This window comes from Condylura cristata, unplaced genomic scaffold (genome assembly GCF_000260355.1).
Source record: "Condylura cristata isolate star-nosed mole 26May11 unplaced genomic scaffold, ConCri1.0 scaffold00013, whole genome shotgun sequence".
NCBI classification, from domain to species: domain Eukaryota; kingdom Metazoa; phylum Chordata; class Mammalia; order Eulipotyphla; family Talpidae; genus Condylura; species Condylura cristata.
Genome location: NW_004567114.1, coordinates 35,421,064 through 35,493,152, shown reverse-complemented (window position 1 = coordinate 35,493,152; position 72,089 = coordinate 35,421,064). Strand labels below are relative to the sequence as shown.

At 39.8% G+C, this 72,089-nt stretch overlaps 4 protein-coding genes across 6 annotated transcripts in view; 2 read left to right on the top strand and 2 right to left on the bottom strand.

The window, feature by feature from the left end:
* The window catches only part of CNIH1 (cornichon family AMPA receptor auxiliary protein 1), a 14,926-nt gene extending 14,328 nt beyond the window's left edge, over positions 1-598 (bottom strand). The window contains 1 exon segment of the mRNA XM_012724404.1: positions 538-598. Within this exon segment, the coding sequence (XP_012579858.1) occupies positions 538-598 (61 nt within the window).
* An 11,383-nt stretch (positions 599-11,981) lies between these two features.
* GMFB (glia maturation factor, beta) lies at positions 11,982-26,074 on the bottom strand. Of its 2 annotated transcripts, none has more exons than XM_012724669.1 (7): positions 25,930-26,074; positions 21,548-21,644; positions 20,113-20,162; positions 19,397-19,446; positions 18,930-19,015; positions 17,382-17,455; positions 11,982-15,631 (listed from the first exon to the last, which is right to left on the bottom strand). In XM_012724669.1, exons 1-7 carry the CDS (start codon positions 25,930-25,932, stop codon positions 15,560-15,562), a joined length of 432 nt encoding a protein of 143 aa, XP_012580123.1. In that variant the 5' UTR covers positions 25,933-26,074; the 3' UTR covers positions 11,982-15,559. The 2 variants fall into 2 exon arrangements, with proteins under 2 accessions (XP_012580123.1, XP_004681916.1); XM_004681859.2 differs by having other exon boundaries at positions 18,930-19,012; positions 25,930-26,030.
* A 6,487-nt stretch (positions 26,075-32,561) lies between these two features.
* On the top strand, positions 32,562-54,673 carry CGRRF1 (cell growth regulator with ring finger domain 1). Its single transcript, XM_004681858.2, has 6 exons — positions 32,562-32,797; positions 42,004-42,143; positions 45,498-45,675; positions 45,837-45,984; positions 50,903-51,010; positions 51,350-54,673. Exons 1-6 carry the CDS (start codon positions 32,694-32,696, stop codon positions 51,668-51,670), a joined length of 999 nt encoding a protein of 332 aa, XP_004681915.1. The 5' UTR covers positions 32,562-32,693; the 3' UTR covers positions 51,671-54,673.
* Positions 54,674-71,328: 16,655 nt separating this feature from the next.
* Positions 71,329-72,089, top strand: part of SAMD4A (sterile alpha motif domain containing 4A) — a 197,852-nt gene continuing 197,091 nt past the window's right edge. For both annotated transcript variants that reach the window (XM_004681857.2, XM_004681856.2), the window contains exon 1: positions 71,329-71,479. The gene's annotated coding sequence lies outside the window, so the exon portion shown is untranslated. The remainder of the gene's footprint in view (positions 71,480-72,089) is intronic.

Genomic DNA, 72,089 nt, shown 5'->3' with positions numbered 1-72,089 from the left:
AGAGAAGGGCACCCCTTTCCCACTGGAGCGTTCCTTCAGTATTCCTGGAGTAAACGTTTCCTAAACTGAGGCTTACAAGATGAGTAGCAGTTGTCCAGGCAAAAAGAAAGTAGAATCAACAGTCTAAGAAGAGGATTCAGCATGAATCTTCTCAAAAAAGCTTAAAGTCTTAAGGTGAAACTACCAGTAGCTCTAAATTAGTAGAACATCGCAAGAGAGAGCCTCGAAGGTCAGAAAGGGCTTACAAGGGCTCAGGTCAGAAAGAATCTTATTTGTATACCTGGCTAAGAAGCTCAGATACCACATAAGCTGTTTTTGCTCACTACATACAGTTAGAAAGATTTTTTTTTTCATTTCAATTCAGTGTAACATATAGACATTGAATTATAGAGAAGTACATCTAAATATAGAGACAAAGTTGTAGCTGGAAGGAAAAATTTCACAAAGCAATACTAAAGATGTGTGAGTACTTTCCTTTCTCTTATTTTTTGCTATTTTGTTTGTAATGTTGGTTGCAACACAAAATTGATTCACTACCTGCTAACTCATCATTATTGATGAAAGTGGAAATCATTGAAGGCTTTGAGCAAGAGGACATGTTTAGATTTGCGGTAAAGATTGCTCACACAAACAACTGCAGAGAGAATGGTTAAGAAGTAGTCTCTCCAGTATTTTATGCCCAGAATTTTATGCAATGGTGGAAATTGTCTTCATCTGCACTATTCAGTACAGTAGCCATGGACACTAGCCATGTGACTATTATGAGGAAGGAATGAAACTTTAAGTTTACTTAATTTTAATTGATTAAAATTTAAATAGCCTCAGGTGGCTAGTGACTATAGTATTAGACAGTGCAGTACTATACCACCAGAATTGTGTGACACTTTTATGCAAATTACAAAGGTTCATTGTCCAGAGTTCACATCAGAGCACAGAATACAAGCTATATTTTAGCCCCACTGACCTCCTTGACCAGCAAGGAAAGCTGGGAAAGAACAGGGTAAATATATTTGATAAGTTTGAAGAGAAGTTCAGCAGGATTTGATTGACTGAATGTAGGAGGAAGAGAAAGAAAGGCATCAAAGATTTATTCTATACTAAAGGCCACAGAAGCGTAGCAAAATATGATCATCTTCCCTTAGCCACAGTTTTGCTTTCTCCATTACCAGAGGTCAACCATGTCTCAATACATACAATATTTAGAGATGAGAGTAGAATCACGTATATAACAATTTCCACAGTACATTGTTATAATTGTCCTGTTTGATTATTTATTATTAATCTCTTCCTTGCCTAACTCATGAATTAACTATATCATAGATATGTATATATGGGTAAAAACACAGTATATACATAGTAAATATAGGGTTCAGACCTGTCCCCTGGTGATCTTAGAATGTATCACCCATGGATAAGGAGAGACAAATTGAACAATACATTTTGTCTTTATTTTGGGGCAAATTTGTCAAGAAAGACTCACCAGCCAATGACAGACAGATACAATTTTCAGGGCTAAGGAGAAATAGAGTTTGCAGGGAATGGGCAAGTCAAACCGCGAGAGCCAGGCTCCTCCTATAAATGAGCTCAATCTACATCTCAGGAACTGATAGTTCATCACCATAAACCTCCAGGTCCTACCTTTCGGTCACAAAGCTATTTTGTGGCTTTACTTGAAATACATGTTTCCCTTAGCTAGTCATTATATCGAGAACCCATTCTCACAAAATGGAACTTCCTCCCAAGACCCATCCTTTGTCTAAGAAGGGGCAACATACATCTCATCTGTGAAGAGATGGAAGGAACCCATAAAAGAATTTGTGTGCTCTAAATCCTGTTTGTTCTGTTACATAAAAGCCACATAATGGCCCTCCCTGGTGGCGCAGCGGGTTAAAGCACAGCACTAAGATGCTTAAGTCACTTCCGCCTGAGTTCGAGCCCCGCCTGCCTGGGAGGTGACCACATGGTGAGGCAGACCTCTCCTGACCCACCTGCTGCTCCCCTCAGCAGTGTACTTTGTCGATCTGCCTGTTCTGCTCCCCACTCTGTCTCTGGTGAATCCTCTCACCCTCTGCATCTCTGGCCTGTACCCAATTCTGGATGAATAAATAAATCTTAAAAAAAAAAGCCACGTTCCCCCCACCCCCCATTTAATCCTAGGGTAGCACAAAGTTATTTCAACAAAGGCTTACTGAACACCCTTTCTGTGTCAGACAGAACATGGACTTGTTTAGAAGCTGTGACAGTATAGAGACCTCTCCATGTGTTAACAGAGCGCAGGTGACCTGAGACCTGTGTTGTCTAGTCTAAGAATCATTAGTCATGTGCAGCAATTTAAATATAATTTAAATATACTTAAATAAAACTAAAAATTCAGTTCATCCAGTACATTCATCATATTTCAAGTGCTTAGTAGACTCACATGGCTAGTGGCTACTATGTTTGGACAGCACAGATACTGAACATTCCCATCATCATAGAAAGTTCTCTTGGACAGTACTGTTTTAGACAATATTATGCAACTGTAAGCAGTTAGAGAATACACCCACTTTAATGAGGGCAAAGGGCTTATTAAATCAACCAGCAATCACATGACAGTTCGTGAGGAAACCCAGAATTTTCTTGACAAGTTTGAGGTCCATTTTATAAGCAGTAAATAATCTATAACCTCCACATTCAAGCAGCTTTCAGAATTCTTTGGAAGTAGCATTAACCCTTCTGGACCATGGGATTACTTCTGTAGCACTGAATGACCTTCCTGCTTCTATTTGTATGTACAGATGTACTGATTGATAGTGCCAAAAATTATCTTATGTTCTCTCACGCTCTCTCTCTAAATTCTCTGTGTTCAAATTGTCTCTCCTTCAGTTTGCCTCCACTTCATACATTGCCCAAGCCCCCACCCAGACAGCTAGGCAGTCAGTCTCCAGAGAAAGACCACAAATACAAAGCATGTCACCAACAATAGGTCCCAAAAGTTCAAATAGACATCTGGATGAATTTTCTAACCTCCCCAAGTCAGATAAAGAAACCCAGTACTGAGGAAGGAAAAAGTGGGGGTAGTGAATTAGGGGACTGTGAGCTCAAAGAAGCTGCAAGCCTCCCCAGGAACCGGCACCACTCTGCAAACTCCAGAAGCCTCTCACAGACAGCTTCATTCTCTTTTTTCATCTGTGTGTGTTTAGGCTGTAATGACAAAAGGTGTCAGCCAGGTGGATATGACACTTCTCACATGGCTTGTAACCCTTCCAGCCCACACTAAAGAGACAATCTTTTTTTAGCCCTGCTAAATTTCATGCCCCCTTTTATGGGGAGGGAGGGAGCAAGAAGGATACTTGAAGTCTTGATGGTAATAGAAAAAGGAAATCTCTTGAACTATTATAAATTTGCCCTCAACCAATACAGTGTCTCCCACAAATGGGGAACAATGGGGAACTGTCATTCCAATTATATATACATTGAGGAACCTATAGCGCTTTGGGAGGGCCTGGACACTTGCCTTGGAAAATGAGGCACTTTCAGGAGGAAAGAAGCTTGAGGACAGAACATTCTAGACTAGCTGCTTCCAACTGCTCAGGTTTGCATACTTAGGGGGAAAGTATGCAAACATGGTCTTTGTGGGTGGCACATGGATCTGGACCTGTGACTGAGACCTGCACTTGGAAAGGAAAGACATGGAGTGGGAAGAATTGGAAGTGTAGCAGAAAGTAGTGGTTGTCCCCAGTCACCCCCATGTCTTCCTTGTTGGTAGAACTCAGAATTTATGCATGGGTGCATGGCCCTCAGGCTATATATTTGAAAGAGAAACCTTTCCCTGCCTAAGGTTTTGGCAAAGCTCCTGCTTCTCTAGAATCATGTCTGACTCCCAGTTGGTCTCTGCATGGAGCAGAGCTGGTGACAAGTTGTGTCATTTTTCAGTTCACAGGGCACATTACTGAAACACCAGTTAAGGCTGCACACAAGTAGACAGCACTGGGCTGCCAAGCATGAGGCTGAACCGCAAGTTCAGCTGGGGTTTCTCAATCAGGGCTGTGCCATCCACTTTGCCCTTTGCCCTAACCACAACTTGTGCCAGTTCCACAACCATTATGATACAAGTTAATGTAATAACTCACTCATTCTCTCTTCATGTATGTGTGTATTTTCATCAAATCACATAAAAGTGGTATTTACAGATAGTGGAAAGCACAGGTTTTAAGTACTTAAGGAGTTTTGAGAACATGTATACCCATGTAACAACCATCACCACATAAGACAGAGGGCGTGGCCTCCACCCCACAAAGTTTCCTCATGGCCCATCCCACAGGCAACAACATACTGTTTTCTAGCACCATAAACTCATTATACCGATTTTGAATTTTATTAAATGGAATCATATGCTATGTATCCTGTATGTCTGACTTTTTTGGCTCAGTAAATGTTGTGGGGTTTTCTCTTTAAGACTGTCCACATAACTGCATGAATTCGTAGTTCATTCATTTACAAAAATCATTCTAACAGGTGTGAGGTGATCTCTCACTGTGGTTTTGGTTTGCATTTCCCTGATGATTAGTGATGTTGAGCATCTTTTCATGTGCCTGTTGGCCATGTCTAGGTTATCTCTGGAGGAGTGTCCATTCAATAAGTTCTTTGTCCATTCTTTTAATCCATTTTGTTTTGGTTTTGCTACTGAAGTGTATGAGTTCCCTCTATATTTTGGATTTATTAACTTCTTCTTAGATAGCTTGCAAGTATTTTCTCCTATTCTCCAGGTTACCTTTTCATTTTACTGGTTGTTATTTACATCTTGATGGCTTGTACTGTGGTGTCATACCCAAAAACTCATTGCCAAGATGAAGTTCAAGGAGCTTTTTCTCTATTCCCTCTGCCCTCTGCCCACCTCCAGCATTCTGTTGTTTCAAGTCTTACATTTAAGTCTTTAATTCATCTCCACTTAATTTTGTAAGTGGTATAAAATAGTGATCTAACTTCATTCTTTTGTATGGGAGTATCCATGTTACAATGAAACAACTGATTCAAGGACTTACTGTAGTGTGGTTCACATATAAACCCCAGGCTACCAAGCAGATCTTGCTGTTTCATTGCTTACACATCATATTTTTTTTTTAAGATTTATTTATTTATGCTTACAGAACTAGGGTACAGGCCAGAGCTGTGGTGGGTGAGAGGATTCACCAGAGACAGAGTGGGGAGCAGAACAGGCAGATGTACAAAATACACTGCTGAGGGGAGCAGCGGTGGGTTAGGAGAGGTCTGCCACACCTTGTGGATCACCTCCCTGGAGAGGGGACTGAACTCGTGCTGCAGTGGCTTCGGAGAATTTCGTAATGCAGTGCTATAACCCACTGCATCACCAGGGAGAGCCCACTTACACATCTTTAGCTGCAAAAATACAAAAGCTCTCTGGAAAGTGGTTATATGTACCTATGGAGAAACAGCTCTGTCTTGCTCTCCACCACCCCTTCTCATGTGCTGCAAGAACTGCATGAGCTAACCTCCATCCCTGGCACCTCCTGCCCCATCCACAGAATAAACACCCAAAAAATTTCTTTTGAAGTATCAAAATGTGAATAGAAATTCAGCTCTATGGAATAAGATTATACAGAGCTACAAAAGAACTATATCTATTATAATGTACAGAAGGAATGTGTATTTTTATGAGGGAAAGGAGAATATTATTTCTACATTATATATTCTTAAATTAGATTTATTTATGTAGAATGTTTTGAAGAAATTCTTCCCTTCCCTCTTCCTACCCATAGCTGGCTGCTCTTTTGATAACTGTATCAAAATGACCAAGCAATCTGAAGAAAAGTATGTTTTATTTTGACTTTTTTTTCCCATGAAAGAAGAATGCAAATCATCAGAGCCTACCCCAGATCTACCTTACAAACTCTTGGACTAGAATCAACATCTGTATGTGGTATACACATAAAACCCTCCAGATGCTTCTGATATAAGCTGAAGGATATGAACCATTGCTGTAATAGTTACTAGAAAAAAGGAAAACTGGTTCCAACTAGACATAAGTCAGATCTTTCAGGCTTTATTTAATTCACAGCCTCCAAGAAGTTTCATTCCTGATAAAACAGTTTAGCAATTTTCTGATGAACTATAATGGTATTAAGACTCATATCTACCAACCACATTGGCCTTCATTTGACTAAGAACCAAAATGGTGTTTTCACTAGACTTTCTTTTTTGTTGTTTCTAGACTAACATTGTCTACCTGCCCATATTTATTGAGCTCCTACTTATGACTCTGTGAGGCACTGGGCACATAAGAAGCCCTTGATAAATGGTAGCTATTTAAAAACAGAAGCATCCTCATATTTCCTCTCTACTTCAGTGGAAACATTCCAAGTGTTGGATTGTTTGCCTCAGACATTTGGCAATGACAATATTACAAGGTAAATCAAGATAGCTTTAACATCCTGAATAAAAGGTTTGAGAAGCAGTCTCCAGAAGCAGAGATCCAGAAATACATTAAATGAGCCAAGTTCAAGGACCTGACATACACCAGAGATCAATACTAACATTTTAAAAAGCAATGTGGTTTCCAGAACAAGAGTCACACTGAGTACTAAGGCCAGTTAGGGATAATTACACAGCTTCAGGGCCAGTACAGGGAGGGACCTCTGAAGAGTTAAGGGAGGCCCCAGAGATAAGGGCAACAAATTCCAAAAGGGTCTAATCAAACACCTCCAGGACTAGGGGCAACAAGACATACTGGAACAAGGACAATAAAGAAAAAGGAACTTTAATACAATTAGTGTGCAATACATAAGGACAAAGAAGATAGTTTCTAAATTAAACACCCGAAGTTACCCATCCCCTCCAGAATAAAAGTCTACCCAAAAGGGACTGACCCAAAGCAAGGCATGAAAGCCCACCAGGTCTAAAGCACCTTCTGGCCATGACTCATAGAAAAGGAGCAGAAATGGCCAGAAAAGTCTGGGAGGAAAAGAGCAAAATCAGAATCAATATATATGCTGCCATAGTTAACCTCCCCACGGGTCTCTCACCCACGTCTGTTTTAACCAGTCCAGGACCAAGAAGCAAGTGCAGTTTCTTCACGTCTCTCTGCCCCCATGTGCCTCCCTCAAGCCTCCTTCTGGCTCTTCACCCTGCTTCCTTCCTCCTCAGTCTCCTCTCCAGATTCTTCTCTTCTGTTTAGCTCCACCTTCCTTCTGGGTGGGGCTGGGAACCTGGGACCACCCTTTTCCTGGGGACCACCCTGTTACAAACTTGGTTGCCTTGTGTTGCCTGACTGTGGGTCCTCACCTGTGTGCTTAAAGGCACTTATAAGATTCAACTGCAGGCACACACAAAAAAGCTAATAATAATGGGTTTATTTACATGAAAGAGGTAAATGAGTAACTCAGGGAAAGAGAGAGAGAAAAATTGGTTAATGCATCCTACCAGTTCTGCTGACCTGGAATCCCAATAGTGTGCTGAAAAACCAAGAAACAAGCTACGAGCCACAAGGCCAAAGCACCCCAAGGCCCAGGTCTGGTTTTATATCCAAACCTGGCTGATTAATGCCACCGTCAGGTCACAGCAATCCTCCTTTTGGTGACTCTGGGATGTGTAGTTCCAGTGTTTGCGGTGGGGATCACAAAACCTGTATCTGCAGAGTTCGTTCAAGACATCCTTTCTCTCTAACAGGAGGAGATTGAATGGCCACATCCAAAAGTCAGCATCGCCGGTTGGGTCTACACTGGGCCTAGACATGTGGGGAATATGCTGATTTTTCCCTTTTTCCCCACACCCACTCCAGGTAGTTAAAGCCAGCTGATACAAATCCCAGGAACCATCTCCTCCCTGTTCCTACCAGATATATATGTATGCTGTGTGGAACTTAAACTAGAAGAGGAATTTCAAAATATGTAGTCATAGCTTTTTAAATTTATTTATAAAATATTTTATTACAATGATGCTGTGAGCTGCCTATTCCAAGATAAAAGTTCTTTGTTGAAATATAAATGCATTTTGAGGTATTTTATGAACTATGAAGAAAATTTGTTATCCTTGATAACTTAACCTTGTTAATTCTTACTTAATAAGACGTGCATGGCTTTTGTGTGTTTTGTATTTCTTTATTGAGTTGAATTTTTTTATTAATAGTTTGTTACATCATTTAGTGCCTTTTTCCATCTCAATTGTAATCCCCGTGGGCTTTCCATCACCAAATCACCTGTGTTGCATGGCTTTTATACATATAACTGAAAACTTAAAATTAATAAGTGTGTTGGAAAAAAAGTTGAAGCAGGTCTCCAGAATGTGAAAAAAAAAAAAAAAAGATGTGAGCAATAGAAAAGATAAATTTAGAGACTCAAAGTAAGTGGTACAACATCCAAAACACTACGAATTCTAGGAAAAGCAAGGTAAATTTAGGGAATCAAAGTAAGTGATACAATACCCAAAACACTAAGAGTTCTAGGAAGAGCACAAAAAACACAGAGGTAATACAATAAACACTGATAAATAAATACTGAAAAAAAGTTTCCTTGACCTAAGGATTGTGAATCTCCAGATTCAAATGATCCATCAAATATATAGCATAATGCATGAAACAAGATCCTCACCATGTTTCATCACTGAGACATTTCACAATATCAAAACCAAGGCCAAAATTCCCAAGAGCTTCCAGAAAGAAAAAAAATGTACTTTTCAAAAGAGTTGCAGTGAGACTGGTATCAGACTCCTTAACAGCATGATGTGCAATGCATATAAAATTCTCATGACTTAATACCCATGAGAGAGGTGATGCACTCAGATTTAATTATTTAAGGAGACATGACATAGGGCTAATACTAAAAACAAGAAGGGAACAGAAGTCCTCAAAACTTAGCTGTTTGCATCCCTAAGCTCAAGGAGGCAATGGTTATCAGATTCAGAAAAAGAACTTCATGTGAAGAGGACTGTCTTAGTGGGGGAAAGCCGTTCAATGGAGGACGATGCCTGGCAAGGAAGCCCCAGAGATGGCCCTAACTAAAGCTGAAATTAGACCACAAAGAAGCCTGTTGGGGTAATTTCTAAGCCTCAGCCCCCTGGGGACAGAGACCAGATACTGTGGTTCTGGAGAGGCAAAGCAAGGAAATCCACACATCTACTGTGAAGATAGAGTAAACATTCTCAAAAATACAAAACTCTCCTGCCACTAGTTATTCAGCAAAGTAACTAGTTTAGATGGAGAATCCATGGGATATTAAGGACTCCAATGGCGAAGCCAATAAACAAAGGAAGTTCCAAGAAGGCAGCTGAGCTTCATGCCGACAGAGCACTCAGGACAGATTTTTGAAGGAGGAATACAGACAGGCAGGGAGGGCGCCAAAAAGAAGGAACTGACAGATTTTCTTAGTTATTGAAGCATTTGGAAAAATAGCTAGGCATCTGAGTAATCTGATGGGGTACTTGGGGAAAAAATAGCAATAAACACACTGAAAGCTAAGGAAAACAGTGATCATTATTAACCCAATACTTCCCTCATTCCTGAAACTCATGACCAAGTAGGTCATGCGTTACCAGCAACACAGGGAGGCACAAAAGAAAGAAGCTGACCCAGTCAACATGTCCTGGGGCCCACAGTAGCCAACAGCTTTTCTGCCTTCCTCCCCTCCCAACAACAGAAGGAAAAGCCAAAGTGGTAGAGCAAGGAAGCTGGGCAAGAAGACTCCATTAAGCCTGTGCTTTTGAATCTACTATGAGATAGAATCTTTCCAATGAACAGAACTGAATCTTTGTAACAACCAAGTAACTGAAATCTTATGGTCCTCAAAAATACTTTTCTCACCAGAGAGGTGGGGGGGAAAAAAGGTCCAACAGGGCTGAGGTAGCATTTTTTGAAAAATCATTAAAAAATCAACTGTACATATTCTGTTTGGGAGTCCTGAGGCAAATCAGTTACATAAATTGGAAAAATATCAGGTGGGGGTACTTAGTATGCAAAGAATTAAACCAGATGCAGTATGATAGTAAATGTGTTGCTACCTTTGGATGGATGATCAGGGGAAAAGCCTGTGAGTGAAAAGATCAAATCAGAAGAAAACCAAGTATAGGAATATGGGGGTAAAGGTGATGAACACAGTCTTCCCTGGAAGAAGCTACTGATGGTAAAAAGGCTTCAGTTTAGTGAGCTTGAAGAATAAAAATAAGCCCAGCATAGCTCAGGTATAGTCAGGTATAGTGGGCTAGGAAAGGATGAAGTAGATCTGAGTGCCTTGATGGTAGAGACCAAGCTGCACCCTCCCTGAGGGCAACAAGGCAGAGTTGCATTTTCTTGTTACCCAGATATGGCTTAAATGCATCTAGCCACAGGAGGCATAACCCAAACCAAGGGACCTGCAGGCAAAGGTCCAGAGCGAGAATGTGCAAGGAAGCTACATCACTTCCTGGGGGAAAGAATTGCTATTTGACAGTGACCTCAGAAGACAGCAACTCCCAAGATTCCATCTACACCAGATCAGTGATTTTTCTCCCATGTGATGTCCCTCTCTTTCCAGTCTCAGCTTTGAGATAACATGGTTGGGGGAGCAAGAAGGTAGGACACACACTGTACCCACTTCCCAGCCTGAAGTATGCCTGGAGATGGAGGAAATGGAGGGATGAGGGAGGGGACTTCCACGCATAGATGTTGAAGTTTTGACATTATACTAGACTGGGATGTTTACTACCTGGAAAAAATGAGCAGTTCCATAATTAGATGAGCAAATAATGATGAGGTCAGCAGTTTTCTCCAAAAGTAGGGAGATAACAAAAATGTCACAAAAGATTTCTCTGGGTACTAGAAGTTTTTCTTCCTTTTGCTTATTTGTATTTTTGGGGAAAGATTTATTTATGCGTACAAGAACTGGGGTATAGGCCAGATGTGCCGGGGGTGGGGGGATTCACCAGAGACAGAGTGGGGATCAGAACAGGCAGATCAACTGAAATACACTGCTGAGGGGAGCAGTGGGTGAGACAGGAGAGTCTATTGTGCCATTTGGGTTACCTCCCTGGCCAGGGATCAAACTCATGCTACAGATAACATCATAATGCTGTACTTTAACCCGCTGTGCCACCAGGAAGGCCCTTATTTGTATTTTCTAATGATGTTAGTTGTTTAGTGATTTTTTAAAGAGAGTGCTGTATTTAGTTGAACGAACAATGGACTTCATGATTTAGATATTTGAGATGATTCTTTGCTGATTTGGCATAAACAGCAGCATAAGGAGAAGGTCTTTCTATCAACATCAGGGTCATGACTGTATTAAGAGGACTGAAATGTAGGGAATAGAACAGAAGAAAACCAGAGGTTGCAGATTAGGGCTTTCTGTGCACAAGTAAGCAGCCATACCCATATTAACATAAATAAGGGGCTTCTGATGAAAGACAAATATACAGAGGAACCCAGAAAAAGCTGACCAACAGGCCTCAGGAAGGAACCTGAAGGGTATCCTTGGAGGTTCCACCTAAATTTAACATGGTTCAGCTACTACTCTCTGCATGCCTAATGCGTTCTGTACTGCCAAACTGGCATCTCCTTGCCCTCTCCTCCATAGGTGGCCCAAGGCCTGTTCTCCAACTGATGGCATTCTCCCAAGGATATCTAACTGCCTCATTCAAGGGAATGAGATCATTTCCCCAATGGGAGGAATCAAACTATAAAGTATGAAAGTGCCTTTCCCCAGTGTCAGGAATTGACGGGTAAAAGGTACTTAATGGACTGGCCCAGTTCCTTGTTTGATAGTAGTCAGACAATGACCTCCAGGCTGGCTGCCTTTAGGTGAACCAGTGGAGGCCAGAAGACAGAGATCCTGTGTATTTTGAGGTAGGAAGGGCAGGAAGCAGTCAGTGGGACAAGTTACAGCTGCCTAAAGACTTCCCTTCAGCAAGGAGCAGTGACCAGGGCATTTCTAGCTAACAAAGGGCTTTGGCATATTTGGGCTTGGTTGTCCATTAGTGCTAAGGAGAACGGTCGAGTAAAAAATGAAAAGCTTGAAGTCCTTTCATGTTAACATTTTATTTAAACCAATACAAGCACCATGCTTAACAGAAGACTGTCCAAAATAAACATGCAATATGAACTAGCAGAGACTGAAACCACAGCTTGGGAAGTTGTGCCAGTTGCTGATCTTGTTAAATGATGACAGGGAACTGTTAATATTCACAAGACTAAACCATTAATGTTTCAAGCCTCCTGTATGAGATAATTTTGGACCTTCTAAATCAATGGGAACTGTCTTGGCATGTTATTGATGCCAAACAACATTCAAGTAATTATATATGTGGATGAATTACATTCAAAAAAGCAAGAAAACAGCTTCTATCACAACCATAATGGAACTTTAAATATTACAGGAACATGATCACTGATTTAAAATGTTAAATGGCATAATAGGAACCCAATTTCTCAAGAATATTCAACGTGGGACCACTGGTATTAAGTAGCCTAGGAGATTTATAATATTCCAGAAATACAAAGTAAGATTTGTCCAGAAATGTATGAGATGCTTCTTCACATAAATTTTAAAGGCTCACATTCTGTAGATTCCAGTATTATCAGAACAAGTAGGGACAGCAACCATACTATGAATATCTGAATTGATAGAATACGAGTTACTCTCTACTTCCACCAAATATCAGCATTTACCTTCTTATGAAAATATCTACTCATCACTAGTCCACATTATGGAATAATGACATTGGGTTTTAAAAGCAGTCCAAACGTTATTTTATATACTCCTCATTATTACGTATCTGGGTAGGGAATACAGACAGCCAAATGTAATTTGGCAATAAACTCCTGTAACTGGAAATTTTAGTTCAAGTGTTGGATGAGGATAGTTATGGCTACGCTTGACTCCTGAAAACAGGAGGTAAAAAGGGAGAAAAAAGTGCTGACAGACATTTTGCTACAAAGATTATTTAGCAGTGACAATAAAAAATTTAACACTATCCTCTTAAACAAAAATGTATTTGACTTCATGAGGCATTTAGTAAACTTTTTAGAAATAGGCAATTTGTACCTTTATTTTAGAAGTCAATTAAACAAAAACAGTCAACCAACCAAATTTTTCCTAATATAATTCCTTCAATACCAAAAACAAAGTAAATACTATTGAAAACTCTGAGATTTTGGAATTTCAGCATAATAACCTGAGAACAATTGTCTTCATATGTCATTTATGTTGCCATAAAACCATTAAAAACATACTGTGATTACTAGTTGGATTTATTTTCACATTAGATGCACTGTATAACTTATGCAAGGCCAACGATTTTAAAACTAGTGCTGACTCAGGAGACCATGAAGGAGATTCCCAGGAAAACAGCTGCTGTCAAAAAAGGGAAGATTATGATTTAAGGTTGAATGGGAATGGCTGTACCAGAAATATAAGGAATGTAAGTAATGGAATTATGATCTTTGGAGTTATTACTTGAAAGAAGTCAGAAAAAGAGATCAAATAAGAAATACAGTTGAAAACAATGCAAAACTTGACTAGATGCAGAAGAAAGTTATATATAAAAATCTGAAAACACTCATGTATAGGATTTGTAAATCTCCCTGTAGAGGGGTAAAAAAACATAGGGATAAAAAAATTCTACTTATCGCTAACCTCTCTATCTCTTGGCTTACAAAATACAGGATTAGGAGTTAGACAAGCCCAAAAAAGTACGGTTTAACACAATTCTTTGCCCCTGGGCAAAGAACTCTCTATATGTCATTATGAAGGACTTTCAAATTAAAAAAAAAAGTAAAACATGCAAGCAAAATAAGGAATCTCACTCAAAAATACAATCTTGTAGCAACTAGTAATTTTCTCTTATTGCTGTGAACCAGGTAAAACAAAATCTCATGTCCTTCATTCAAAAACATTAAAAACACTCCAGTCACTTGGATTACATTTGCATTTCTGCAGTTATAAGCATTATTTTCCAATATCAAAATAGCTGCTTAAAGAATTCCTAAATTTCCTGGGTAAAGTTCTCTCACTCTGTGGCAATCTGAATGGAGAAAGCTTCCTATTCATTACCAAAACAAATACCAACTCTAGCACTTCCTCATCTCTTACTAATTTCCCATTGCTCCCTATTTTCTAGATTAGTGAAGCCAAACAGTGTTGGGAACAGAAAATGCTCTATTCAGTATTAGGAAAATTCCAACTATCTTCATCTCTTTATTAAAGTTGGCATGGAAACCTCAAAAAAAATAATTGCAAAGAACATATGAGTGGAAAATAAACCAACATAAAAATGCCTTTGCTAGTTTTGAAATGATTGCTACTCAGTATAAGAATTCACTCATCAAATCTGGTTAGTCTTTAATTTCAAGACCTTTAGACGAATGTTAACACAGTTATTTATGTTTGCTTTTAAAGTACACAGTGTATTGGAATCCTTGGACTGTGCCAAGAATGCCTTCCTCTAGCAAGACAGGTGCCTAATTTAGAATATCTGATGATAAGATGTAAGATGCAGTTTCTACTGATGTGTTAATGTTATTATTTATGGCCAAGGTTTTAAGTAATTTTTTGTTCCCTATGGCACAAAACTAAGCACAAACATAGCCAGAATTATAACTCTCAACTGCCATATGTTCACCAATGCAAGATAGTTGGAATTTTAAAACTATTCAGTTGATTTTATTACAAATTTCAGATACACACATTAGAAAATTTTTTTAACTGGACCCTTTACAAAAGTATTAATTTCACCAAATCTGGAATACTGACAGTGTAAAAGTCTTAAACTAACTTTAAAGCTAACAAATAAAAGGCACAGTATCAACACATTTAAAATAACTAGTGTTCATAGGACAATAGTAAGAGGAGCTTTATAAATAAAGTATTATTAACCTAGATTGAAATTATCTAGAAATGACACAACCAGGAATAAGCCCTTATTTAGTTATAATCCATCATTTCTAAAATTAAGATGCTATTTTCCATAAAAAGAAAACCTAGCAGTCATAACTTCATTATGAAATCTAATTCCCATACCTTAAGAATGAGCAATTGATGAAGAAAATTTCTGGACTTGATTAGATACAGGAAATCAAAAAAGGCATGGAATTGATGAACTAAAATGTAAGTTACACACACAGTAAATTATTATTCATGGCTCAAATTGGGTCACTCAAGTACTTTACCCCAAAGTAATTTCAAAAATTTGACAAGTGATAATATGCTACTTTCATATATAAACTGCTAATATCCAGTATCTGTCAAAAGGAGGCAACTGTTGTCTATCACAATCTAATACCCACTTTCCAATGGTGTCTGCAAATAGTAACAAACTCTGAACCAAAAGGTATAGAAATTAGTCACAAGAGTGCAAAAAGTCCCTGGAAAGAAGTAGTCCACCTAACAATTACAAATATAAGGAAACACTTTACAAAGTTTCATTACTATGAAGATGATTTCCTCTTTGTTCAACTTTGAACAAATTAAGAATTTGTCTTTACTGCAGGAAAAAAACTGTAAGTAACAGTGCATTTTTAGGCATAAATAAGTATTTATGTCTGGTTCCAGTATGGTCAGTTTAATACATAAATACTTTAGAAACACAGAAGTTCACATTAGTGGAAAAATCCAAGTTTCTCACGTAACCATTCTTCAGTTAGGTCTTCAGTATTTCTTATTTCAAATACCTGAAGGAAAAAAAAATTAGGTCATATTTTGAGACTCTCAAAACAAAAAAATCAAAAATACTTACATATTTGAGTATTAAATACAAATTCTCCTTCCTTCCATATTGGTCTGACTTAATCTGTGTAAACTAGATATGCCTTTCGTCAGGTACTGTACTTTTTTAAATGCTAAGCACTCAGACAATAGTTAAGCAATCAAGCTAGCCTAAGAACAAAATTCTCTTAAAGCACAAATCTACAAACATTTTATAAGAGCAGTTCTGTAAGTCTTATCCAGTATTACTAATACACAACTAAAATCATTCTAGCAAGGAACTGGAAGAACACATGCCAATCCTCCATAGGTGGAGGAAATACCATGAACTGCCACATATCTCCAACAAGAACTAAAACATCCGCAGGTCTAGAAAGTACAATGGTTATAAAGAGACAATATAATGAGAAACAAGAGCAGGGATGGGATATGAGGCCAGATGTGTTTGAATCCTAACTGTCACTTACTGTTACATAGCCCTGGGTAAGTCAATCATCTTCTGGAACTCAGTTTATCTGTCTACCAACTAGGAGTACTACCATCAATTCCATGGGATTATTTATAAAAGTAATTTATAAACTGTAATGCCTTAATTCCAACACATTGGGGCAGGCCTGGATAGAAGAGACATGAGGTTGTCAATAGAACTTTCTTAACCACAAAACGCCTTAGAGCAAATCCAGGCGTTCTTATAGTACAAACGAGGAAGAGTACTACTTCCATCAATTGGTGGGGTCAATGACAACCACATGGCCTGAAAGGAAAATCTAGAGGGTACTTAAAGATATCCCCTAAACTGATGATTGCTGATTATGACTTTAAAACCAAAATCTTGTTTAATACCATTTTAATTATGCAATATTCTTCAGAACCTTAAATATAATTTTTCGACTCAACTAATATGCACAAGTTAAAGCTTGAGAGCAAGTATCCCTCTTAACATTACCCATAAAACAATGAAACATGTTAATGCAAGCATCTCATATATAGAAGGTTCCAGCTAAATAAAGTTATTAATAAGTATTCTTAGCAATTTAGTACTAAATTTGGAAACAGTTAACTGCATAATATGGAATTTCTGTATAAAATATGGTTCAGAGATGCTTCAATGCATAATTTTATCTGTTAGAATTTATATTATGGCAGATAAAGAACTCTTAATAGGGCCCTCCCTGGTGGCACAGCAGGTTAAAGCACTGCACTGAGAAGCTAAAGCCACTTCCCCATGAGTTTGATTCCCACTTGCCCCGGAGGTGACCACATGGCGTGGCAGACCTCTCCTGGACCGCCTGCTGCTCCCCTCAGCAGTGTACTTTGTTGATCTGCCTGTTCTGCTCCCCGCTCTGTCTCTGGTGAAGCCTCTCACTGCCCCGAGCCTCTGGCCTGTACCCCAGTTCTGTATGCACAAATAAAATAAATCTTAAAAAAAAAAAAACTCTTAATAGATTGAATAGTTACAGTAACTTTTCTAAAGCTGCCTACATTTTGAATATGATTTTTTTCTACTTAGCTACCATTCAAAAAAAACACTGTGATTAAAGACTTGATTATTTTACTTCCAAATAGTAAAAAGCTTTGACTAATTTGTTACTCTAACTTTCACCAGCCTAAAAACGTACGCAAGTCTTCAGATTACTTATATGCTAACAGGAAATAATGTCTCAATAAGCGGTATTATGTATAATCAGTAAATATATGTAAGTATATAAATATGACCTTGGTTAGTTCAGCTGTTTGGACAAGCTTATTCTTACTCCCAGCATACATCATCTGTTGTTCAGGCTTACATCCTGGAAAAGAGATTAGAGTGGAAATGAGCCTTAGATTTTGAAGAAGTGATGATTTTGTAACTTACTTTTAAAAAATGATGCATTTAAATTGTAATAAAGAAAAAAAAGAACAACTAACCAACTATAAACCAGAGACATTCTATGGGGGAGGAGAGAAGAACAAGATCAAAACTGAGGTGGACTATGGTGATGGCACATGGGTGAAATGGTCGTGGGAAGTCCATGGGGATTACAACTGAGATGAAAAAATGTACACAATGAAGAATAATGTAATATATATATATAAAATAAATAAAATGATAACATTATGCTATCAATGTATAGTAACTGCAGTTTAAATGTATATAGACTATATTTTAAGTTTTATAACTGCATACTGCCAGCACAAAGAAATACAATAGCTGAACTATAAAAAATAAATAAAATTAGATCCCTGGAGATCTTGATTTTTAGATTCTTGAAAGCACTTAAAAAATTTGACACTATCTTGGGCCCTCCCTGGTGGCGCAGCGGGTTAAAGCACTGTACTGAGAAACTAAAGCCACTTCCGCATGAGTTCGATTCCCGCCTGTCCCGGAGGTGACCACATGGCGTGGCAGACCTCTCCTGACCCGCCCGCTGCTCCCCTCAGCAGTGTACTTCATCCATCTGCCTGTTCTGCTTCCCACTCTGTCTCTGGTGAAGCCTCTCACCGCCCCTGAGCCTCTGGCCTGTACCCCAGTTCTGTATGCACAAATAAATAAATCTTTAAAAAAAAAAAAAAATCAAAGTCAATGTAGCAACACCTAAAACATACAAGGTTTTGGGGTAGAGTAGGGTGTTGGAGTAGGGAGATCTGTCCTAAAGAGGTTACAGTCTGTTTACATATTAAGCTAAACATGTATTTTACATTGAGAGCAAATATCTCTCTTACCTTTACCTTTCAAAAACTCCATAAAACAATGAGACATATTAAAGCAAGTGTCTCATATAAAAGATGGCAAGCAATTGATACAAATAATAAAGCTTAGAGAAGAAATCAGTGAGTAGAGACTTTAGTGTGGGTTTGCATGGTGGAGATAGTGGTAATTCTGGTGATAATAGTCATTTTAATATCCAATGTAAGTAATTCTGGAATTATTCTCAAAGTCAATGGTATATGCTTTTTTCAAGCTAAACAATCTCTCATGACTATTACCGTGTTTTCATACTTGTAAGCAAAATTAAAATACACAAGAAAATGTACTTTTGATATTTTAAAATGTGATTATGTTTCAAGTTCCTTAAAATGAATATATGATTTGACCTAATGATTACATTTCTAGGATGTTCTCCTAAAAAATAAGCAAGTTCTCTGAGATGATGCTTGGTAGTAATTTCTTTCCACACATTCACATGCCTCAATTTAGAGTTAGTTAACATTTTTTACCTTTAAAAAAAGTATCAAATTTTTATAGCATAAAAGTGATTTAATCAAAACCAAATATTCACTTACCAACAGGACTGGAGAAAATAAAGCACAGAGGATAGGAAACTCTTCCATCATCATGTTGATACTTATAACTATATACAATGAAGGTTTTTCTCAAGTTAAAGAAATTAAAATGATTGTTCTACTTGAAACAACTATTTACTAATAACAATGCTGTGAAAAAATATATATAGCAGGGAGTTGGTAAGCAGTAAATTTCTATCAATTCACTTAGGCCACAGCTTTATTATTCTTTGCTTTCCACAAAAATATCATTGGTCCTGAGAAATATATAATTGTTAAAAAATAAATTTGTTAAAGTGTGTGTTTACATCACCCACACATCAGTTTTTCATTTATCTTAGTCTAATACCTGTACACATATTTTAAGAATACCTGTCTTTAAAAAAAAAAATCAAACAAAATGACCTTATAAATAAAACACTGACCACTAAAGAAAACATCTTTTTAAAGCACTAAGAAAAGGATATCGAGGTTGTCGTTCAGGTAGTTCATCTTTAAGTTCATCAGGTGAAATGCCCTGATACCATAAAGAGAAATAATTTTTAAGCATTTTCTTAATCATAAATCCTTGGAAATATACTGAGCATCTATTCTACATATAGGCATAAATTAATAACTATATACCACAACATAAAATTTTATTTTACTAAATTTTATGTAAATTCAGGTTATTAAACCCTCAATCCAATAAAGGCTCACTCAGTTTAGTTCCATTTAGTAGTCTATGCCCATGTTTCAATTTTCAGGAAAGAATGAATGAATATGCCAACCCCTCAGAGGAAACAACAGTGTCTGATACTTAGGGAAGAAAAGCTCCTTTCTTTTCACTCTAACTTTGTTACTTAATTTGACTAAGTATTTATGTTACAGAGTTTTGTGTTTCGTTACTAGTCAACCAACTCAGTCAAGCAACTTATAAAATCAACTCAGCTTTTACTGGGTACATAGTCCTACTTTCTACTACATGTGCACTGCATTTCATTAATGTTCTAAAGATGGTGATTAAGTTAGCAAGAAAATGTGCTACACCATAATTAGCACATGCTTTTCATACATAATGAGCACGTATTTAAAGTTTTAGAACTTACTTCAAAAGTACGTAAAATTAATACAGCATCTTTTGGGGAATCATGATTTTGAGCAAATAGTAGCTATAAAATTGCAATTAGCTGATCAAACAAACCTCAAGCTCTTCATCCAGTACCACCAGGCGTTTATCCTTATCAATCTTCACTGAAATAAAAATACAGTATGAGTAAAACTAATGTGACCTTAATCTATACAACCCACAGAGTCTCAGCCCTTATTTCTGGGTTCGAAATTAAAACATCAAGAAACACAGCATTATACTCATTCAAAATTTTGGTTATTGTCTAACAGGTAGCTCTGCTTTAAAGCAGTCAGCATTTAAAAGCTTTAGCCACAATTCATAGAGCTTAATTTGCTTATTCAGAATTTTAATTCAATAAGATACATCTATTGTGTATGTGAAAAACATTGTAACTCAAATGCAACCTTTCTATTATAAAAAGTCAGAGAATGACTGCGATTGAGACAGTTATTAGACTCATATATATAATATGGTTAGAACTACAACAGAAAGTAGAAAGTAGATGAGAGGTCAGGACAAAATAATTGCCAGATCACCAAATTTTAGTGTCAGGATTTCATGGTACAGTATGATTATTCTGGTAAAGCAGATTCTCCAGCAGTGATATCTATATTCAAACAGATAAAAAATAATCCAAAGCCAAACTGAAAAAATGCTGAAATACCCTATGCCTCTAAATCTTTTCTATTACTGTAAAAAGCTGGCCATTTTGGCTTTTCATTAATTTTATAATAGTTTTCCAATAGCTTTACTTTTTGTGATGATGCTGACATTTTCTTTTAAGAACGAAATGCAATGCCTACATTACAGTATTTATTAGTAATAGAACTAAAATTCATGGTAAGTTGTTAACAACTCATTAATTCACATGTACCAGATGCATCCTAACTAAGCACTCCATTTAGTTTTGCATTTTCAGTCCCTCATCTTCCTTCATCTTCTTAATTACTGCCTGCATATTAAATATTATCTAAGGCTGTAAGGTAAATCCTGGTAAAATCAGATGCAACTCACAATGGAAGAGATAATATGCAAGTTATTCTTTCCATTGTCAGAGGTGATAAGTACTTAAGAACACTCCCCATAAAACTAAAATTCAAGTCTAGTACTGAAATAAGTCCAATATCACTCTGAAGACAGTTAACAATGCTGAAGTTTACCATTTTAGGCTGGGGCATAAGTTTCTGCTTGAATATAAATGGCCATATACTTTTACTCCCCTGAGAAGTTAAAGCATAAATTGGATGGGACACTATGAATGACCAAGTGACCAAGAACATATTTCTCCAGAGCTGGGTAAGCAGCTAAGAGAAGACCTATGGAGGATACAAGACAAGCTACCTCTGTTCTGAGAAGTTAGCTGTTACTTACCTTTTCAATAGATCTAAAAGGGGAGGGAGCATTTAAAAGAGGAGACAAATACATTCTAAAGGTTCAGCTTATTCATTGTAGGTGTGGAATAAAACAAACTAACACCATGCAAATGAGGCAATCACTTTTTGCTTACTTATAATGGCAGCATTGTTTGTTTCTCTGCGAAAACGAAACTTTCTCAGCTTCTCCACTAAGTCCTCAGCAACGTCACAAACCACCAAAGACTCACTCTAGAAAAGAAAAAAATAACAAAATGCCATGACTTTGACATAGTACATATTATAAAAATGCCTTTAAAAAGGGATACCGACATCTACAAATGTCACTTACGTGAAAGCATAAAAAAGCGATGCAAGTGAACACTTAATGAGTTTTTAAACCAACCTTTGTACCGACATTAATCACACAATTTTATCAGAACTGGAGAGAAAGGGAAGAATTTTGGGAAAAGTAAAGGGTCACTGTCTGATTCTTTTGCACTTGCAGGAAAATAGGGAAATCACCTCATTGTACTTAGAATTAATAAGACCTTGGTGCATTTTTGGTCTCACAACTATGAAAAATATACAAATAAACAAAAGTATGAAAAATAAACCATAAGAGTAAAGATCAGCAACATTTTATACTTTAACTACTACAGGGATTCTTAAAAAGGAGTCACTGACAATTATGAAAGCAAAGCCAAAGGAAACAAGCACAAAAACTAAAAAAGCCTTTACAAATGATAAATATTAGACTCCTCCTTAGATATTTGGCAAGAAAACAATCGAAAGCAATCTTATGTTAGTAGTACAACTATAAGATTGATTGCAAGAAGTGGACAGATTTTTTTTAATGAATCACAGAACTTGCAACACACAAAAGTAGAAAATAGTAATTGTGACATCCTATGTATTTATCACTCAGCTGAGCTCCAACTATTTTCAACACAGCCAGTTTTATTTTATTCAATACCCTCAATCCTAGCCCCAGGGATTGCCAAACAACCAAGGCCAGAAATCATTTCAACCATAAGTACTTTGGTATATATCATTAGAAATAACAGTATGTGCCATTAAAAATATAAGAACAGGGCCTTCCCTGATGGTGCAGCGGGTTAAAGAGCAACACTGAAAGGAACTGTAGCCACTTCAGTGCCAGTTTGCCCTGGAGGTGACCCACATGGTACAGCAGACCTCTCCTGACTTGCCCACTGCTCCCCTCAGCAGTGTACTTTGTCAATCTGCCTGTTTCTGCTCCCCACTGTCTCTGGTGAATCCTCTCACCACCCCTACACCTCTAGCCTATACCCCAGTTCTGTATGAATAATCTTTAAATATATATATATATGTGAATAGTAACATCACTGCACCTAAAAAAATAACTGAATAGTTCCAGTCTCACACATTCAGATAAGAGTTTAAATTACCCTTACTATTTCAAATTTTTATTAACAAGGTCCACGTATAGTTTTTTCCCCCTTCTTCAAGAAACTCTGGACAGTTAGGAGACCAATACTGAACATATGTGTCCAGAAGGAATAAAGCTTCTGATTTTAAGTTAAAGTAAAAAGTTCATAATGAATGTGTAATTTTTTTTGACCCTGTGCTGGTGAGTACATGTTAAGGTAGGAAATAACTATAATTTTAAAATTGAGAATACTGGTAACATATAAGGTGATAAATGATTATACAATTAGAAAGCAAACCCCACCAACAGGTCCTATCTAATAACTAAGGCTCTTGCAGGAATCATATACACCCATTCTTTTAGTTCTCTTTAGATAAAGAGATACTATAATCATATGGTGCTTCCTGAAGTCAGTTTCAACAATAAGTCTTCTCCCCCATCTTTCAAGTAAGATACAGAAATCAGGAAACAAGAATTTCTATTATCTATTCAACCAAGGTATATATAGCCCATTAGTGAAAGTCTTAAATATTTTAGATTTTTGGCTAAGCAAAGACCAATTTATTATGAATCTTATCTTCCAATTCTGATACTAGACCTGCTTGTGTAATCCTGAGACCCTAAAGATCAGAAACTCAGTGAAAAATATACTGTGATTTAATTGTACTGCTTTCCACACTTTCTAATACCATAAGACCAAAAATTTCTTCCTACAAGAGAAAAGGACAATTCTAACAACTGATAATTAACATAAACATTTAAGAGTATATGCCTTGAAAACAACTCTACATAGTAAAATGATAATGCACAAAGAAAGTTAAGTGGCAATTTGAGTTCAAGTGTTCATTTATTGGTTTATCATACAGTGAACATTTAATGAATGCCACCACTGTGCTAAGTGTTAGGGATACAACATATAAAATAAACAAATAGCATGGCTTGTCTTCAGGCACTTTCACTATAGTAGAGAACAGACTTATGTTAAATGAATCAGGCAAAATATATTTAGAGCTTTGATAGAGCTAGGAAGGAAAGACACAAGATACCACTGGTCTGATGACTAGTGAGTGACAGCAGTCACAGGAGCTCTTCCTGATAAAAGGCATGTGAAGGCCCAAAACTGCCTGTACAAAGATCCTCCAATTAAGTAAGCATGGAAAATCCATGCTCAAGCACAAAGAATGAGCAAGAACATGGATTATAATATAAGAGGAGGTTGGTAGGCTCCAGAGTACAAAGGGCACAATAGGTTATTTAAGTATTTTGGTCTCTCTCCTAGCAAACAAAGCAAAGACACAAAAGTGTTTCAAGTAGGGTGCTGATAAGAAATGTGATCAAATTTGACTATAGGGAATAATTAAAGAGGTAGGATAAAAGAAGCAAGCAAGACTAGTTAACTGGCAAGACTAGTAATTCAGGTGGGAGACGAAGTGGCTTAGACAGAGGATAAAAAGAGGTAGGTGAATACTGCTAATAATAATTAACATGTATTAACTACAGAAGAGAACACTGTGCTATGACCTTTATATGGAACCTCCTTTATACTCAAAAGAACCCCATGAGATGGGTTGTTAGTCTCCATTTTACAAGAAACTAAAAGTACCTTTTCCAAAATTACAAAACTAATGGAACCAGGATTGAACCCAGGCAGCCAGACTCCTAAGTCCAAAGGAGCTGGTGGGTGACACACTGGAACTGAAAGGAGAAGAGGTGGCTTATGAAGTAGAGACTCCTACTTCTCACTTCTGCAAGACTGATGTGCTACTTTACACTAAATTACGAAACAGAGAGACCAGTTTGAAGAAGAACATGAGTTCAATTATGGACAAAATGAGGTGGCTCTTAAGTCACCCAAGTGGTGAAAGCTTCCCAGGGATGTTAATTATATAGCGGAATATATAGATCTGGGCTGGATCTTAAAAACAAGACCTGCAATACAAGGTCACTAGTCACCTGCACATAGGTAGGTGGTAACTGAAGCCACAAGTACATGTAAGAAAAGATGGTGATAGAATACAAAATGAAAAACAAAAACGAGCAAACAAAAAAGGATTAGTGAAGCCTAGGTCTCCTCAGTGAGATGTCCAGGGAAGAACAGTGTGCAGGACAGGACACAGATGGACCAATAGGGCAAGTAGGAGGAAAACCAGGAGTTCTGTACCCCAGAATTCAAGGAGGAAGCATGAGCCAAGAATGCTTCAAAAAGAAGTGTCAATACTCAGAAAGCAGCTGAAAGGTCAGGAAAGATGAGAAAGAGAGCGCTTAGATTTGGCGACCGTGACCATAACAAGATCTTTAGATGGAGGTGGGCAAAGAAATAGGTGGCCAATCTGAGATAGGACATGGGAGGGTAAAATCGGGGGGGGGGGAATGTGGGGGAGGGGGAGAGTAAGGAGGGTATTTTTTTGTAATTAAAGAAATGGGAATATTTTAAAAGCTATGCGGAAGATCCAGAACATCCTGCTTGGGCACCTAATGTAATATTCCACTTTATTTTGAGCGCAGAGTCCGTCCCATAGGAGAACCGAAGCCACAGCCCCCACTCCAGGCAAAACTAAAGCTTCTGACTCATATTTCAAGTTGCCAAAGCCTTGGGTCAAAAGGGGCTGTTTCCAACAGACTCCACACAAAGCAAGCAAAGATCAAAGACATCCTTCGAGGCAAACAGGAGGAGACAGAGGCAAACAGGAGGAGACAGAGGCTAAAGAACGCCAAAAGAATGGAGTCGGGAGTGGACCCTCCCTAGCCGTGTCCAGCTCCAGCTGCTCGGCGCCTGCCCACCCTTTAGGCCTGGCCCTGGCAGGGAACCTCCCGTTTGGAGAAGCCTTCTGCTGGGCCCAACTACTGGCCCCTCCGACTATTGGTATCAAGAGCTGGAACCCTCCATCACAGTCCCAGAGCCCGCCGGGCGGGTCGACGCTGGACTGCAGGAGGATGCTGCCCTTAGGCAGGGCGGCGGCGACGGCCCGGAAGGCCAAGTCTCCGGCACTCTGGCCCCGCCGGCTGCCCGCGGGAGCGGCGCCGAGCCACGCCGGGCACCGCCAGCCGACAAGGGCTTGGGAAATCAGGAAAGCCCAGCAGGCTGGCTCAGCCCTCCGGCCCCCGCCCTCCCCCGCGGTAACTCACCATTTTCCTTCCGGCCGTCAGCAGCCTCTCGCCTCCCCCTCTGGTCCCTTTAAGAATGGCGCGACCGCCGCCTCCCTTCCGGTCCCAGCGCTGGCAGAGCCACTCCCCCAGACGAACGCGGCGGGCCAACACGTGACGCAGACGGCAAGAGGCGCGGCTCAAAATTAACCTGAACGCCAGCGTCTACGCCTATGGCAAAATGCACTGAGAGCTCAAGGCAGTGCTTAGGTCCTTTTAATTTATCTAAAACTCTGAGAGTAATTTCATAATAATATGATTAAATCGATATGTATTGTCATCTGCCAACCTTGTAAATTTGACCTCCCTCAACGCTTAACACACTTCACTCTATTCCTTTCAACCTCTCCCAGGAATCCCTCCTCCATTTACCACCACCTTTCAGAACTTGGCTAATATAATTTATTTTATAGTATTTATTAATTGAAGTATGGTTGAATAATGATTGATGTTTAGATGATTGCTATGGCGATTACCTAATCATTCACTAAAAATAAATTTCTGTGAGAGGAATAGATTCATTGGTGTAAGTTAGCAATTGATGCTGTGAGAAAAGTTGTTTGGAAGAAGCAAAACTTGAACTCAAGAATTTAAAGGAAGAAACTCCCTGAGCAACGTCTATAATTATAATGAATAGAGCAACCCTGTGACCCATCACTAACAAAGGAAATTTATTTTAATACATTTCATCTTAGCCAAAAGGCCGAGAAGCAATAAAAGGAAACTTATTTTATATATATATAATTGTGTATGTATATATATACATATATAATAAAAGGAAACTTATTATATATATGTATGTATGTATGTATATTCCTACACATGGAATTCCTATACATAGATTATAATTTCAGATTAACTGTGACAACATTGCCCTCATAACAAAAGCCTACAAACAAATGGAAAATTATATGTAGCCTTCAAAAAAGCATAAGTAATATTCTGTGTGCTGAATTGGAACAACTGCCAAAACCTATGGCAAGATAATAAAGCAACTTGCAGGACAACTATAGATTTAATATACATCCTTAAAAATATATAAAAAGAGGCCCCTCCCTGTAGGTGCAGTGGACTAAACCACAGCACTGCAAGCTGTCTGATACCTCTTTAGTGCAAGTTCCCTGGCCTGGAAGGTGACCCACGTGGTGTGGCAGAACTCTCCTGTCCCGCCTGTTGCTACCCTCAGCAGTATACTTCATCGACCTGCCTATTCTACTCCCCACTCTGTCTCTGGTGAATCTTCTCACCACCCCTGCACCTCTGGCCTGCACCCCAGTTCTATAGGCATAAATAAATAAAATCTTAAAAATTACATATTTAGAGAGATAAAGAGACAAAAAGAACTGGTATTATCAAAGACGCTATCCAGATAGCCAATAGGAAAATATTCATCATCACTTTTAATACAGGAGACACAGGCCCAAATCACAATGAGTTATCATCTGACACTAATGAGAACTGCATACATAATAAAGACTCCCACAAATGAGTGCTGGCAAGGATGTGGAGAAAGAAGAACCATAATTTACATTGTTGGCGGCCATATCAACTGGTACAGCCATTTTGCAAAGTGATCTGGGTTTACCTTTAAAAACTAAACATGGAAATACTGTCTGCCCTATCAATGGTCAGACTATCAACCCCACTTTGGGCTTCTATCTGAAGAACATGAAACCAGAATAGTGAAGACTTAGCAAATTAAAGTACACTCTGCACCTTGTTTGTGGTCATGACCTTGACATGTCTGTTAAAGCTTACAGAACTATAAATTGGGTTGCTGGATTTTACTGTATATAAATTAAAAGTTAGGATTTAAAAAGCTATGAAAAAGAAAGAACTAACTGTGGAAGGTGAAGACACGAGCTAGGACACCAATCAGGAAGCTATTGTAGCCATCCAGGGAAGATAGGAGCTGGAGAAGAGGAAACAGTGATTTGTGAAAAATGCCCAGAAACAATAGAATGTTCTAAACCAGGATTTCTCAATCTCAGCAATATTGACATTTGGAATCTGATAATTCCTATTTGTGGGTGTCTGTGCATGCATTATAGGGTGTTTAGCAACATCCCTGGCCTCTACCCATTAAAGGGTGACCACTAAAATAGGGCCAGACTTTGTCCTATGTTGTCATTGGGGGAGGGTGGAGTAAGAGGGTGGGGGGTCACGCAAGTTGAGAATGAGAACTATTCTGGATAAATAGGCTTTGGGCCACAGACCAAGTACCGCATATTTTGTCAGTGTCTGCTCGGTGAAGCAGCTTTCAGATAACCTCCTGTCCCTTAGCATGTATAGGTAACAGAAGCCCAACATCTCAGACCAGGAGAGTTTTTACTACAGGGACTTGGAACTTAAATGAGCTACAAAGGATTAGGCTTTTTTTTTTTTTAAGATTTATTTATTTGTGCATACAGAGCTGGGGTACAGGCCAGAGGCTCAGGGGCAGTGAGAGGCTTCACCAGAGACAGAGTGGGGAGCAGAACAGGCAGATGGACGAAGAACACTGCTGAGGGGAGCAGCAGGTAGGTCAGAAGAGGTCTGCTGCACCATGTGGGTCACCTCCACCATGTGGGTCACCTCCGGGGCAGGCAGGAATCGAACTCATGCGGAAGTGGCTTTAGCTTCTCAGTGCAGTGCCTTAACCGGCTGTGCCACCAGGGAGGGCCCAGGATTAGGCTTTTAAGTCTACCAAGTTATTGTAAGATTTTTCACAATTTAGGTCATCTGCGGCATCATATTCAAGTTGTACATTCATTCAATTCTAATGTGTAGTGATTATCTCAAAGATGGATACTCAAAGTTATGACACTTATTATATTCCTATTGTTGTCTCCAGTATAGAGATAAATTTGCCCTTACAGGAAATAATGTAGGATAAAGAAATTTCATATAAAGTTGATGAAAGGACTGGCAGCTTCAAGAAAAATATATAATGGTAATAATAAGCTTTGAAAGCATGTGAATTTTAAAAAAAATTTCTCTTTTGAAACCCTCTCCTTGTTTGACTTGAAATATCTGTCAATGTCAAAGGATAAATAGAAATATGATGTCAAGAAAGAAAGCAGGTTTGTCAACTAAACTAGGATTTCTGAATCCCAAGAAACTGTAAACTTGAAAGCGCTAGGCATTACTAAAAAGAAAGTTGTTTTTTGTTTTTTTATAAAATTGTAAGTTGTCAATAGCATTTAAAAATCCAGACCTTGGCAAAGTTAAAAGTGGCATTTAATATGTGCCATATGGTAGAGACAAGTAAGGCTATGACATAAGGCAAGTACCTGCTGAGTGGGAAGGAGGGAGCCTTTCCCTTCTGACTTGTGGCGTGTAGGAAGAAGGGGCGGGAGTAAGTGCAGCAGACAGTCAAACTCAACCTGTTCATGTCTCTGAATTGAGGCAAAAAGGGGTTTGGTAAAGCACCCAAATAGGCGCGGCATTGGAGAACCTGAAAAGATTTGGAAAGGATGTTGTTTTCCTTCTGAGCAAGAGGGAAAGGCCTTGCCTTTGGCTAGAATCTGATGGCTGGAACTGTGTTGGCATCTTATCAATAAAGCTACAAGGTGAGCAAAACAGATGTCTGGTTCCCTTGCACTGTGGAACACTGTATCAGTCCTGTATTACCTTCTTCTGGACTTTCACCCGAAAGAGAAACAAGCTTCTATCTAAAACATTTATTAGATAAATGTTTATAAACATTTATTCATAAGATGAATCATTTCTAAGTAATCATCCTCCTTATTGCCAGTCCTCATTTCTCTCCTAATATGTATTGAGTTACCAATATTTCTCGCCTGGACTTTTGAAAGAGTATATTAATTGATATCTCCCTATTGACTTATATCCATCCCAGCGTCTTTCCAATGAGCCCTAGAATAGTCCAAATGATTCATTCAAAATGTAAATAGCTGTCACGCACTATATTAGTTTGCCCAGGTTGTGCTAAAGGAGTATCACAGACTGAATGTTAAAACAAAAGAGATTTATATTGTTACAGTTCTAGAGGCTGGAAATCCAAGGTACCAGCAGACTTCCTTGTGGGCCTCTCTCCATGGGTTGCTAATGGACACTTCAGGGTGTCCTCCCATTATCTTTTCTCTGTACCCATGCACAGAGAGCTGTCTCTGGTCTTCTTTTTCTAAAAAGGATACCAGTTCTGTTGGATTAGGGTTCTACCTTTAAGAACTCATTTAAGGGCCCTCCCTGGTGGCACAATGGGTCAAAGCACAGTACTACTAAGAAGCTTCAGCACTAGTCTGAACTAGCCAGGGGAGTTACACACATGGCAGATTTCTCCTGTCTAGCCTGCTGCTCCCCTTAGTAGTGTACTTCGTCAATCTGCCTGTTTTGGTCCCCACTCTGTCTCTAGTGAATTCTCTCACGGCTCTGCACCTCTAGCCTCAGTTCTGTATGCATAAATAAATAAATCTTTAAACAAAAAAGAACCATTTAACCACGATTACCTCTTTAAAAGCCCTATTTCCAAATAGTCACATTGTGGGTTAGATCTTCAACATATGAGTTCCAGATTGGTGAGGGGGAACACATTTTGGTACATAATACTCCTCTTCAATCAAAACAGTGACTTCTCTTAGGGGAAAATCATTGAGTAGTTAAAAATAGCAAGGTTCCGTGCTCTTCCTGGTAGCACAAAGAATTAAAGCACCACATTATGAAGCTCTCTGAAGCCACTGCAGCAGGAGTTCCATGCCCAACCTGGGAGGTGACCCACATGGCATGTGGCAGTCCTCGTCTGACCTGCCCGCTGTTCCCCTCAGCAGTGTACTTTGTCAATCTGCCTGTTCTGTCCCCACTTTGTCTCTGGTAAATCCTCTCACTTGCCACACCTCTGGCCTGTACCTCAATTCCGTAACCATAAATAAATAAATCTTTAATAAAAAAATGGCAAGATTCTGGTGTGGTCTGGACCCTAGTTGTTTCCCCATTTTTTTTTTATTAAAAAGTTTATTTTTACTTCATGTTTCCCCATTTTTATCTCATATTTTCATTCTCCACAATTTTGCCATCTGAACCTTTCATTTTCTTAGGTATGCTATAATTTAGCCTGAGTTCTCAGCCTTTGCACATGTTGTGGCTGCTGTACTAAATGTCCTTCCTCTCTTCCTGTCTCTTTTCCTGGTAAATCTATCTGCTTTCAACTCAATCATTTGTTCTTAAGGACAGCCTTCCCTGGTCTATGTTGTTTCTCCACTCTTGCATTATATGTTCTCATAGCTTCATGTACCTCTTTTTAATGATACTTATTATAATTTTGCTTTCATATATTTTTTAAAATCTTTGGCTAATGTTGGTCTTTCCTATTAGATAATAAACTTCAGAGAACATAGATATGTCACGTTTTATTGTGGTTTTTTTTTTTAAGATTTATTTATTTTGCATACAGAACGGGGTACGGGCGGTGAGAGGCTTCACCAGAGACAGAATGGGGAACAGAACAGGCAGATAGACAAGTACACAGCTGAGGGGAACAGCGAGCAAGTCCTGAGAGGTCTGCCATGCCATGTGGGTCGCCTCCCTGGCCTAGAATCAAATTCTGTGCTGTAGTGGCTGCAGATAGCTTCATAGTGCTTTAAGCCTTTGCATCACCAGGGAGGGCTCCTCCCAATACTAATTTTAGTGGTGACATGGTGGTCTTGAACCGCGTCATAGCTAGCCATCCTTTGTTTGTTTTCCCCAAATTTGTAGCAGAGTATGTTGCTGCTCAGAATAAGACTACATTTTCCTGTCTCTTGGAACTAAACGTAAACAAATGACATGCCGATGAAAATGTGAGCGACTCCAGATAGTTTCCCTTGATAGAGAATGATAGACTGCTGAGAATGAGGAAAAGGGGCTGAAGAGCTTTCGTTACTTTCTTGTGGGTAGAAGCTTCAGTTTTTAATTAAATTAACCCATTAAAGGAAATAAGTTCCATTTTTAGAATTATCAAAATGAATACCTAAACATTAAAACATCCAGTCTTAATTTGAAGGGTGTAGTGGGAGAAGAATAAGAAGAGGCAATGGGAAGAGAATTCACCTTTCTTGAGGATATCCCATTCGCAATGCTAATTTTCCTCTATCCTTATATTCCAGTTGGAAAAGCTAAGAAGCATCGTATAGTCTGCCGTGGGACTCCTTCTGGTGTTCTGCACAGTGCCCTTTGAAAGTCTTCCCAGATAAAACAAGGGCAGATGTGGGTTATTTCACATTGAGTACTCAAGATGCCAGTTTCCTTCTCTCTTCCTCCTTTTCTCCCCAAATTGCCTCGGATCTAACATGCAGTTTCGGGATTTAGAATCTGTGACGTGAATTTCGGAGTGTACCTCCGCTTTGGGGCATCCGGTAACCTTGCTCAAGCGCTGAACGTAGTTGGCCCTTATTTCGATTTAGAATTTGCCGCAGAAAAGCCAGAACTGCTAAGACAGTCTTGAGGCGGAGAAGCTTACAGCACCCAATCCCGCGAGGTGGGGGCGGTGCCAGAGGGAGCCCCGCCCCTCAACGATGTCAATCTCTCGGGTCAGTATTGGGAGGGGCGGGCGAACCCTGCAGGTAGGTGGTGATTGGTCCGCCAGCTCCCTCAGCCAATGAGGCTGCCCCGACGTCTAACCTACGAGAACCTCTAGCAAGTGCGAGCCTACAAAGTTTGTCTGCTGCGGGGCACCGTAGTAGTTTTACCCCGGCCGGGCGGGCAGGGCTGGGCTGGCTTGGGTTAGGTTGAGCTGGGCTGCTGGAGCCCAGCTCTGCCTAGGGACCCTGATGGCCGCGGTGTTTCTAGTAACGCTCTATGAGTATTCGCCGCTTTTCTACATCGCAGTGGTCTTTACCTGCTTCGTCGTGACCACTGGCCTGGTATTGGGATGGTAAGTGCCCCAGGGCCAGAGACCAGGAACCAAGGGGCAGACAGCTGGGGAGTGGGGTCGCGCTAAGTAGCAGGGGACATAGGAGCTGGGGGACTGCGAGACTGGGATACCTGGAGGTGCCGCGGAGTCGGTGCCCCGGGCCACGGCCGGCTCCGGGAGGAAAACAAGGTGTCCACCGCACACTGTTTCGCAGTCCTGTCCTCGTCGTAGAGGACATCTGCTGATGGTGCCGGGTTAAAAGCTGTTTCTCCCAGCTTTGTTTCTAGGTACTGAGGCAGTCAGAAGATCCTGTTCTTGGTGTTGGGATACAAGGCCTGTCCAACAGGCTTCTGTCCCTCTTTGAGGTCCACTGTGTGCCCGGAGTGAATCGTCACTGCGGGCAGTGCTCAGAAGTAGACAGTAAACAAGGTTAATTGTTCTTCTCATCTAAACAGCCTCATAAAGCTTATTTTATAAATGAACACTGTTATCGTTTGAGGATTTAATGGCTTTTGCACACATTCCACACCTTTTGAAGTAATATTTAGTTGGAAGAACTGTAAAGTCCTAATTTTAGAGCTGAAAGATAAGTAGCACTGAAGGCGGAAGTTTACCTGTTGGAGACAAGGAGAATGGAGTGTTAGATAATCCCTGAGCAGTTCTTCTGCCCTGAGATTCTAAAATTTCTCTCTTGAGGATATGCAGTTGTATCATGTTTAGAGAAGTCTTTTAAATATAACTAGATGAAACCTTCTTACCATCCTATTGGATGGGGAGAGAGACATGTGCTGGATTTGAGACTATTTTGAAAACTAAGTCCAGTTAAATGGATCTAGTAGAGAAAAGAAGGCCTTTTAGGTAACATAACATTAGCAGAGGTGCAGAGGAGAAGTGTAGGTGAGTTGAGCAGGCTGTGCAAAGGGAGGTTAAAAATACCCTTTGAAGGTTCATATATGTCATTACTGTAAAGAAAGGACACAAGCCCTTGTTAGTTTTTGAAAATGTATGGCATTTTTGGGAACTAAATAGTTGTAACCTTTCTCACTGTTCCCCACCTGGTGAGCAGTAAGACATAAAGCACCTTGTTGTGGTGGAGGAAGATTAAGAACAGTCTTAGAATTAGTTGTTCTTGGCCCATCAGAATTTATCGATCTTGTTCTTTTCAAGGAACTTTGTAATTGGAATTAGGAAAATGTTGTCCAAGTAACTAAAGTAATGTAACACAAGATTTTTTTTTAAATAACTAATATATGAGTTCCCCTAATAAAATGAATTTTCCTCCTTTAAGGAAAATAGGTAACTATTTGATAATGGATTATATCCTTACATTTTTATTTTAAAAAGCCAGTCGACTAGTTAGATATCTTAGACATCTATCTTTAGTAATGGGAAGAGAAAAATGAGTGAAAGCCCAGTTAATAATTTGTGTGGCATCTTTGGGTGAAGGGTAGTCAGGAAATTTATTTGTAGTGATTAAGAGACAGACTTTGGAGTCAGGCAGAATTCAAGTCTTGGCACTACCACATTTCAGAATTAGTGTGAAAACTTGATGATAGCCTGATCGCTCTACTTAGGTATGACTTTTACAAAGACGGAATCCTAGGTAACTGTAGAACTTCTAGGAGTGTGGGCTAAGCATGGCTAAAATACCAAGACTGTGTAAGTGCCAGTTACTTCCATTTTGATTTGGACCTAATCAGTCACCTTAAGTCTAACCCATCCATTCTTCTGATAGAACCCCAAATTCAGAGTAAACTCATTAATCTTGATAAAGATCACTTGTGATCTTTTTTTAACTCCTAAAACATCTGTCCTCTCTGTCATGGTTTTTACCACAGCACTACTATGAGTTTCTTTCCACTGCTCTCCTTGTCCACCTGTCCTGTGTGGCTAGGGAGAGTCAAGAGTGCTTGATTATTGAAATCCCAATAGCAATAACAGAATCATGGAACTGTTAGCATGAATTTTTATCTAAGTATGTGGTGATTTCCGTGAGCTCTAGTAAATCACATGTAACAAGTCGTTGCTATTTGCCAAGCACTGTGAAAAAGGGAGACCAAAGTGCTATCTGTATCTTTTAACAGTTCCAGATAATCCAGCACCCTGACTTAGCAGCCTTAGAGGCTTGCCACCTGGAGGGGGGAATTGGCTACTGGAGAAGGATGAAAGGACTTACTGTTTCCTGTTTTGTTCTTTTGCTTGTCTGGCTCGTCACAACAATAGTGCATCACTTTGGCAGTTGGTTCCCATTTTTTTTCAAGTTATAGTTTGCTACCCTCTGAGAACCAACCTCATTTGTTCCTCTCTTCATCTTTGAGTCCAAACTCTAGGGGCAACTCTAGATTTTTAACCTGTATTATTTCTCTGTCCTTTTTCTGTTCTGCAAGTGATAGGTGCTGCCTACTCTTACTGCTTCTTTGATACTCAGTATCTGCTTCTTGCATTTTCAGTTTTTTAACATCTGGTTAGTTATTTCTTTATATTTAAATTCTCTGTTAAAGTAACTGGTGGGGCGTTAGTCTCTTGACTGGACTAATGTGGGCGTTGATTAAAAAAAAAAAATTATTATTACCAAGAGTAGGATGGTGGAGTTGAAGTTTCAAAAAGTCCTTGACAATGAAAAATAAGATTCTGGTAATCCATAGCATGTATTGGCATCATAATTAACCAGATACTGCCTTTAATTGTGATAATATGGTATCTGAATTAAGTACGTTGGGGCACCAGTGGCTGAAGTACTTGACAACTCTGACAGTAATGATAATGGGAAAGACTGAGGGAGAAGTGGGAGGGTTGCTTCTGAGTTCACTGGAGAACTTACAGGAAGAAAATGGCAAGTCAGGTCTTAAAAGTGTCCATATCAAGTCAAGAGAAAGCGTTCCTATGGTTCTGAAGCACTTTATTTCTTATAGCTATAAAACTGGAAATTGAACACAGTTTAACTTACTGGTAATATAAACCATACTCTTGTCAGTGTCTCATTTCGAGGACTGGTTGGGAAGAAGCCCTGAGTCTTAAAATGGGACTATTTAAGTAGACTCAAACAAAACTTTAGAATCTTGAAATCCCAGTTGCTCCCTTGTTGATGGAATCAGCCTGCTTTGTGTGCCTAGGAAACTAGCCTTCCCTTGTTGAAGATCCTGTAATAACCTCATCATGGGTAGTTGTTTTGCAAAGGGCATCTAAACTCAAGATTTACCTCTGTTGCCCATATTCTCATTTTGTCCTGAGACCCAAAAGAATTGCAACATTTTCTATTTTCTCTCAGTGGGAACTTTGGGAATAATATGTGAGAATAGGTGGCAAGTATGTTCCATTGCAGAAGATAAAATGCAACACTAGGTCAGATCAAATTTGTTGATTGGGCATAGTCTCCAGAAATTCTGATACCAATGCGTTAATTCATTCTTGATTGATTGGAACTAGGACTCAGAAATGGCCTACATTTAATAAGGCTAAGATGCCAAAATGCTTGTGGCATAGTGAGGAAAGAGACTGAAGATTTGGGGAGACAGAAATATTAGACTGGATTTATTATGTGCAGCGTGTACACCCCACTCCCTGCGGCATCTTTTAAGAGGACATGAAAGACACATCTTTTACTGAGAAATGTGTTATTTAGAAGAGCCTGTGATCCTTGAATATCTCTGGCTGTTTATGATGGTGGTTTATCATTAGCGTTCTTGACTTGAGTCCAGTGGTGCCACATAACCAGAAGAATTAAGGTGGATGTTGGGTCATAAGGACAGTGGGTAGCAAAGCAAGAATGTGTTAGCCTGCAGGGCTCTTGGACATTGGCTAATGGGTTAGTAGACCAGTTGGCTAAATGTTACATGAACTCCATGGAAGGAAAAATTCTAGGTCTCAAGCCTGATTTGCGTCACAATAATGGAGAGTTCTATCCTTTCACCTAGTTTCCAGAATGAAACCACTCCTTAGGTCTGTAATTTTTTTTTTTAAAGATTCATTTATTTATGCATATATAACTGGGATACAGGCCAGAGGTGCAGGGATGGTGAGAGGATTCACCAGACTCAGAGTGGGTGGCAAAACAGGCAGATCAACAAAGTACACTGCTGAGGGGAACAGCTGGGGAGAGAAGAGAGGTCTGCTGCACCATATGGATCACCTCCAGGGTGGGGATCAAATTCACACTGAGGTGGCTGTGGCCAACTTGCAGTGCTGCTTACTAACCTGCTGTGCCACCAGTGAGGGCCAGGTCTGTAATCTTTGATTGGAGGGGCATCAGGTTCCCTTGTAGAAGGACTCTATCCTGTAGCATTACTACATGGACATACTAAATCACCATCCTGATCTTCATCTTTGAACTACACTCTGCTAGATGTTCAGCTTTGTGATTCAGGGGCTGACACTTTGTAGACCCTAGTTCTCTTGTGTTAGTTTGCTTCCTTTTAGGTACTCAGTAGAGTGCTAGAAAGAAACCGAAAGACTGAAGGAGGAAAAGGAATTGCCTGTTAATGGTTTGCTTCCTTTTGCAGTTCTGCATTCCTACAGCACTGGCAGGCCCTGTCAGGGACAGTTGGCCTGAGCAACAGCAGTTGATTTTTAGTTTATAATTTTCCCTCAAACTGTCTTATCATACTCCTTCCACAAAGGTCTGAGTCCCAGCTCTAGGGGAGCCCTTCTCCAACTGCAATAACCTTTTATTTCCCTTGTCTTCGTAATGATAACTACTGCCTGCTGGGATGTCCTAGTGTTCCCCTCTGGCCTTTTCAATCCTCCTATCATGGTTTTGAATTTTTTATATTAAACTCTTTCTGTTTAAATAACTCATGTGATTTCTGTCTCCTGCTGCCCCTGCCCGACACAGTGACCTTGACTATTTCTCATTGTACTTGATGAATGTACAATGAGTAGGCTGTGTCTGTGATGTGGCACAGACCACTTCTAAGGAAAAGAATATTACTTTAGTTTGTACTTTCTCTGGGTGCAGAATCTATGTATGACACGTGGGTGGCAAGAATTTACTGGGAACAATCCAGAAGAAAAAAGAGCTGTTAGAAATGGCATCTCAGACCTTAGTTGGACCTTAAGATCACTGATCCTCTTTTTACAATGAAGGCACAGAATTCTAAAAGATTGACTCACTTTCTCAAAGGCAAAAAAACACAGCAGTTCACTCAGACATAACCCTCCTCCTCTATCAACCATTTCCCCATGAATGGATTTTTTATGTCCTGGCTTCAATTCAGTATTTGCCTAGCCAAGTGAGAACAGAACCAGGGGAGACTGTACGGGAGTCTTAACACTTAACAACTGTGTGTTTTCTGATAGGGGATAAAAGCTGTCTGCCTCTGAGGTCAAAATTTTAGCCTCAAAGTAACCTTTATTCATGAGAAACTGCATGAGGCACTAGACACAAGGGAAGGAGGTCAAGCGTATTTATCAGCTACTGTTAAGCTTCAGAAGTGTGTGCAGAGCAAGACACTATGGGCATATGAAAAACTGTTGTTAGACTTAGCTGTCTGCAAGTGACTGCTGTTCTGAAGTTTAAGCAGTATGAATTTAGAAATGGAAAACATTTTAGAAATGGAAAAGGCGGGGGTCTGTGTAAGAGAAAGTATTTTAAGAAACATTTGTTTCATTGACATTTCATGCTAACAGTTTCCAAAATGACTAAATGGACAAAGATGGGACTTGATTAAAATGAAAATTGATCAATTTTCAATTTTATTCTTCCTGCTACTCTCATTTCAGTGTGCTCAAATACCTAAGACATCAATGTTTGTATTCAAGTTTTTGATCAAAAAGGTGGATAATGGCTACATGTAAGGATGGAGGCCAGAAATATATTACTGGGTCTGCTTACCAGTATTTTACAGCCACTTGTCAACCTAGTGAGGATTGCTCTCCAGCCAGTCTCCAAATCATTTCTGCATATTATATATTCTGCTCTTGAGGAGGATATTAAAGATAGAAATATCGGTCTAAAAAACATCAAATAAGTTAAAACTGTGAGGGTTGTGGATTTTTGTGCAAAAATGAGCAAGTCCATGCTGGGTCACTGTGAAAAGGTGTCCAGTTATACTAGGCTGAAAGCTCAAGGTGAGTCATCAATTCATCAGCTGCCAAAAAGTACAACTTAATGACCTTAGATTACATTACACATACGACCAGGAGCATGGCCAGCCTATGGTGTCACAGTATCACAGTGAATACTCCCCAACTCCCTTTTCCTCTGCAAATCATGAGGATGGCAGGGAACTAGGACTGGCCACGCCCACACTGGACCCAGAGCCTTGACTAAGTAAGCACTAACTGCTTTAGCCATGCTTGGCTAACTCCATCAAGAGAACAATACAAAGAGATGGTAATTAAGACTGTGGCAGTGTTAGGGCATAATTTAGGAAAGGTAGTGGTGAAAAGCCAGAGCAAAAGGAAAAAGTAGTTAGTAACTTTGTGTTAAAATTAAGAATTATTTCATTGAAAGATACAAGTCTTGAGTATGAAAAAAACAAACTGTAGAAAGACTGAAGATACATTCAAACAAAAGGCTTATGTTAATGTCTATCAAGAAGTAAAAAAATAAATACAGATTAGTAGAAAAGCACTTGAAAGGGTTTTCATAAAAGAATCTAGTCAAGTAGCAACAGATGCAAGAAAAAGTGCTCAACCTCATTAATATGAGGAAACAGAAATTAAAACTGCAGTACAGTGTCATTACCCACCTACTAGGATGGTTAGCATTGTTTCGGCAAGGATCTGGATTGAGGGGGACTCTGGTTCACTGCTGGTAAGCAGTGCTCCAGTGTTCACTTTGGAGTGTAAATTGATATGATGGCATAGAATTGTTAGCAGTATCCACTGAATCGAAGAACCTCAGACCTTACAGCTAAGAAATTCCATTTTCTGGTGTCCAAAATGTGAGGACAACTTAAATAGCCATTAAGAATAGAATGAGTAAACAAATTATGGCATTTTTGTACACAGAATACTATATAGCTACAAAAATGGCCTAATTGTAGTACATGTAAGATTTCAAATATACTTTTGCACAGTAGCAAATAAAACTATATACAGTATGCCTCTTCTTCATTCAGATTTTGTCTTATGGGTGCTGGGTGTTTTTGTATTCATGAAAATTTTTTTTTCAAGATTTATTTATTTATTCATACAGAACTGGGGTACAGGCCAGAGATGCGGAGGGTGAGAGGATTCACCAGAACAGAGTGGAGAGCAGAACAGGCAGATCGACGAAGTACACTGCTGAGGGGAGCAGCAGGCGGGTCAGGAGAGGTCTGCCACGCCATGTGGTCACCTCTGGGGCAGGCAGGAATCAACTCATGCTGAAGTGGCTTAAGCTTCTTAGTGCAGTGCTTTAACTCCCTGCGCCACCAGGGAGGGCCCAAAATATTTTTGACTTTGTTTTGGAATGCAGTTAACTTACTTAAAACACTTTGATCTGCTAGAGGCGTTGTTTTTCAGCTTTTTGGAGGGCAGCACCAAAGCAGCCTTTATCTAACCTTTATATACAAAAGTCTATCTAACCTTTATATATAAAACTAAATTCACCTGGAGTAAAGTTTTATTACATTTGTTAACTTTATTGACTTTCTCTTGCTTTAAGATTTTTATTTGCAGCCAAAATTTTATTGAGAGGTCCCCCCCACTTTGTTCTCACCCTGACCTAGCCTTTCTATTAGTTGCCCCATATACCTAGTTACATACCTAGAGCCCCCAGTCAAGGGCCATTCGTATCGTGACAGTTCTGACCCATCTTGATATTGGCCTAGTCCAACTTCTGGTTTCAGGTTGTGAATTTGACTTTGTCTTGTCCTGATGGACAGCCTATATTAGGCCACCTTATTAGGTGAAGTCTTAGTTGCCACTGCTGATTACCACTTACTTATTACTTTATATTTCTTTCTCTTTTCAGATCCATAACGATTCGTGTTTGAACTCAGCAATATATCTTTTTTGAACATTTTATCATAAAATTTTCAAACACAGAAAACTTGAGCACATATGCCTGTCGTTAGGTCCTACAACCAACATTGTGCTACAGTGCTCTTTCTTAACGATCTGTTCATCCCTCCATTCTAGCTACCTGTCTATCCATTTATTTCTTAATCACTCAAATTTAATTGTACTGTCTCATTAACTACCTCTCCATATTTTTTCCATATTTATTTTTTTCTCTTGAACTATTTATAAAAAGTGAAATGTATAGTCTTAAGTGTTATCAAATACACCACTTCTACAATTCAAACTTATGTTGAGCTATAGAACATTACTATCATTAGACTGTGTGTCCTTATACTTTTCCCCAATCAGGCCACACTTCTACACCTCCAGAAGCAGCCATTGTTCTGTTTTTTATTTTAACTATTAATTTTACCAGCCCTAGAACTGCATATCACAGAACCACATAGCATGTACTCTTTTGTGCAAGGCTTCTTTTGCACAGTATGATATCTGTGAGTTAGCAGTGAGGTTGTAGCAATAACTTACTCCTTTTCATTGCTGAGTACTATTCCGTTGTTTAAAAACATCACTTAAAGAATCCTTTATTTAAATTGAGTAAGTTTAGATTTTTAAAATTTTATAAAGAATTGTGTTTAGTCCCTTTCACTTTCCACCTATGTCTGTATACAATATATGTTGTTACATTTTTATATGAAATTTAAAAGTAAGCATATATTTTTAAGAATAAATGCTATTTAAAAGTTGCCTCATAGGCCCTCCCTAGTGGTGCTCCGGGTTAAAGCACTGCACTAAGAAGCTTAAGCCACTTCCTCATGAGTCTGATCCCTGCCTGCCTCAGAGGAGATCCACATGGCGAGGCAGACCTCTCCTGACCCGCCCGCTGCTCCCCTCAGCAGTGTACTTCGTCGATCTGCCTGTTCTGTTCCCCAGTCTGTCTCTGGTGAATCCTTTCATCCTCCGCATCTCTGGCCTGTACCCCAGTTCTGTATGAATAAATAAATCTTAAAAAAAAAAAAAGTTGCCCCATAAATCAAAACAGTTTATATAATTTTTCTATAATCAGTTGGCTTCTGCAATATTCAATTATATCAACACTAGAATTGTTTTCAAGAGTATGTTGATTGAATCAACTGTACAATATATTGCAGTATATATAAATTTGAAAATAATCTTTTTCTGGTACTTAAGTTAAAAGGGCTAACTAATGAAGCACAATGTTCTTTACAAATAACAGGTTTCAGCGTCTGCTAAGATTATGTTTTATTTTTATCTTTCTTCAGGTTTGGTTGGGATGTTCCAGTAATTCTGAGAAATTCAGAAGAGACCCAGTTCAACACAAGAGTTTTCAAAAAGCAAATGAGACAAGTCAAGAATCCGTTTGGCTTAGAGATCTCTAATCCATCCTCAGCTTCACTTACAAGTTGGTGGCTATTTTCCAAAATTTTCTCTTAGTGTATATTAGAGAAACAGTAAGTTGTTTGTTAGGGTTAAAACACTGTAGGATGGACATGAGAGTATGGGGTCAGAAAGACTCAGATTCTTTGCCTGGGTCTTCCAGAGACAGATCCTGTTTTCTGAGATAAGGAATACAAGAGGAGGAACAGCTTGGAGAAGAAAGGTAGCAAATTGAGTTTTGAATTTAAGGACTTTGAAATGCCTTTGTGAGTAGAGTACCAATCTAGATTAGGCATTTCTAAATGTAGTCTAGGTAAATCTACAGAGTTTATGAGCTCAGAATCTGTCACCTTTTATACATGTTCACATTTCTGTTCTCTTAAACAATGCAAAATTTCCTCAGCTTTTTGTCTTACTCTAGAATAGCTACTCTAGCTATTCTCCTAACTTGCTTCATTTTTGTTCCCCAGAGCAGCTCAGTCTGACATTTCTCTGTGTCCCTTTACTGAAGTGGCTTTTCGGGGTCACTAATTACCACTTCTGTCATCTCTTTCTGACCCCCAGCAGTTTTAAAATCCCATGGACACTTCTCAGTCTGATTAGTACTAGCTCTTCAGTATTTCACAGATTTGACCAATCTACTCCCTTAACCCCCAGCTCCCTTAGCGTCTGACCATTCGTTTGCTTTCTGTCTCTGACTCCCTAGAATCATTTGTCAAATACAATATACTCAGTCAATGGAGATTAAGAAAATACTGATTTATTAGGAAAAAGTACACAATTTATTGTGCTTCCTTAGCTGTAAATCTTATACCACCTTGTGAATTGAAGGAATCAAGGATCTTATTTTTTCTTTTTTAACACAGTGATGTATAAGAGGGTTCATTCTGACATTTTTCACTTTGGAGGACCAAGACACAACAAAGAAAACTAACTTGTTTAGAGGACATGCCTGACTAAAATATCACAATAGTGGTGATTCTGTGACCTCTGACTATGTGGCCATGCATTTGGACTGGACCTACTATTTATTTGTCACATCTGGCTGAGCAGAACTGCCAATAAAAAAAAATCTACCAGTTCAAAGCTGTCCTTCCTGCTTTACAGCTTGGAAACACTGAAAAAGTGGGAACTGATACACTGTGAGCAAACAAGAAGGACACACATCAACCAGAGTGTGAGGGAAGCATCAGCCTGTCTGTCAGGTAGCAATAGTCTCAAATAGAGCCTGCCTGTAAATGTTAGAAGCAAAGGATAAGATACCCAATATGTAGAAGACCTCTCAGCAATACCCAGTCCCCTCAGCTCTAACCAATAGTAGCATTAAAAATGCACATTATTCATTATCTTTCTTCTGTTGGGTAATAAGAATAATTTTGGTAGGAATTGTATTTGGCAAAATAAAATTTAATTTGTTCATTCATAATGTCATTAAAGATAGCTAACTCAGACATTGCAATAATATTCTGAGAGATAACTGTGATATTTTAAAAGGTTATTTCACTTGATATGTAGTTTGAAACAAGCTGAAATGGACCCAAGGTGCTTGCCATATGGGGTAGATCAGACAAACATCTGGAGACTTTATTTCCTTAAAAGTAAACCAGAGAATTAATCTTAGTCACTCATTGCTTTTAACTAGGAGTGGGTTGTTGGGATTTTTGTTGTTGTTCTATAATGATACTCTATTTGGATTTATAATATTTTTACCATAAGTACAGAGGCTTTAATGAAATTAAAAGCATGTAGTCAGGGTATTTTGTTGAATTGTTTGATTCAGAAATTCTGCTGCCCTTTTATGAATAGCTTCTTTAGTTTGTGACTTACTTACTCTGTGAGAAACAACATAAAGCAAAAGGGGTGGGCAAAGTGACACAGGTAGCATTTTTGGAAGAACCTCTGTAGCATTCAACCTAAAATTTTCATCCCCTAGTACTTCAGTTTTGTTATTCTCATACAGGGCCTCCTTGTATACTATCTCTTTCCTCATTGGATTCCTCAAGAAGGTTTGTGACCTTTCTGTCACACTGTTTTTCCTTTCTTAATAGTTTGACTCATTTGAGTATGAGTCTTAATTTTAAAAATGTTTTGCAAGAGTGTCTCAACACTGCTTTATTTGGCTGTTTAAGCTAGGTGGGTAAGGGTGGGTTGAGTGCTGTCACTCATTACTGCTTCACTTAATTTGGATTCTGAATTTCCCACTTTGTGGCAACATTCTAATTCTTTTAGTGCTATTTACCAAAGATGCACGGTGTATGCCCTGAATTTTAGTTAGAAGACTAAGAAAATATAATTATGGGAACTCTCTCGTAAAGAAGTGAGAAATACTGAAGAGAAAACAAATACAGCTATTTAAACTGTGTAAAATTAGTACTTTCTTTCTGCAGTCTCTAGAATAGACAAGGTTATGAAAGATAGTGGGGACAGCTTTTTATATATTCTGTGTTATCCATTTGATTTGGTTTATTCAAATAATAATATCTCTTAATACACTGAAAGCAAACAAATGAATAAGGACATGGTTCATGTTCTCCATATTTTAGAATCTTCACTCTTTCCTCAGGATATTTTACATATTACACGGGACATTAACTGTGTGACAGAAGTGTATATTAATGTCAATTTGTTTACTACTATTAGTAAAGCTCAATTTCTTTTTAATATTTTTCCTATTCCAGTGATCACCTTGCAGCCCCTGGGTTGTGTGTGTCGCTGCTTGGAGGCAGTGCTCCCATTTCTAATGGTTACAAGGTTGGGTGTATCCACTTTTAGAGACGCCCCTATCATTTATTGTAGTTAGAAGTACATACACTATTAGAGTGGAAGGTTGTCAATAGTGTATTGTGTTTCAGTGTTTAAAATCTGTGTGGGAAAAGTTTTAAAGTCACCAAAAAAAAAAAAAAAGAAAAGAAAATTAAGTAGCTAATTTCCAAGCTTAAATGTACAAATAATAAGGTTTATTGATAGCATTGAAATTTCAAGACCCCAAACATGCCTTATTTTATTTGTCTGGCTAGATTGTAACCAATTTGTTGACCAGACAGAGTGGGCAGCAGAACAGGCAGATGTACTGAAATACACTGCTGAGGGGAGCAGCGGGGGAGCAGAAGTTTGCTGTGCCATGTGGATCAGCTCCCCAGCAGGAGATCAAACTCAGGCTGTACCAGGGGTAGAGCTGAGACTTGAAATTGTGTAGATATTGAGGTTTCTATGTGTCTCGTTTTAAGAGACCAGATCCTTCACTTCTAGGCACATACCCTTTAATGAGATCCTTTAACTGCCATCAGCCTGGCCAGGGACCAAATGGAGGCTTTTGTTAGTCGCTATGAATAATTGTGTCAGGTAACTTTCTTGTCTTTGTTGCATTTGTTTTCTATAGCTGGCATAACTTTGACAACAGATTGCCTTGAAGACAGCCTCTTGACATGTTGCTGGGGATGCAGTGTTCAGAAACTATATGAAGCTCTACAGAAGCACTTTTATTGCTTCCGAATAAGCACTCCAGAAGCATTGGAAGATGCGCTATATAGCGAATATCTCTACCAAGAACAGTATTTGTATCCTTTTATCTGATCTCTCCATTAGCACTCGAAGATTTTAGACATTTTATCTGATATATCTGTTAGCACATCAGTAAAGTGTTGCTAATTTATTATCATCTTTGGTATATCACTACATGTCTGGTTAAAGTGGCAATTTACCTTTACATTTTCAAAAGTATTAAAAAGGACAGCAAAGAAGAAATCTATTGCCAGTTACCAAGAGATACTAAAATTGAAGACTTTGGTACAGTGCCCAGATCACGCTATCCATTGGTAGCTCTGTTGACCTTAGCAGATGAGGATGACCGAGAAATTTATGAAATTGTAAGTAATTTTAAATTCCAGAAGCACTCTCTTTATGTTATTTGGACTTAATTATTTGGGTCTTAATTATTTGGTGAACTAGAGAAAATTTTTCTTTCATTCCTGAGGACATACTTTTGGCCTAGACACATTTTCCTTGAAAAGCGAGTACTTGGATAAACACCTGTATAATTCCTATATATGTAACAGCCTCTTCAGTGTCTGATGTGTTTCTGCAAGAGTGTCTCTTCCATTGTTGCAAAAATATGGGTTACTATGACTTACATTTAGGGAGTATAAAAACACATTACAATTGGATTATGTTAGTGTCATCATCCTATTTTCTACCATGTTAGCTATATAGAAAAAGTCTGTTGGATAGGCTATTTATTCTTAACATTTTTTAGCACTGAATAAATAAACATTGTAATGATCTAAAGTGCTCTGTTTGCATACAGTGTCCACTCTCCACTCTTTCCTTTGCACACTTGCAGTCATCCTGTTTTCATCATAGCCCCTGTTGCATCTAAATCTTCTATGTTTCCTACATTTTCAGTGATTATGGTAATCTCTTGCCTCATTATATTAATTTAGTCTGTTAGTTTATTCCTTATAAGGAAGATAAAGTCATCTTAGAGATTTAAGAGGACCTTAATCTTGACATTCCTGTAAGTATTGTAGAGATTTATACATGAAATAAACTTTTTGTGCAATCATATCTTGGTAAGGATACCCTTATATACAATTTACTGTTTTCTGAAGTGCACGATGCAGATTTGTCCATTAATTAGAGATAGGATAAATTTCTATGACATTTTGCAAAATACAAGTATATTCACTAACACTAGCTTATGTATTCCTACAACAACCTTGCGTGTTAAGGCAGCTCTCCTTGCAAAGACTGAAGTCAGAAGGAAAATTCCAGTCAGTCAGGAACCAGGGTTTGGCTCTGAGTCTTCTGAGTCCTACACCAGTACGCCTTTATAAAATAAAAGTATCTCCTTTAAGCATTTGAGCATTGAGCTGTGGAAGGTTCAGACCCTTTTGGGGGGAAATTAAACCCTGCTCATACACATTTAAGCATCTCTATAGTTTTTTGGCTTTTGATCTTATAAAACTGAATTTCCATGGAAATGATCAGCTTGCTTTCTCCAAATAAAACTCACACTAACAGTGTGTTTCCAGAATCTAGCATAGTGTGTAGAACACAATGGGAACTCAATAGATTTGCTTCCTCTTCCCCTTCCTGATAGGGCACTCTACCTGCTTGAGACGCTTAGGGTCTTCTTTGTTTTCTAACTTAATTACACCATCTAAAGAGAGCAGAATTGTGTGTTTATGGTAAAATATATACATAAAATTTGCCACTTTCTAGTGTAGAGTTTCATGGCATTATAAGTAGGAAAAGACTTGCTACCAGGTTCCTAATTCAAGTTGCTATCACCGTGGGGGGCTTTGCCCCCAGGATAAGCCTAGTCCTTGGCTCTCCATGGCCACCCTTTTCTCTTTTCCTTTATATTCCCTTCCTGGATGTGCCCTTTTCTGTGTCTTTTGTTCTTTTCAGTTGACCCTCTTTTTTTTTTTCCTGTTACTCCTTGCTTCCCTGTTTCTTATTTCTCAGATTGGACCTAACATTTACAGCATATTTATTAACATATTTTGTGTTAATGTTCTCTGTCCTTAATTTGAAAAGTAAATCAAGCATTTTATAATGTTTTAATATGTGGGTTTTCAGTATTTTTTCTGAGAATGAGAGGATCTAAATCTAAAAACTAATAAGCAGTTCTGATCCCTAGACTGCCTGCTTATTGCTATCTGACCAGCACAGGCTCTATTCTAGAGTCACAAACTACATTTGTCATGTATCTTGAGCTTCCTTGATTCTGAAACATCTCCACAACTTTTTCTTTTATGATATTTGTGTTCTTGAAGCCACAATCTATGAGACACACTTTTTTTTGGTAAAACAGAACATGACTTATTTTTAAAATTAAAATTAAAAAAAAATTAAAATTTTTTTTGTGTGTGCAGAAGAACGGGGTGTAGGCCAGAGGTGCAGGAGGTGAGAGGATCCATCAGAGACAGTGGGGAGCAGACCAGGCAGATGTACTGACATACAATGCTGAAGGAGCACTGGGTAGGTAGAACAGGAGAGGTCTGCCGCGCCATGTGGCTCAGTTCCCCAGCAGGGGATCAAACTCAGGGTTTAGCAGTGGGGGTGCTGAGAGTAACCCCTAAGCCACCCGGGAGGCCCCAAACATGTCTTATTTTGTTTGTCTGTCTAGATTGGGATTGATTTGTTGACTATGCCTAGATTAGAGTTAAGCATTTTCTGCCAGTGTACTGCCGCACAGGCGATGGTACAGTCCCCTCTAGACACAGGATTCCTTGCCTTCCTTAGTGACATTAACTCTGATCTCTCAGTCAAAGTGTTAGTCATTATTTCTCCACTATTTCATATTTTCCCCTCCTTGCAAATAATCAGCATTGGGGAGGCACTTTAAGACCATGTAAACAGCCACTCTTTATCAAAACTTACCCCTGGAATTAATAGCTATTGATTCTTTCCAGATTTTATGTGTATCTTAAACTGAGCTTCCCCAACTCCAGCCTCCCACTTAACCCTGAGTACTCTGCTACAGCCAGAAACTCCCATTAGTTCACCTGCTTATCTTCTGAATGACCCCTTGAATTCCCTTTTTTTTCTCTACTGCTTTATAATTTGTTACTGAGTGTAATTATTTTAGTGCTCATACTGTTTACTCTCTCCTTCCTGCCCACAACTGAGAGTTCAGTCAAACTGCATCCATAATTACTTGGATTAGTTCTCCCAAAAGTCAAGTCACTATGTGAAGAGTAGACTCAGATGTTCTCTTCATATCCCCATTCTTATAGATAACCAAGTTTATTTTCCAGCTTTTTCCTCAGAGTTATAAGATACAGAGGCTCAGCTCTGTATCTCCTCATTTTCCCCTTACACAAAATGTGGTGCATTCAATGAAGCTCTGCATGTTCTGGCTTTTTCCACTTCCTAATACTCCCTAGGATTTGCTCCAGATCAATTCATAGAGGTTTTCCTCACATTTTTTCCCCCCACAGCCACTAGCACTCTGTTGTAAGAAGGGTGTGCATGTGCCACAGTTATTTGGCCAATATCCTGTGTCTGGACATTTGTTTCCAATAGTCTTCAGTAAAAACCTGTCCACGTGTGTTAATATTGCTTAAGCTGAATGGTAGAAAGGAGGCATGTCATTTAGTTACATAGAACCGAGTGCCTTTTGTTGGGGTTGTTACCTTTGGAGCTGTACCTTTTTTTCTAAAATATAGTTCCACCAGGAATATATGAGAATGACTGTTTTCCAGTGTTTTGACAAGCCTTTGAATTTTATTTCATCCAGTGAATAAGAAGGGATACCTCAGTGAAGTTTTAATTTACATTTATCATATTGAGAGTAAAGTTGAACATATTTTAATATGGCTCAGAGACATGTTTATATCTTGGCGAATTGCCTATTGAGATCTCTTGCCCATTTTTAAATAGGATTTTTATCTATTTTTAAAAGTATTTAAGTTAGAAATAGTACCTTTTGGTCTATGACATATATTGAGAATATTTTATTTCATTTTGTCTTATGTGTTTTGACTGCATATGGTGCTTTTTGTTGGTCAAGTCAAGTTTTTAACACAGTCAAGTTTATCTTCCTTGAGTAGTAGAAGGCTGTTCCCTTCACTGAGACTAGTAAGAAATTAACCATTTACTTCTATTTTTTTTTTATAATTACATTTCTTAATGTTTTGGAGTTTATTTTTATCTACGGTGTAAAGAATGCATATAATTTTTATTTTTTACATAGCTATCCAATGTCCCAATATTGTCTATTAAAAAGACTCTTTGGCCCTCCCTGGTGGCGCAGCGGGTTAAAGCACTGCACTGAGAAGCTAAAGCCACTTCCACATGAGTTCAAATCCCGCCTGCCCCGGAGGAGACCACATGGCGCGGCAGACCTCTCCTGACCCGCCCGCTGCTCCCCTCAGCAGTGTACTTCGTCGATCTGCCTGTTCTGCTCCCCATTCTGTCTCTGGTGAAGCCTCTTACCGCCCCTGAGCCTCTGGCCTGTACCCCAGTTCTGTATGTACAAATAAATAAATCTTTAAAAAAAAAAAAAAAGACTCTTTGGGGCCTTCCTGGTGGTACAGGGGTTAAAGTTTCAGTGCTGTCAAGCTATCATCGACCACTGCAGCCTGAGTTCAATCCCCACCCAGGGAGCAAACCCACATGGTGCAGCAGACCTCTCCTGTCCTGCCTGCTGCTCCCCTCAGCCGTGTATTTCAGTAAATCTGCCTCTTCTACTCCCCACTCTGTCTTAGGTGAATCCTCTCACCCTGTACCCCTCATCCTTTGTACCTCTGGTCTATACTCCAGTTCTTGTATGCATAAATAAATAAAAATAACAAATCTTTAAAAAAAGAGAAGACTCTCTCTGGGAAGTCTCCTTTATTGTGTTATATTGTAGCTTGAGTCTGCTTCTAGGATGTTTTTTCTCTCCTGTCCATCTGTCTGTTCCTTTGTCAGTTCAACACTGTCTTTAATTTTAGATGCTTGTAATATGTTTTAAGATCTGACTGGGCTAACCTCCTTATAGCTTTCTTTTCAGTATTTTCCTAGCCATTTTTACGTGTTATTTTCCCATGTGTGAATTTTAAAGAGTCAACTCATGTAACTCTATTTCTTTGGTATTTTTGTTGGATTCACATTAAATTTGTAAATTTGATAATTAAAGTAACTCTGGCAAAAATATCATAGTAATTGGTTCCTCTTTTGTGACTGATTTAAATAAATATAAGCTTTTAAATTTACCAATGTATTATTTTTGAGAAGCATTTCTCTGAAATAATATAAGGAGATTAAGTACTGACCAGTGTTCAATTTTTATTTTAGACTTCCATGGTGTCAGTAATTCATATTCCTGATAAGACTTACAAACTTTCCTGCAGAATACTGTATCAATATTTACTCCTGGCTCAAGGTCAATTTCATGATCTTAAGGTGAGTTGTATCTTGTAGTCTTAATCTCTGTCTCTTGTTTGCACTTTCAAAAAATGACCATTTATAAAGAGGTAAAGCCCATGGGCTTTACCACTGAGATGGAACTGAGATGGAAAAAATGCACAAAATGTAGAATGATGTAAAAAAATTAAAAATATAATAAAAGATGATGCTGGTGCTAAAAAAAAAAGATAATAGTTTTCACTTAATTATCATAGTAGTTAGCTATTATTTGCTAGTGGTTAGCTAGCTCATAAATTTTGAACATCTCTAATGACCCCAGGTTAAAGAATAATCGTCATTTGTAATTATTTTTAAATTTGTTTCTTTGGCTTTCAGCAACTTTTTATGTCTGCAAATAATAATTCCACTCCTTCCAACATTTTCTCACAAGAAGAAAGAAGCATAGACCGGAGTTTGTTAGAAAAGGCTGGACTGTCTGAAAATGAAGTAGAGCCTGCTGAGGAGAACACAAAGGACTGTGTTGTTTGCCAGAACGGGACTGTGAATTGGGTGCTCTTGCCGTGCAGACACACGTGCTTGTGTGATGGCTGTGTTAAGTATTTTCAGCAGTGTCCAATGTGCAGGCAATTTGTTCAGGAATCTTTTGCACTTGGCAATCAAAAGGAACAAGATAAAGACAAACTGAAAACTCAGTGAGGATGTTGTTACAACTGAAAAATACACCTTTCACTGAAGAGGCAGAAATTTGTGTTCTTGAGCTAATCATAACGTGGAATCTATAATACTGACTGTTGGTGAAAATTCTGTTTTAGTGCACATTTGTAGGGTATATGGATATACATCTGACCTATGTTACATGAAAATTAATTATTCCTTTCTGTTCAGTATAGTCAATACTAAGATACCATCTTTATTAATATATAAAATTTCACTCAACTCTTTAGAAGGATGCATCATCACTAAAGGATTTCATAGAATGTAGATTAGAAAAATTCTGAAAAACAATCCATCTAAAATTTGAGGAGATAAAAGTCTTAAGGTTTCTGAATGTTTTTCCTTTGACATAACCTGGAATACAATTAGAAAAGCAGAACTGTTCTTAAAGTAATTCTATGTTCCTGCTTTTCAAAGGAGATGGAAAGGGCTTGTAAGTTTAAATCCTTCCCAAAATAACAGGTTTTATATATATATATATGTTTGGTTTCTAATTTTCCTTATAATCATAGGCGTATAAATACAAGTCTTAATTTTTAAATATAATTTCTTAAATCATAAATACAAAATACATCGTGATGGTACACAACATATCAGATTAAAAGATTAAAATGTTAGTCCTCTATAGGAGAGATATATACAACACGGATAATAAAATTTCTTGGGTAATTTATTGTTAATATGATTAGATTAGTCAGTGTGCTCTGCCAGTGAGCGTCTGTGATACTCTTAATGCCTTACCTTTGATTTTCTCCTGCGTAACAAATCCATCCAAAATTGGTGGTGCGTTGGGAGTTCTGAGCCAGGGAAATATCTAAAAGAAGCAAGTAACTATTTTTTCCAGTGCGTTTTTATTCCAAATAAACCCCATATCTTTCTGAATGATAAATTACTTTGTTCATACCTTGTTATAGCCTAGAAAGAATGGAGAGATCTGAATGGCAATGAAATCTATCCTTACTATTTCCTAGATGATTAAGAAGACAAAGGTAAATCAGAGCTTCCTGAGTCACCAGTGGAAATTACTTTAAACTCACCAAGAAATTAGATCTCAGAAATAAATTGACATTCAGGGAGATTTTCAAGCCTTTTATGTTCTATTTGAAGAGTAAGGCCTTATACCTCTGTAGCTTTGCTTTTACATAATACATTTCATTCTAATCAAATATAGTACTCTCAAAAAGGTATTACCTGTTCTCCATTTTATAAACCAAGTCAAATTTCCATTTATATTCAATAGCTATTTGATAGATACTTTCTAGAATCTAGATACTGTTTGGGAGTCTGGACTACAAAGATTCAGGCAAAGCGCCTGACCTCAGGTATGAATGAAGTGTTGACTGTTTTGTAGAAGCACATACCCACTTTGGAAATCCTGATGGCTGTTCTAGCCCTGCCACTGGAAGCAGGGCTGTCAGAAGCTACCGTCTCTGTTGTAGTTAGGCATCTGGCTAGCAGTTCTTAGAAACCCACTTTGTGGTATAAATTGGAGGAATAATCAGAAGTCTTTTACCTATCCCACCATCCTACTTTCTTTTAAGACATGTTTGTACATAAGTTGTCTTTGACACATGGTTGCTTTCATGTCTTGAAGTAGATTCCACCAACAATCTAACTCCATTTTCCAGAACTTTTTGTTAAATATATTAAAATTAGATTATAGAAATTTACCATTTTAACCATTGTTAAGTACACAATTAAGTGACATTAAATGCTTTCACATTGCTATTGCAACCATCACCAGTATCCATCTTCAAGCTTTTTTCATGATCCTAAGCTGAAACTATAGTCATTAAACAATAACTCCCCAATTCTTCCTCTCTTTTGCCTCTAGTAACCACCATTATACTTCCTTGTCTCTGAAGTATAAGTTAACTGTCCTGGGTATTTCAAATAACCGTATTTGTGGAATCGTATTTGTTTTTTTGTGTCTGACTTATTTCACTGAGCATGTTCTCAAGGTACACCTATATTGTAGCATGAATTAGAATCCTTACTTTTTAGAACTGAATAATATTCTGTTGCATGTATATACCACATTTTGTTTATCCATTCACCTATAGTTTTTCATAACACTAAAAGATGATTTGCCCTTAATTCCTGTTGCAGCTAATATATTTGGTTTTCCTGCCCTTGGTGGTAATTTATATGAGGGATTTGGTAATTAACAAAAACAAAAACAGTAATTTGTAGAGGTCAGTCAGAATTTGCTAGTAGTAGTAAGTGACACTGAGTGAGAACCTTTATAAAAACACTTTATTTGAATGAACTGTTAAGTAAAACATTTGGTTTATGTAGATCATTGGTTTATGCCCAAAATTCCAGAGGGCTACACTATACAGACTTAACTGGTGACTAGCTGCCTCCTTCAGCAATGCCAGCTTTACCTAGGAAAGTTCTTAAGTGGCTAAGCTTCCCTCAGGGGAATAATTTAAAAACTATCAATAGGAACGACACAAATCATTGAATTATCTCCTGTGGGGTCATCTTATTTTTTTAAGCCTCCCCATAAATTGTGGAGTAAAGAGTTGTGTTGTGGTTTGTGGAAATTTGAAGCAGCAACATAGATAGAGTTTAGAAAGGGTAGGAGGTAATGATTTCAGTTACTCTGTCCTGCCTCAAATGATCCCTTTTCTTCTGAATAATGCCCTAAATCCATTGCTCAGATTTTGAAAACTATCTTCCTTCACGGTACTTCTTTGAAGCACAGGATTTTTACATTTTTGAGGGAGTCAGATTTATTTATTTTTTTCCTTTATCATTTGTGGTTCTGTTTTCAAAGAATGTTTTACCTAACTCAAGATCACAAAGGTTTATTCATTTTCTTTTAAAGTTTCTATCATCAGGCCTATGATCAATTTTGAGTTAAGTTTTGTATGTGGTGTGATGAAAGAGGTTCACAGTCATTTTATTTGCATGTGTAAATTCTCAGGAAATATTAGTAAACTGAAGTCAATGATACATTAAAAATAATCTTGCACCATGGTCAAGTGGAATTTATTAGTTATAAAATAATGGCTGGATATATACTGATGAATCAATGTGATACACCACATTAAGGAAATAAAGGATAAAAGTCATGATCATTACAATAAATTTTAAAAGAAGCATTTGACAAAATTCAATATCCAGTCACCATGAAAACTTCCAGTAAATTGAGTATTGAGGGAACATACCTCAATATAGTAAATATCACACAGGACAAGCTTACCACTAACATAGTTCCCTGTGGTGAAAAGTACCTGATCCCCTTAAGATCAGGTACAAGACAAGGATGCCCACTCCTGCCAGTTTTATTCAACACACCACTGGAAGTTCTAGCCAGAGCAATTAGGCAGAAAATATGAAGGCATCCAATTCAGGCAGGATCTTGCATTCATTTATCGTTGCAGCCCCATTCTCACTGCGCACTCTCCCTAGTCTAATCTAGTTTCCCAGATCTTCCTCAATTTACAATGATAAGTCACAAGTTTAAAATGCATTTGTATGGCCTTTCCTGGTGGCACAACAGGTTAGGACACAGCACTGCAAGCTGCAGCACTGCAAGCTGGCCGCAGCTGATTCAGTGTGATTTCCATCCCCAGCCCTGAGCTGACCCACGTGGCCCAGCAGACCGCTCCTGACCCGCCTGCTGCTCCCCTCAGCAGTGTACTTTGTCCATCTGCCTGTTCTGCTCCCCACTCTGTCTCTGGTAAAGCCTCTCACCATCCCTGCACCTCTGGCTTGTAACCCAGTTCTGTATGAATAAATAAGTCTTTTTAAAAAATGCATTTGTACACTTAACCATAGCTTAACTTAGCCTATGTGGAACGTGCTCAGAACACTGATACCAGCCTATAATTGGACAAAACATTTCACACACAGCCTGTTTTATAATAAAGTGTCAAATGTCTTATAATGAACACAGCACTGAAAGTGAAAAACAATTGGTAGAGTCTGGGTTGTTTATACTCCCAATCACATGACTGACTGGGAACTTGGTCTCACTGCCACTGCCTAGCACCACAATCATGGGAAAAGGATTACTAGCTTGGAGAAAAAATCAGTTCACAATCCAAAATACGGCTTTTATTAGAGGTACCTCTTCTCTACTATAGCAAAGCTGAAAAGTTCTGAGTCAAACCACTGCAGGTCAAAGACCATGCATTTCCACTTCCCTGAATTTAGGGTGATCTGTGCATGCTGTTCCCTGCCTAGCAAATCCTAGTTGTCCTTTAGGTCCTACATGTTTTCACTTCTGCTGAGAATCGTCCTTTTACCCTCTGAGGTAGTCCTGTGGGTCCTTCTTCAGTACACCCTATCCCATGCTGTGTGTAAGCCCATCTTAGCCCTTGTCTGCCTGTTTACTTCTCCATTACTTCTCCGTGTCTCCCAGTAGACCAGCATCTGTTTATCTTTGTATCCCCAATGTCTCCGGAGAGTTTGCCATTAAACAAATATTTGCTGAGTGAATGAATAAACCTTAAAGGTATTGTAGAATCACTGTGGTCATTTTAGACAGAACAAGGGAATCATATTTGCATTTTAGCAATATCTGTTACAGGTAGCTTAAAGTATAGAATCTATAAAGTAGAGTGTAGGAGAAATGTGTAAGAAATTAAGTGTTATTAATATTGGATTAGCTGCATCCATCACTTGTACATAAGTGTATATTTGGATTTTGACTGAGAGCATGAAAATGGGGGAGGGGGAGACTAGATGGAAACATCAGGATCAAGATGATATTACACCCAGTTGGGCAGGACTTGACAGATGTTTGAAGATGCTTATGCTTTTCACTTGGGGAAAGGGAATAACAAGTCAGTGAAGCTGGGAGCACAGGCCTGTTTTCCCACTAGGTTGCTGCTCCTTGGAGGCCAGACCGTCTGACCCTTGTTTTTACCCCCAGAACACCATTCATTCATTCATCCATTCAGCAAATATGTAGGAGGTCTTCTTTGAAATGGCTGCAATTTCTGATGCTAGAAATAGAAGATGAACAAGATGCTCAAGGCTTTGCCCACACAGAAGCACTTGGTTGGGTGGGGAGGCAAGCAATACATGGTAAACAGCAAGGAGTAAGATGATACAGTGTATGCTCATATTATGAAGAAAACAACAGGTAGGAATTAGCTGTAGATAGAATGGTGCCAGGTCTTTCTGAAGAGCCTACAACTAAGCTGAGTGCTGAGGGCTAAGTGGGAACCAGCCTTGTCAAGAATCTGGGTGAGCATTTTAGGTGGAGGAAACAAAAGTATCTTGGTTCAAAGTGATAACGAGCTGATTAGAGAGCTCCCGTTAGGAAAACAGAAATGCCCGCCTGGCCAAAATGAAAGAAAGAAGGCTGTTGAGGATGGAAAGGATTGGACCTTGCTGGCTATGGCAGGAGGTGGAATTGTCATCCATGCAGTGGGAAGAGCCTGCAGAGTGGAAGCAGGGGGAGGACGTTGTCTGAATTGTGCTTTGAAAATTCTGGGGAGCAATTTATTGAAGGTAAGGGCAGCATCTCGGGTCCAGTGTTAGACATTTTAGGTTTGAGACATGTAAACCTACCTGGTTTGTGTGATTTAATGAGTAGAGCCTCCAGGCATTTAATCCTCCTGTTTTAATCAGAGCTAATCCACACCGGTTCAGGACTGAGTCAATCAAGCAGGTTCCAAGAAGGAGGCAGAGCAGGCAGATATTTTTTGTGCCATTGAACTTTGTGTCTGTGCCACTGTCTAAGCTCTGCTTCAACTCTGTGCTCTGCTCTGTGATGTGGGGTGGGACGCTCACACCATGAGTATGCTTTGCCCGCTTACTTCCAAGGAGGCTCTGTAGCTCAGAGCTCTAGGGGGAGACTAGAAAACAAATCAGAGATGGGATTTTCTCCTTCGTCTGCGCTTCTCATTTGCCTCCTCTTCCTGGGGGTGCCACCTTGACCTCCCCTCTCTATCCTGACAGTGTCAAGGGCTCCGGAGCAGCACTGGGTGCAGGTTGCAGCTCTTTCAGCATTTGTGAGCTTGTCTTCTCATCTCCCAGTGTCTGGTTCTCAGCTCTGTGGGGTCCCCTCCTCCAAACCAGTAACTTCTGATAATTCCGAATTCTTTACTTTGTTTCTCCAGCCCTGATGATGCTATTTCTTTCTGCAATGGCACCTCTGAGTCATTTTTATGTTCTTTTCATTTAACAATCTCTGTTAACAATGGCTGATCCAACAATTGTGCTTTCTAACTCTTGGATAATCTTTTTGATATGATTAGATGTTATCTCCTGTAATCCTGGTTCAATTTGCTAAAGTAGACAGAAAACAGATGTATATACACAGCGATATATACAAGTACTAGATGATAGAGTTGGGATTTAAATTCAGCTTTGCTTTGATGGCTGTAGCTTGAAACTTGTGCTCTTAGTCATAAGCCCTCTTTTTACAATATATGAAAAACACATAGTTTTTCAACAACAAATGGTAGGTGCAATGTTAAAATCCTGTCATCATTTTTATTACTTACTATCAGACCTAGTATTCCCAAAATTATATTCCAGTCCACTCTTAAGACCTGTGAAGAATGGGCCCCAGGCTCAAGGAAACTTAAAGTACACCAGATTCTGGACTCCAGAAGAGGCACAATGAACATTAGCAGAGAAAAGATTCTGAGAAATCTTGTAATCAAATTTCCATAACCAGGTAGATTTTCATAAATTATCTGACTTGGAACATCCCAAGGATGTGGAAAATGTGGAATTTATCATTCTCTAATCTAAAATGTGTTCTATGCACAATAGTGCCTGGTAAGGGAAAGTTGATATTGACGAGTATGGAACAATCTTGTTCTAGAAATGGTTTTCATGAATATTGGGGTAGGGGAGTCTGATCTGTGCTTAGGTTATGGAATATGACATTAGCTTTGTGTATTTAAAATCCAACATTTAGACCTCGGGATACATTTCCAATGTACTTTCAGTTGGCAACTTTTTATTTTTAAATGAGTATTTCTTGAGATAGCATGTGTTTATAACATACAAATTTCCAGTGGCCAGAATTAGAATCCAAGAGCTGCCTACACTACATCATAATCACCACATGTGCTGGTGGCACAGCGCGTTAAAGCACAGCACCTAGAAGCTAAAGCCCCTTCAGCGTAAGTTCGAACACCGCCTACCTGGAGTGACCCACATGGCAGGGCAGACCTCTCCTGACCTGCCTGCTGCGCCCCTCAGTGGGATCTGCTTCGTCGATCTGCCTGTTCTTCCCCTACTCTGTCTCTGGTGAATCCTCTCACTGCCCCTGTGCCTCTGGCCTGTACCCCAGTTCCGTATGCATAAATAAATGAATCTTGAAAGAAGTCTAGTGTCCATCTATCTACATACATTTGGCTCTCTTTACCCACTTCTGTTCTCCAGTCCCTTTACCTTCAGATACCCACTAATCTATTCTATATTCTAAGAGTTTGTCTTTGTTTTGCTTTATTTTTATTTGCTTTGTTTCATTACATATTTATTACAACATATAGGTAAAATCATATGATAGTTGTCTTTCTTCATTTGACATCTCAATTCACCTAACACCTTCAAAGTCTTATTGTCATATTTAGCTATTAATATCCTTATTTGGAAAAAGAAAAAAAAAACTTTGCAACTTAAGTTGACCTCCTGATAGTTGGTCTTCTAGTATGTCATCATAAATGCATGATTTCAGTCTTCTTTTATGGCTGAGTAGTGATCCACTGTGTGTGTGTGCAACATCTTTACCAAATCACTCATTGATGGACTTTTAGGTTTGTCTCTGTAGTTTGACTATTGTAAATAATGCAAGAAATTGGTAATTCCTAAATCAATGAGCAATACACAGTAATGATTTGATGCCTCCTAGAAGAGTAATTTTTTAACTTTCTTTTTTCAATCTACTAGCCCGGGATAAGAATTCCCTCCTGATATTACTTTTGTAAATGGCCTTATATTAACCCTGTAACTAGGGGTAGTTTTGCAGTTTCCACTTAACCTTCTGACAGTATTTATCTGGAAGTTTATCATGACACCTTATGAGATGCTTTACTATTAAAAACTATAATTAATACTTCACACATTTATTTATTTTTAAGAAGTGTGAACCCATCTGCATTTATGTTTCAAAATGTGATTCATTTGCTTGTATTTTTATTTTATTTAAATAATTGTACCAGATAATTGGTTTGAACTATATTGTTTAGAAATCAGCTGAAATGGCAGTTCACCTGACTGACTGAATGTTCTAAAATTAGAGTTAACACTTTTTGTCTAGCTCCATTCTAGAGAAAGCTGTCTCAGAAGTTTTCTCCATGGAATAATATTCAGTCTTAAAAAGTACTGAAATTCTGCTGCCTGCTACAATACAGATGGACCTTGACAGCATTATGCTAAATGACCGAAGCCAGAGCAAAAGTATAACCCTATTTATCTGTGGCAAGGAAAATAGGAAAATTTATGGAGACAGAAAGTACAGTAGGGATTTATTGTTTAATGGCTACAGAGTTTCAATTTAGTTAATAAAAAAGTTCTGGAAATGGTTGTGATGGTTATACAAACAATGTGAATGTACTTAATGTCACTGAATTTTACATTTAAGAATCATGCAAAGAGTGAATTTTATGTGCTGTATATTTTACCACAATCAAGGAAAAAACTAATTTTCTGCATGGATTCAACACACTTCCCTAATACACATCCCATTTTGACTCCTGAAGAATAATTACAAATGTTCAAGCCTTTGGTGGTGGCTTTCTATTAACCTAAAACTGGTCTTAACAATCCTCTTTTTTCCTGGAAGAATTATCTAAGTGCAAGAACTGGAGAAAATTTGAAAACCATCATAAGAGAAATAAGAACTTTAGTAAAAAGCAAGGACAGGCCCTCCCTGGTGGCACAACAGGTAAAGCACAGCACCAAGAAGCTATCCGCAGCCACTGCACCACAAGTTCAATCCCCTGGCCAGGGAGGTGACCCACATGGCGCGGCAGACCTCTCCTGACCCGCCTGCTCCTCCCCTCAGCAGTGTATTTCAGTAGATCTGCCTGTTCTGTTCCCTCACTCTGTCTCTGGTGAGTCCTCTCACCCCCCAGCATCTCTGGCCTGTACTCTAGTTCCTGTATGCATAAATAAATACATCTTTTTTTAAAATGTGAGAACAGATTCCTGGAGAACCCAGGCCCTTACCTGAGGTTCGCCCCCCTGGGCTTGCCCTGTGCCAGCAACTTGACTCTGGGCTTGGATTCAGCCATGGTCCCATGGGAGTAAGAAAGTGCCGGGCCTAGAGGAGACTGGTGCAAACAATTGTCACTCTGCCCTGGGTGAGCAGAATGCCCGCTTTCTCCCCAAATGTGTGCCCTTGCTAACACCGAGATCTTTCTGAGCGCCTCTTAATGAGATTTCGCTCAAGCTTAGCCTCGTAATCCGCAGCCTCCAGGTCTTACCAATTTGCCTTTCACCATTACTATCTTAGTTGACCTGATTCCTGCTTTAGATTCCCCACATTCAATCTGTCAACAAGTTTTGCAGTTTCTTCCTCCACATCCTTCTCTTCATCCCCTCAAATTCTGATTCAAGCCTTGGCAACCCTGTCCTGTCCTTATCTTGTGGCTTCATGTCTTTGAAGGGAGAATAAGGTGTGTTTGTATGACCCAAGACATAAATTAGCCAAATTAACACATTCTAATTTGTGCATAATAAAGGGAAAATTAGTTTTTATCAGGTGCTTACTATGAGCCAATGACTTCCAGACCTCCTAACTAGCTTGTAAGAGCGGGCATTACAGTTATTTTTAAATAATATTTTTAATACAGAAGCTGTGCCAGCTCAGGAAGCACACTAGATCCTAGTGGCAAAGAGAGACTTTCAGCTGGTGCAGATGCTAACTAACTTGGTTCACATTAGACCAGTCTTCAAATTGCCTCCATCCTGGGCTCTTCTTTTCAGGCACCAATGTCTAATCTTTTAATAGTTAATTTCTATATCTTGACCTGAATAGCTTACTCCTGCTAGCAAGCACCTAAGTGGTTCTTCACCTTTCCAGGTACAGACAACAGAGAAACACCTGAGTGGGTCTGATACTACCAACAAGTGGTTTCCCTGCCAGCCAGTCATGTGTCTGCTCACCTCCCAGTTTAATGCCTCATCATCTGTTCTTTGGGAGTTAAACTTTGCACTAAAACTCAAATCACATTAGATCATCTGATATTATGTGAGGTAGCCCTAGGAGACCTCTGGGACCTTTAAAATATGCAATTTTTAGTAGATGATTGGATTAAAAATATGCGGTACATATACACAATGGAATATATCTCAGCAATCAAAAAAAATAAACACATGGCTTTTGTAGCAACATGGATGGAGCTTGAAGGGATCATGCTTAGTGAAATAAGCCAGAAAGAAAAAGAAAAATACCAGATGGTTTCACTCACAGCAGGAGCATAAAGAACTGGGTGGGTGGGGGGGATATAATAATAATGAACAACTATATACTAGAGACATTATATGGTGGTGGAGTAGGAATGGGATCAAAAATGGTGGGGGGAGGGAAGTGCATTGGACTATGGTGATGGCACACGGGTGATCTGGTGATGGGAAACCCACGGGGATTACAACTGAGATGGAAAAAGGCACAAAATGATGTAAAAATAAACTATTATATTTTAAAAAATGTAACTTTTAAAACAGTGATGCTTTTGGTTGCTTTTTTCTTGAATCTAAAATGTACTTTCCTTGAACTTAAGATGCATTTTGTAGGTTAGTCAATGAAGTTTCCTCCTGGTGGTGATGGGTAGGAGAAGGCCATTGCCATCTAAAAAGGGTCAGATTTTATTAGCCATTTGCATGTCATCACCGCAAGTCTTGCAATAACACTATCAAATGAGTAGTATTATCTTCACATTCTAGGTAGTAAAATAGATGGAAAAAAACCTATCCATGATTGCATAGGTGGTCAGGTCACATTTGGAATACCTTGTCCAGTTCCCAGGGTCACTTTAAGTTGACAGTAGTCTGTTCATCCAAATAGCAGTTGCTGAAATTGGATTATACATATGAATCATTTATTGGAATAGATACCTGTGGAGATTAAATGGGAATGGAGCAAACCCAGGTGCAAAGAGCCTTCTTACCAAGGCTATAAAAGGGGAGGGGAAAGAAAGGTTGGGTGTGGAAGTCCCTCAGACCACAGCACAGTTCTGAGATAGCATCACTAAGCAATGGGGTGTTCCTGAACAAAAGTGGCCTGAGGGAGGAGTCATGTTAGAGGTCTAGAACCTGTGCCATGTTCTGTTGCTGCCTGGGGCAGCCCTGGGAGGTTTGTCCTTGACATGAATACCATGGCGAACCTACAGAGGTAGAAGCTGCAGTTGGCAAAGTGACCCTGTAGCAGCTTCCTGAAGGAGAACCGATGGGTCTCTCCGCGGCTGCCCTGGGTGGAAGTGACAGTGAGACAATGCCAAGATGGAAGTAAGTATTTTAGCCATCTGGCAATGAACATTCCAGTGTCATCTAAACAGCCACTGAGATGGATGGGTGTGGTCTATGACATTCTGATTTATGAATTTCATGGACAGAATGCCAGATGACCAACTACATTTGCCAAATTTTTTCCAAATTAGGATATAAATAGGTAAAAATGACTGATTACTATCACCATTTTAATATAATACTCCAAAACCAGTAAACTATAATCTCAGAGTAAAGTTCTCTATGTTGAACAAATTTAGAGTAGTGAAAGGTATGATTCTTAATACTCACATTTTGCTGTTTAGGTAAGAACACACAGACTCGGCACAGTTCAGGGCTTGGGAGCCCAAGTGCTATTAGAGACCACTTAAGCATGGGATAGCTGCGTCTTGGACCAGCATCTTCTGAAGTACCTTCCTTTGCTGTGACTCCGTCATTCAGCTATACTTCTGTGTGGTGGGCCCTAAGAGATACTGTGGGCCCTATGGGTATAAAAGGACTTGTGAAGTTTAAAATTTGGAGAGGTTAAGAGCGATAATAAAGAGGGAAATAAATGAATAAGCAATGCAATTTTTGTGATGAGTACTATGACGCTACATGGCATGGTTTATACGGTCTTTGTAAAAAGGTAATATTTCAGCTCAGACCTGAAGTCAGCCTCTGCAAGTGTTAAATGAGGAAAGATATAATATCTAAGAATAGTAAGGGCAAAGGTCTCCAGAAGGGAGTGAGCTTGGCACATTGAGGAAGTGGAGAAGAACTGACCTCAGGCAGGCCTGAGGGGTGCAGCAGACTTCGGAGGCAGGGAGGGACTGCAGGCGAGGTGGGCAGGGTGTTTCCAGAGTGTGCCAGAGTGTCCACCATGCAGCCACCACAACCTTATTTCAGTCACAAACACCCCTCCTTGTCTAAATTAACTGCAGAAGTTCATAGGAAAGAACACAAGGTTCATAGAGAGAGATGACTGGGTATTTCCCAAGAAACTTCCAAAGGACATACACCATATTTATCAGAGCCCTCGTTTTTGCAGGCTGAAAAAAAAAAAAAAAAAAAAAGGAAAAAGAGCAGAGAGTGTCATGTTTATATCAGATGAGCATAAGAAAGATATTGGCTTTATGAGATATTGTTCTTTTTCTGTAGTAATTAGTTATAGAAATGATAAAGCCTCCTTGTTTGGGAAATGAAAACAAAAACTTAAGGCAAAAATAGAAAAGATACAATAAATGATCCGCTTTCAGGGTTTTGTTACAGGTACCCCAATGTGAACTGGGTCGCCTGTCTGTGGGTCCTCACCGGTGTGCTTAAGATTCAATCGTACTGCAGACACACACAAAAAGAGTCAATAATGGGTTTATTTACAAGGGGAAAGGAAAAGGAACAACCCAGGGAAGGAGAGAGGGAGAAATACGTTATCTAGCTTGTCCTACCAGTTCTGCTGACTCAGCACCCCCATAGCACACTGCAGGTGATCAAGAGCCAAACGACCAGCTGTGAACCACCAGGCCAAGAGACCCCAGAGCCCACATGTCGGGTTTTATCCCACCCTGGCTGCTCAGCTCCACCCTCATGTCCCAGCGTGCTTCGCCTTGGTATTGATGGAATTTGTAGTTCCAGTATCTGGAGTGGGACACGGCATCCATGAAACCTGTACCTGTTACAGTTTGACAGTGACAGCAAACTAGTGAGAGTTTTGCAGACATCCAGCATGAGAGAACACTAATTTACAATGAGAACTCTACTTGCTAAACCTTGTATATATTACTGGAACACTTATCCATAGGAACTTGTGGGAAATGACTTTTTTTTAAGATTTATTTTATTTATTTATGCATACAAGAACTGGAGTGTAGGCCAGAGGTACAGGGGCAGGTGGTGGTGAGGGGATCTGCCAGAGACAGAGTGGGGAGCAGAACAGGCAGACCGACTAGAATACACTGGTGAGGGGGGAGCAGCAGGGAGACAGGAGAGGTCTGCTGTGCTATATGGGGATTGAACTCATGCTGCTGTGGCTTCTGATAGCTTCATAGTGCTGCGACTTAACCCTTGTTCCACCAGGCAGGCCCCAGAAATGATATTTAGTAAGGTTCTCAGGACTGAAATGTGGACTAGGACACATTAGAGATAACACCTGAGTGCCACCAAGAAGAGAAAGGTCCCACCTGTTACCTAGAGAGAGCTGGCCAGGGTCTCGCCAGGGTACACTGTCTTTGCAACATCTGTCCCCTAACACCCCTCAGCTGGCCATTCTTTCACATGGCTTAGCACACCTATCCTAGGGTGTTTCTCTACCTTGTCTGTCGTTAAGTGTTGCTGGAGGCTCCTGATAAAAATACTGACTTTCAAGCCTACCCCCAAGAAGGTTCTATTTAGAAGAGTTTGGTGAGATCAGAAAGATGGGTGTCTTCTACTGCAGTCCAAGTGACTCTCAGCAAGTGCATTTAAGAAACTCGAACCATGGCCCTCCCTGGTGGCAGAGCAGGTTAAAGCGCAGCACTGTAAGCTGGCCACAACCACTTCAGTAAGAGTTCGATCCCTGGCCCCAGCGGTGACCCACATGGTACAGCAGACCTCTTCTGTCTCACCTACTGTTCCCCTCAGCAGTGTACTTTGTCCACTTGTCTCTGCTCCCCACTCTGTCTCTGGTGAATCCTCTCATGGCCCCTGCACCTCTGGCCTGCACCCCAGTTCTGTATGCACAAATAAATAAATCTTTAAAAAATAGAAACTTGAACCATGAAGCTCTTCAGAGTTTTCTCTCTTACTGTGCAAACTGGCCCAATCACAAAATAACCTAGAACACTTTCTAGAGAGTCTCAAATCCCTGTCCAAGTTAATCAGAATTACCAGGCAAAGGACTGGGGAGGCTGTGCATTTAAGAACTACCACAGGTAAGCCTTATGACAATTTGGTAAAAATTGTAGTGGATACTCAGCCAGGACCTTTTAAGATTTGAATCACTGTCATCTACAGAGGAATCAGAGTTTTGCATTTTAAAACTAAGCCTCCAGGTAATTCTGATGCTTAAAGTTCATGGACCCCACTTTGAGAAACGTGTCAAAGTTAGATATTATTTCAATTCACACCTTGATTCTCAGGGCTAAAGCCAGGTCAGCATTTACTATGAGTCTGTACCTCTCTTTGTATCTGCCAACACTCCACAAATACCATCCCTATGTTTTGAAAATTTTCTACTTAATTTTGTTTTTCAGGTTTTTTTTTTTTATTAAGAAATGGTCCAAGCATGCAGGAAATTTGCAAAGTAGTTAAGTGCAGAATCCATCTTTACCATCTAGTTCAACTTTGCCACATATGCTTTTTCTATTTATCTAGGCAGCTGTTTCTTACTGTATTATTTCATAGTGGTTGTAGACATCTTGACCTCTCTTTTACCCAAACACCTCAGCATGAGTATCCTTAAAAACAACACGCTCATAATAATCACATAATCATAACAGCATGGTGACAGCTAACAAAATTAGTAACAATGGTCTGATATCAGCTAATTCTAAGCCTGGGTTCAAAATTTCCCTTTTTGTTCATCAAATGACCTTGTAGTTATTTTTGCAAACCTGGATGTACTCAGTGATAACATAGTACATTTGGTTGTGTGCATTTTGTCTCTTTTAATCTAGAACAGTCCTTTCTACCATTTTCCCCAGACCAGTTGTCCTGGAGGATGCTCTTCTTTCTGTTTGTCTCATTGCTTTTTCATGAAGTGGTACTAAACAGTCAACAAATAAATAAACCCCCATATGAATATAATATTTCCAGAGAAAAAGATTTCTTTGTTCTCTCCCATCGCATATACCATCTTTTTTCTTTTTAAATAATCTTCGTTAATAATGTTCATTGAACACTTACTATCTGACTGGCACTGTTTTTTTTTTTATTATTTTTTTAAGATTTTTTATTTATTTGTACATACAGAACTGGGGTACAGGCCAGAGGCTTTGGGGTGGCGAGAGGCTTCACCAGAGACAGAGTGGGGAGCAGAACAGGCAGATCGACGAAGTACACTGCTGAGGGGAGCAGCGGGCGGGTCAGGAGAGGTCTGCCACGCCATGTGGTCACCTCCGGGGCAGGCGGGAATCGAACTCATGCGGAAGCGGCTTTAGATTCTCAGTGCTGTGCTTTAACCCGCTGCGCCACCAGGGAGGGCCTGACTGGCACTGTTTTAAGAAATCTAAATTTATGAACTTATTTTCTCTTCACAGTGACAATATAGACCTATTATCAAAACAGACGGACGCACAGTGGGAAGGGACTTGTAACAGGTGAGTGGGCTAGTAAGTGGTGAGGCTGGGCTCCAAGTTCAGGATGCTTGCTCTAAAACTAGCTTCCTTAACCACAAAATTGATGTCATAGCACAGACTTCATTCTATGACTTAAAAAACAATTTACTGTATTTCCAGACAATACATACAAATGTGACTCATAAATATATCCACAATTATAAAGATTAAACATTGAAAAACTGGAGGAAGTGCATAGTGAGCACCTACTTAACAAGTAGATTCTATAGGTAACATTTTGCTATATTTGCTTGATCAGATACAAATTTATCGTAGGTAATCCTCTACCCTTCCCTGATGGATTTTTCCAAGTCTAACTCTTTTTTCAAAAAGCATGTATATAAAATTTATGGCCCACAGGTTATTTATCTCTTCCTTTACAGACAGATATCATAATGTTTTGCTATTACAAATAATGCTGAAATAAACATTCTTGCATTTATAGTTATACTTTAGTAATGTTTTCACTTCTGTAGGATAGATTCCTAAAAAGGAATTAACAGCTTAACGGATTTAATTTAATAGATATCGCTTGATCATTTCCTGCTAGTCTGGGAAGGTCTTTATATTTCTCCCCTTTGTTTTATCTTATTATTATGAGAAGAAATATAGACAAACAAGGAGTTAACATAGACAAACATGGAATTCTCAGGATGTTTGATTGTTACAAACAACATCCATACATCCTGGCCTTTTACCGGATACCATCAGTATTTAAGATTTTGTCATCTCCATTGAAACTATTGATCCAATAGGTAGCAGACACTTAGCTTTTTCCTGAAGCTCTGGGCAGAATTTCTGCATCCTCTCGTCTCTCTTAACATTGTGTCTGAACTCCATCAGGACTACTGAGTAATGCAGGCACGCCTATACACCTACACACCTTACTTACAGCGAAGTGTATGTCTGTGTGTGTTGCACCATGAACGTATTTTCCACTACCCACTAGAGGATACTTTTTTTTTTTTTAAAGATTGATTTATTTGTGCATACAGAACTGGGGTACAGGCCAGAGGCTCAGGGGCGGCGAGAGGCTTCACCAGAGACAGAGTGGGGAGCAGAACAGGCAGATCTACGAAGTACACTGCTGAGGGAAGCAGCGGGCGGGTCAGGAGAGGTCTGCCACGCCATGTGGTCACCTCCGGGGCAGGCGGGAATCGAACTCATGTGGAAGCGGCTTTAGATTCTCAGTGCTGTGCTTTAACCCGCTGCGCCACCAGGGAGGGCCGAGGATACTTTTGGTTGATCAAATAAATGAGTGAAACATGGGAAAGGAGTCCAGAAATACAGATAATGGCTAAACGCTGGAGTCTTTGTATACCTGGCCAAAGAATTTGTAATGTATTCAGTGTCTATTAGTGGGTACAGATTTTGAACTCCATACATGTATATGGTTTACTCACTGCTTAACCCAGGGTCTGGCACAAAATAGGTAACAGGAAGCATTTTAAAAAATGAGTAAGATGGAGTAAACAGAAATATTAATTTCCTATCCTTTCATTTTCCAAATGCTGCGGCTAATAAGTACTTGCTAGGTACTTAGTAATAATAACTGGTTACAGGTTCGCATAGGAAAAATTCACATTCAATGGAAAAACATGCATTTAGCTGATAGGGAATAACAGGGAAACCATCTTCCCTCAGACTCCTGACTTGACTCTGTGAACAAGGAGTACCTCTGGATCATGTGCATGCCTTTCCTAGGAAAGAAAAGGCCCAGAGGAAAAGGAACTCACCAGTACCGGCAAACTGGCAAAGCCAAGAGGGACTGGTAATTCATATCATGCTCCTCTTTGTATTTCTCAAAAAAGCCCAAGAAACAGCAAAATCACTCTTTCCCTAAATCAAAGGCTGTTGTAAGGACTAAACTCTGCCAGTGGGTGGTAGTATTTTCTTCCTCTAGTATAAGAATGTTTGAAGATTTGTCTCAGATTTTTGTTTCTTAGTTTTACTATTTGTTTATGAGATCAGGTGACAAAAAATAAGTTAATGAAAATGATGTTGCTCTTATTTTCTTAAAAAAGAAAAACTCCAGATGGCAAACTTTTGCTTTGGCTGCAGTTGATAATTAGGTATAAACTAAGAGGTAGCTAGATGGTGCTGGAACTCTACAATCCATTTCCTGACAGAAGTTATTACTAAATACCTGGGGACATAGCAATGTCTTGGAGAAAATGCATGTCAAGCTTTTCTGCTTTCATAATAATGAAACCAAAGAAAACCCCCAAACACTGACTCTAGAATTCTTGATTTCTAGTAGGGCAAAATAGTCATTAAATTATGCACATGCCTTTCCTGGATAGTTAATAATGCACTTCAAAAATAGTCCCACAACCTAGTTTAATGTAATACCTACATTTTTGCAGTTCCGCGAGACCTTTGGATACTCCAACAGATGGTGTATCTGCCGTATGTCTGACACTAACTAAATGGTACAGAAATTAGGTTTGAGGAAGGAAGAATAGAAAATCCAGGGACTTATGCTACAGTTGAAAGACCTAACTGCTCACTAGTAGAATAATATCTCAGATACTTTATCTTTAAAAAAGAAAAAACACCAAAAACATATTAGCAAGAGTAGGGAGGGACAGGGTCTGAAACATTTCACAGTTTTCAAGATTCACACCTTTATAAACAAAGCCTCAAATTTGTGGAGAAAATGAGAGTATTTTCAGTATTTTCTCTGAAAACACGGAAATAGCCCCAAGTTGGTTAAGTCCACAGATGACTGTTCAACTTATATTAAAAGGCACAGTGGTTTTTTAGATATTGTTTGCCTATTTTCTACTTTTGAAACTAACCAGGGCGATTTTCCAGCCCACGCTTTACTGCTGGGTTTCGCGGCATACGCTCCTAACTTCTCCAGCGAGGATCCCTGAAGTCCTTGCCTGGGCTCGGCCTCGCGCACTCCAGAGCGGGGTAAAGGTTGTCCAGCCCCGCAACTCAGAGGCGCTGACAGGTGGCCTCCACCGCCTCCCTGCCGCCCCGCGCGGCACTCGCCTCCCTAGCAGGCCCGCAGCCGCAGCCAGCACGCGAGGCAAAGCTCCAGCGCAGACCCCAGAGTGTGGTGTGTGTGTGGGGGGGCTTCCCCAGTGGGCAGAGAGCACCAGGAAGGGCGTGGGGCCGACTGCTAGGCCGCCCACACGGGTAAAGGGCATTAGGGCCCAATAAGGCCGTGAGGCGACCCGGCCAGGCACTTCTCTTGATCCTCCGACAAGGATCCTACGGACCTTGGCGTCCAAGCACGTCCAGATCTGCTTACTGCCCTTGCGCCTCCTCCGCCCTCGACGTCGGCAACCCCTGTCGCGGGTCCACTTCCAGCTGCGGTGACCCCAAGTCTCCGCCCCTCACGCACTAAACTGCTCAGCCACCCCTGGGCCCAGAGGGGCCGAGGGGTCACCGAATCGGCTAACCACGTTCCCAAGGACGAACAGCCGGTGGCAGCACCGCCCCCAATTCCAGCGCTCTCCGGATCCCCAGGGGCCCGTGCTCCCGCGGCTCAAGCACCCGAGTCCCTCCAGGAGACGCAGCAGAAGCTGGGAAGAATTCACTCGGACCCCTCCCCTTCCCAAACTTCTTCCCTCCGCCCCCCGGTTCCGCCAACCCGACCCCACTGCGCCATCCGGCTCCTCCCTCTCCGCCACCCTCCCCCCCCTTGGTCCCCACTTAGGAATCCACCCTCCCTCCCCCGCTCCCGGCCGGGTCGGGGGATCCTCCCCCAACTCCCCCCGTGAGCTGCCGCCGCAGCCGCCCGGGTTCCTCTCCCCCCCCCTCCCCCTCCCCACCCCGCTCGGGCGCTCCCTGCCAAGCCCATGATGTAATGGTGTATGTTAATCAGTAGCATGTGGGGAGCTCCAGCTCGGGCAGCTCAGTCCTCCGCGAGCCGACACAGGAGGCAGCAACAGCGGCGGCGGCGACCCCAATCTGCGGCGCCGCACTCTCCCGGAGCCGCCCGCCCCGACGGCATGGCCCGCGGCCCGCACTTTGGGCGCCCCCAACCTCGCCAATAACCGCCGCGGCTCCGGACCCGCGCGTGGGACTCCGAGCCGCCGGGATGAGCCGCGCGGAGGTGAGCGCCCCCACATTCCCACCACAGCAGGGGTCCTCTTCCCCGGGAACTTCCCCCTCTGTTCGAGAAGTTCTGGGAGACGCGAAGCGGGATGCTAGCGAACTGCTTCGCGAGGGCTAAACTGCTGGGCTCTCCTCTCCTACGCTGGCGCCATCGAGACAGGGGTAGGATTGGGGGAGCCCGGGTAGCCGAACTTTCTTTTTTGCTGTCGGTGGGGGGCGTGTGCCGGCGGCGCGGAGCCGCAGTCCCGGAGGAGCTGCCCTGCCCGCGGGAGGAAGCGGTGCTGCGCACTCCGGCTGTCCCCGCGTGCGGCGTGCGCACGGGGCCGTGCCGCCCTCGGCCTGGACGTGCGGGCGAGGCGTTGGGTGGGACAGATCTACCCGTAGGCAGCGGCAGCGGGGGCAGGATGGCTCGAGCACACCAGCGTGTACCCAGACACACACTCAGGCACACACGCACTCACGACTGATCGCTCGGGGCGAAGCAGGCCCTTGGAGACCTGGGTGGGCTGGAACAACGCGGTGCTGCGCGGCGCTGGAGAGCCGGGGCCCCGGCTGCGCCTCCGCCCGCTGCGCTCCGAGCTTTGGGTGGGGAGAGTTTATTTTTGTCT

Bases quoted from the DNA above. Each gene is read 5' to 3' on its own strand.
- CGRRF1 (XM_004681858.2), top strand. From the start codon at position 32,694: ATGGCCGCGGTGTTTCTAGTAACGCTCTATGAGTATTCGCCGCTTTTC. The intron at 42,144-45,497 runs GTTGGTGGCTAT...TGTTTTCTATAG, and splicing joins ATCCTCAGCTTCACTTACAA to CTGGCATAACTTTGACAACA. The intron at 51,011-51,349 runs GTGAGTTGTATC...TTTGGCTTTCAG, and splicing joins GTCAATTTCATGATCTTAAG to CAACTTTTTATGTCTGCAAA.
- GMFB (XM_012724669.1), bottom strand. The intron at 17,456-18,929 runs GTAAGTGAATAT...TCTCTTTTCCAG, and splicing joins TATTTTCTCCAGTCCTGTTG to GATGTAAGCCTGAACAACAG. The intron at 15,632-17,381 runs GTCATATTTATA...TTTTTCCTTCAG, and splicing joins AAACAGCTGAACTAACCAAG to GTATTTGAAATAAGAAATAC.